General features: G+C 44.9%; 1 protein-coding gene across 1 annotated transcript; it reads left to right on the forward strand.

Annotated features, from left to right (window-relative positions):
* The first annotated feature begins 18,395 nt into the window (after window positions 1-18,395).
* Window positions 18,396-21,574, forward strand: LOC144752918 (uncharacterized). The gene has a single exon (XM_078640740.1). The coding sequence runs from the start codon at window positions 18,412-18,414 to the stop codon at window positions 21,277-21,279; it is 2,868 nt and encodes a 955-aa protein (XP_078496866.1). The 5' UTR covers window positions 18,396-18,411; the 3' UTR covers window positions 21,280-21,574.
* Window positions 21,575-72,089: the final 50,515 nt, after the last annotated feature.

The raw sequence follows: 72,089 nt of genomic DNA on the forward strand, positions 1-72,089 counted from the left end.
TTAGCCCTGCACTGCAGTACCACGCACAGCTATCGTTACAGCTGCAGCAATTGTGCACTTCAGGAATATGCAAAGCTTTCACCACCGCTACAGCACCTGAGCATTGCAGGAACGCCCACTGCTGGTGCCCGAGCTGCAGCATTTGGGCTCTAAACAGCTATCACCATAGCTGATGCCCGTGGCCACTGCAGGAACAGGCAGGCCCATAACCACAGTTGCAGCCTCTGTGCCCTTTTGCCCCTGCTGGGCACCATGTCATCAGAGGCATGCTCATCTCTCATTGGACACTGCAGCACAGCTGTGTCACTGCCAGAGGGGATTCGGACTGTTGTGGACTTTCTGCTTTGTGTACTGCGGTGTTAGATGGGGGAGAGAGAAAAGAGAAAGAAAGATGGGGAGAGAGAGGGAAGAGAAAGGAAGATGAGGAGAGAGAGGCAAGAGAAAGGAAGATGGGGAGAGAGAGGGAAGAGAAAGGAAGATGAGGAGAGAGAGGGAAGAGAAAGAACGATGGGAGAGAGAGGGAAGAGAAAGAAAGATGGGAGAGAGAGAGGGAAGAGAAATGAAGATGAGGAGAGAGAGGGAAGAGAAAGAACGATGGGAGAGAGAGGGAAGAGAAAGGAAGATGAGGAGAGAGAGGGAAGAGAAAGAACGATGGGAGAGAGAGGGAAGAGAAAGGAAGATGGGAGAGAGAGGGAAGAGAAATGAAGATGAGGAGAGAGAGGGAAGAGAAAGAACGATGGGAGAGAGAGGGAAGAGAAAGAAAGATGGAGGAGAGAGGGAAGAGAAAGAAAGATGGGGAGAGAGAGGGAAGAGAAAGGAAGATGAGGAGAGAGAGGGAAGAGAAAGAAAGATGAGGAGAGAGAGGGAAGAGAAAGAACGATGGGAGAGAGAGGGAAGAGAAAGAAAGATGGGGAGAGAGAGGGAAGAGAAAGGAAGATGAGGAGAGAGAGGCAAGAGAAAGGAAGATGGGGAGAGAGAGGGAAGAGAAAGGAAGATGGGGAGAGAGAGGGAAGAGAAAGAACGATGGGAGAGAGAGGGAAGAGAAAGAAAGATGGGGAGAGAGAGGGAAGAGAAAGGAAGATGGGGAGAGAGAGGAAAGAGAAAGGAAGATGAGGAGAGAGAGGGAAGAGAAAGGAAGATGGGGAGAGAGAGGGAAGAGAAAGAAAGTTGGGGAGAGAGAGGGAAGAGAAAGGAAGATGAGGAGAGAGAGGCAAGAGAAAGGAAGATGGGGAGAGAGAGGGAAGAGAAAGGAAGATGGGGAGAGAGAGGGAAGAGAAAGAAAGATGGGGAGAGAGAGGGAAGAGAAAGAAAGATGGGGAGAGAGAGGGAAGAGAAAGAAAGTTGGGGAGAGAGAGGGAAGAGAAAGGAAGATGAGGAGAGAGAGGCAAGAGAAAGGAAGATGGGGAGAGAGAGGGAAGAGAAAGAAAGATGGGAGAGAGAGGGAAGAGAAAGGAAGATGGGAGAGAGAGGGAAGAGAAAGAAAGATGGGGAGAGAGAGGCAAGAGAAAGGAAGATGGGGAGAGAGAGGGAAGAGAAAGGAAGATGAGGAGAGAGAGGGAAGAGAAAGAACGATGGGAGAGAGAGGGAAGAGAAAGAAAGTTGGGGAGAGAGAGGGAAGAGAAAGGAAGATGAGGAGAGAGAGGCAAGAGAAAGGAAGATGGGGAGAGAGAGGGAAGAGAAAGGAAGATGAGGAGAGAGAGGGAAGAGAAAGAACGATGGGAGAGAGAGGGAAGAGAAAGAAAGTTGGGGAGAGAGAGGAAAGAGAAAGAAAGATGGGGAAAGAGAGGGAAGAGAAAGGAAGATGAGGAGAGAGAGGGAAGAGAAAGAACGATGGGAGAGAGAGGGAAGAGAAAGAAAGATGGGGAGAGAGAGGGAAGAGAAAGGAAGATGGGGAGAGAGAGGGAAGAGAAAGGAAGATGGGGAGAGAGAGGGAAGAGAAAGAACGATGGGAGAGAGAGGGAAGAGAAAGAAAGATGGGGAGAGAGAGGGAAGAGAAAGGAAGATGGGGAGAGAGGGAAGAGAAAGAAAGTTGGGGCGAGAGAGGAAAGAGAATGAAAGATGGGGAGAGAGGGAAGAGAAAGGAAGATGGGGAGAGAGAGGGAAGAGAAAGATGGGGAGAGAGAGGGAAGAGAAAGAAAGATAGGGAGAGAGAGGGAAGAGAAAGGAAGATGGGGGAGAGGGAAGAGAAAGAAAGATGGGGAGAGAGCGGGAAGAGAAAGGAAGATGGGGAGAGAGAGGGAAGAGAAAGAAAGATGGGAGAGAGAGGGAAGAGAAAGGAAGATGGAGTGAGCGAATATGTATTTTCTCTATTTCCGGGTGCGCTGCCTCGCCATGAGGGTTATAGCGATGAATAGTGCAGTAGGTGCAGTGGCACCGCAGCCCAGAGCTGTGAAGGGCCCACACCACCCTTATCATGGAGATTTGACTTTATGTTGGGAAGTATCCATCTCCTGCTTCGGCCTCTCTTGTCCCTTTCACTCTCAGAAGAGCCGGGAAGAGAGAGGACCACGCCCCCCTCACTTTCTGATTGGATGGGAAGCAGGAAGATGAAGAGCAGCGCCCTGTCCAATCAACGCACACATACATGCCAACATTCCAAAACCGGGGAGATTTTGGCAAAAGATCGGGGACTGTACTTTCCCCACTGACTTCTTTTGAAGCTGAAAGTATCTTAGGCTGCAGACAGCTAAAATAAACGCATGTTTTTGCTTAAAAAATTGGGAGTCGTCCACCTGAATGGGGTCTGTCGCATGTCTGTACACAGTCCAGAACATTTTTAGGGAGGCAAACACAAATGTGGACGTTGTTAAACACACTCAGCATCAACAAACAGGAATACATTCTGTTGTCTTGGAAGGGGAACCGGAAACCACAGAGAGGCCTCTTACAGCTTGGGTTCACTTCCTGTCGGATTAGATCACTTCTTCTTTTGATTTCCTTTGGCAGCACTTTGACCCACATTGCAGCTCACACGTCACTGCTGTGGTGACCCAACCTCTGTCTCAGTTGACTCACCCCCAGCATCCCTGAGCTCTGTCTCGTTACCACACTGATGCACTGGTACCTAATACTGTATGAGGCAAGTCAGTGGTAACATCTGTCTGTCCTTTGGCCTGTGGTGCAGGTAACACCACTCCGTAGGTTGACTTTTTAGGGGGTACCCCTCTGTTCCCACACTCTCCTCCCCAACCTGCCCAAGTGCATTTCACCCCCTCCAACTGCAGCACTGTTTAATTAGGTGCTTGTTGGTAAAATAAATGGGGCCCAAAGTTTGCATAATGTGTTAGTAAGATCACCACTGAAAGGTGCTGCTTCTGACAGCCCAGTTACTGTAGACTTGCCAAGGAGAACGATAAACTTTGAAATGGAAGGTGCTCCAGAGTTGAAGTCAAGATCACAAGTTTGAGTCCATCATCTACTTTTTATTGATCAGAAATTGTTGCATATTGCATTCAAATCAGCCATCAACCAACGCGTTCCGTTCATGTCATAAAGGAACTTCATCAGGGCTGGAACAATCACATAAACACAGTATGAGTCATAACACATAAAAACATATAAAAAGACATCACATATTTACATATATACATACATACATACAACTGACTAATTCCTGTATGTCCCTTGGGGATCACACTCTTAAGAACAAAAAAGAATGAACATGACACACTACGGGCCCGATTCACAGAACTAACTTAAGACAAAATCCTAAACTTACCACCATTTTGGTATTCACAGAAGGCACTTACTCATGTTGGTATTCACAGGAGGCACTTACTCATTTTGGTATTCACAGAAGGCACTTACTCATGTTGGTATTCACAGAAGTTAGGAGTCCTAACTTTAGGACTCCTAAATGCCTTCTGCGAATACCGAAAGTCTTAAAGTTAGGATTTCTCTCAATTTAGGAGTCCTACAGTTAGGACTCCTAACTTTACTACTCCTAAACTGAGAGAAATCCTAACTTTAAGACTTTCGGTATTCACAGAAGGCATTGAGGAGTCCTAAAGTTAGGACTCCTAACTTCTGTGAATACCAAAATGGTAGCAAGTTTAGGATTTTGTCTTAAGTTAGTTCTGTGAATCAGGCCCTACATTTAGGCACATTTTGCTAAACATAATTTGTAACTAGACAGTCCACAAAACATAGATATACCAAATAATGAATCAAGAAGACATAAAGAGCAAATCAAGACAAAATTAAAAAAAATTAAGAAAATAATTGTGAAAAAAACATTAAGAAGTGTACAGCAATATATACATAGCAGCATTCTATAAAGCTGTAGTACTCAATTTTAGATATAATGCTTGCTAGTTTAAAAAAGGAAAGAAAGGAAAAGAAAATTAAATTAAAGGTGGGATATTTTTTTAATGATCTAGTAATGTGTGCGTGATACAAATGAACCAGAGACATACGCCATTTCCTGTCATCATTCCTATTAAAAACGCAGCCTGACCTTCGTATATTAAGCAGCGTGTTCACACAGTTTTTCAAGAGAACCGCAGGGTCGTCACCAGGATGGGCACCTGAGGATAGGGGTATATGTTCAAATTAAATCCCAACTCGAACTCTATATAGATAATGAATCAGTTAGCCAAATCTCAAAAGCTAATTAGTATATAACAAATATCCTAACATGAAAATAATGGGGCCTTTGTGTACATAAAAATATGTAAAATGGCAAATACCATCAAAAAGTGCACATGGATAAACCGTCTAGGCAATAGAACATACATGTGTATGTGAGACAAAGGATTCAGAGGAAATATACAGTATCAGGAGCACCAGTGTGGACCAATCATGTAGAAGAGAGCAGGCGTTGATTGAAAATAAATGAGGCGCTCACGCCCCTCAAACAGAGCACACGTCATATCACAAAAGATCATCAATTATACATTTCACCTGATCCCTGTAGACTTGCCATCTTGAGACATCAATCATTCATAGCATTTCACCTGATCCCTGTAGACTTGCCATCTTGAGACATCAATCAATCATAGCATTTCACCTGATCCCTGTGGACTTGCCATCTTGAGACATCAACCAATCATAGCATTTCACCTGATCCCTGTGGACTTGCCATCTTGAGACATCAGTCAATCATAGCATTTCACCTGATCCCTGTGGACTTGCCATCTTGAGACATCAATCAATCATAGCATTTCACCTGATCCCTGTGGACTTGCCATCTTGAGACATCAGTCAATCATAGCATTTCACCTGATCCCTGTGGACTTGCCATCTTGAGACATCAATCAATCATAGCATTTCACCTGATCCCTGTGGACTTGCCATCTTGAGACATCAGTCAATCATAGCATTTCACCTGATCCCTGTGGACTTGCCATCTTGAGACATCAATCAATCATAGCATTTCACCTGATCCCTGTGGACTTGCCATCTTGAGACATCAGTCAATCATAGCATTTCACCTGATCCCTTTGGACTTGCCATCTTGAGACATCAACCAATCATAGCATTTCACCTGATCCCTGTGGACTTGCCATCATGAGACATCAATCAATCATACATTTCACCTGATCCCTGTGGACTTGCCATCTTGAGACATCAATCAATCATAGCATTTCACCTGATCCCTGTGGACTTGCCATCTTGAGACATCAGTCAATCATAGCATTTCACCTGATCCCTGTGGACTTGCCATCTTGAGACATCAATCAATCATAGCATTTCACCTGATCCCTGTGGACTTGCCATCTTGAGCCAGCAGTCAATCATAGCATTTCACCTGATCCCTGTGGACTTGCCATCTTGAGACATCAATCAATCATAGCATTTCACCTGATCCCTGTGGACTTGCCATCTTGAGACATCAATCAATCATAGCATTTCACCTGATCCCTGTGGACTTGCCAACTTGAGACATCAGTCAATCATAGCATTTCACCTGATCCCTGTGGACTTGCCATCTTGAGACATCAGTGAATCAAAACATTTCACCTGATCCCTGTGGACTTGCCATCTTCAGACATCAATCAATCATAGCATTTCACCTGATCCCTGTGGACTTGCCATCTTGAGACATCAATCAATCATAGGATTTCACCTGATCCCTGTGGACTTGCCATCTTGAGACATCAATCAATCATAGCATTTGTAGAGCGCACTACTTACCCGTGAGGGCCTCAAGGCGCATGGTGGCACGTCCTGCTTAGAAACGCTTGTGCAATATCCATTCTTGTAAGTGATGCTATTTTATAACTGCATTTATTAATGGGAAAATGTGGTAAAGGGTGACTTTTTGCACGACTCCATACTAGCCGTAGCTGCTGCCTGCTCATGCTGAGATAGATCTGCTGAGATAGATCCAGGGCCTGACATTCTTTTTTTTACCATAAACAGCCCTAGGGCCCTCGTGCGATCACAGTCGTATATTGGTGGTGCTTTTGCTTTGACAAACTATCAATCAATCAATCAAATGGGATTTGTATAGCGCTGTTTTTCACCTGTGAGGGTATCCAGGCACTGGGGGTTCTTGCTGCGGGGTGTAGTCAGTCGAACAGCCCGGGCTTCAGACCCTTTCTGAATCCCTGCAGGGAGGGGGCGGTTCGGTGGTGGATGGGGAGGCCGTTCCAGGTCCTGGTGGCCAGGTAGGAGGAGCGGCCGCCGCTCTTGGGACTGCGGATGAGGAGAGTCTGGGTGAGGGAGAGCGAGGCAGAGCGCAGTTGTCTGGGGCTGGTTGAAGTTCACCCGGTGCTTGATGTACACTGGTCCCTGATGGTGAAGGGCCTTGTCGGAGTGGGTGAGCATTTTAAACTGGCATCTCTTGTGGACCGGGAGCCAGTGGAGCTTTCTAAGGTGGGGGGTGCTGTGGGCCCATCTTGGGTGGTCGAGGATCAGTCTAGCGGCTGAGTTTTGAATGGTCTGTAGTGTTTTCAGCAGGTTTGAGGTGATTCCTACATAGATGGTGTTGCCGTAGTCCAGTCGGCTGGTGATGAGGGCCTGGGTGACGGTGAGTCTGGTGCTGCCGGGGAGCCATTTGCATATTTTTCTGAGTGTGCGGAGAGAGAGGAAGCAGGCTGAGGAGACTGCGTTGATCTGGTTTTTCATGGTGAGTTTGCTGTCCAGTATGATGCCTCGGTTCTTGGCGTGTTCTGTGGTTATGGGTGAGGGTTCAAGAACCAGGAGTCGTCCCACTGAAGTTGTTTTGCTCCTGAAGATGAATGCTTCCGTTTTGTCGGTGTGGAGTTTGAAGCAGTTGTTTTCACAGATCTGGGTGATTTTAACTTTCACTTAGAGGCAGCAGCGAATCCAGACCACTATAAAGCTGATTGATGTGTGTGTAGTTTTGATTTGACACAACAAGTAGCAGAGCCTTACCATAAGGTGGGCCACACACTAGATGGAGCTTTTACAAACGATTCCTGACTAAGAATAGGAATGTGTCTTCCTCCGATATGGTCTGACCACAAGGCGGTATTTTATACCGTAACAGGTATTGGGCAGAAGCTCGATTAAAGCCCAGATCAGTCTTCCACTACCTTTTGCCTGTGGCGCAAGATGGTGAAAGAAGACCTGGAGACCATCTTGAGCGAGAACTGCCACGACAGACATCCTGATATTAACACTGCCTCTAATAATTTGTTCAGTTGGATAGATTCAGCAGTGAAAGAGCTAGTGCCTGGAAAACAGGTGGCGGCCCACCTTAAGCTACCCTCGGCTCCATGGCATACTCCTGACTAAAACACCTTAAGCAAAAATGTTGGCTACCGGAACGATTATAGAAAAAGGAGTATAACCAAGCCAGGAACGGCCACTATGCTAGGACCTGTAAGGAGTATTATACTCTGATAAAGAGCACAAAAACTCTATTCTTTTCTGCTAAAATAAAATCAGCAAAAACTAATCTTCAGAGCTATTAAAAAACGATGCAATCTCTGACAAATTTACAGAGTTGTAGATGAGGGGCGTGGAGCGGCGTTATTTCTTCTCCACCTCTCTTTTGATACTGTCAACTGCGAGGTCCTTATCAGGCTAGTGAGAAGTATTGGGATTGATGGCGTCGCTCTGTCCCTCCTCAGGTCATTTTTAATAGAGAGATTCCAGTGAGTGGAAGTGAATAGATTTAAATATCAACCGCTCTCGTTGCCATGCGTGGTTCGGCAGGGGTTGTCTTTACCTCCGGCTATGTTTAACATCTACATAGCGCCTCTGCTAAACCTCACTCAGGCTTGTGGTCTGTCGGCGGCGTCTTATGCCGACGACACACAAATGATTCTGTCCATTCTGGAAGAAGTGGGTCACACTGCAATGAACCTTAGAAGCTATCTAACCCAAGTATTGACTTGGATGTGTAACAACTTTTTAAAACTGAATACGGAAAAAACTGAGGTGATCCTCTTTGGAAAAAATACTAACTTTTGGAAACCTACCTGGTGGCCAACGGATTTTGGCCCATTACCCTTCCCGGCCTCGAAGGTTAAAAATCTTGGGGTGATCATTGCTGACCAACTCGGTTTTACTAAGTAAATGAATCATACCACCTCCACATGCTAGTTCAATATTAGGCAGCTAAAGCAAGTGTTTCCTTTTATAGCACAAGATCTTCATAAAAACTATCATAGTTGCACACATCCTTTCTAGGATAGATTATTGTAACGCCTTGTTTTTTAGGCGGTACGAAAGCTGCCATACAAAAATTTCAGTCATTACAAAATGCAGTGGAGTGGCTCCTGCTGAATGTGTCCAAGTTTTGCTCAGTCACCAAATACATAAGAGACCATCATTGGCTACCAGTAGAGGACAATATTAGGTTTAAAATTCTGTGTATCAGTCACTATGAATGCATGGAAAGGGGCCGCAGTATCATCAGACCATTTTCTGTAGATATTGCCCGAAACGGACATTACAGTCAAAAACCGCACACTAGGTGATAATTCCTAGGATAAGGAGAACTAAGTGGGGTGGGAGGAGCCTACAACACTACAACATCTGGGAGGTAAACTTTGGAACTCACTCCCTCTGGCCCTGAGAGTACAGCCAAACTGGCTGACTTTTAGGAAACAACTTAAGACCTGTCTTTTCCAATCCCACCTAGAGTAGGTCAACCCGTACATTACCTGGTCTGTACTGCCTTTTTTTTGGAGGTTCCTGCTATTTAGCACCAAGAAAATTTAGTATTAGCACACTAGATAACTTACTTATTTTTGCATTCAGTGGGCGATGTTGGTCATACACAGGTGGAAGTTGACCTTGGGGTGGTGGGGTCTACAGATAGAGAGAGGATGAGCTGAGTTTAATCATCAGCGTACGATATGATGTTCATTTCATTGGTCCTGACTAAGATGGCCAGTGGGGTCATTTAGGTGTTGGACAGGGTAAGGCTGAGTGAGCACCCTTTGGGGATGCTGCAGTTGATGTCCTTGTTTCCTGATGAATAGGTTGGAAAGCGAACGCTCTCGGTTATTCATGTGAGGACGGTTGCGATCCACTTGAGAGCATCCCCTTGAATTCCCATCTGATGTAGACTTTTTAGGAGGGTGTTGTGAGACACAGTGTCAAAAGCTGCTGAAAAGTTACAGAGGATGTAAAAACACTTGACCCTGTGGCCCGACAGCACGGGCCGCACCACCAGACCAGGAGGAGGAATCACCATCGTCGACAGAAATACCCTCAGAATCTCGACCAACACCGAAGACACCCTCGGCACCGCTGAATACCTGCACTTCCAGATCCACATCGATCCCAACACCACCCTCGGAGGAAGACTTGTGTTCAGACTCCTCGGACCCTGGCCACAATTCATTGACTCCATCACAGATGCCATCAGCACGCATATACTGGCCTCCACAGACTAGATCCTCCTCAGAGACCTGAACTTCCACCTCGAGAACACCAACAACAGCAACTCTACAACACTACTGGACAACCTCACCAACTTTGGCCTCAAACAGCTCGTCATGACACCCACCCACTCTGCCCGACACACGCTTGACCCCATTTTCTCCGCCAGCACCCACGTCTCCATCAGCCACACCACTGAACTCCACTGGACCGACCACCGCTGCATCCACTTCCCCTTCAAGAAAACCACTGCACGCAACCACCAGCAAAGAATCCCCCACCGCAGCTGGAACAAGGTCACCGAAGACCAGCTAATCACCACCCTTGCCCAAGACCCACCGACTGACCACACCTACACCGACATAGCCGTCCGCAACCACAAGCTATGGATTGATGTCTGCGCCAACACTCTCGCCCCAATCAAGTAACCCACAAACAGACGCACCGACAGAAGAGCCATCTGGTTCACCACCGACCTCCAGACATCCAGGCAGACCTGCCGGAGACTAGAGAAAAAATGGCACCATGAGCAAACTCCGGATAACTATGCAGCCCTCAAGAATGCCACCTGCAAACACCTCCAACGTATTCGAAAAGCCAAAAGGGCCTCCTCAAGTAACGCATCGACAACAGCGCACACAATAGAAAAGAGCTCTTCAACATCGTGAAGGAACTCACCAACCCCACTCCTGCTCCAACAACATCCCACCATCACAAGACCTCTGCAACTCTCTAGCTACCTTCTTCCACCGCAAGATCGCAGACATCCATGACAGCTTCAACACCCAGACCCCTCTGACAGCCGCCGACACCCCAGACTCACCGCCCCATCACACCGGCCACCTGACCTCATGGAACCACATCAACTACATAGACACCATCAAGACCATGAACACCATCCACTCCGGCTCAACATAAGACCCCTGCCCCCACCACATCTTCAACAAAGGGAGCTCCATCATCGCACCCCAAATCCATAAGTTCTTCAACAGCTCATTCGAGATCGCCACCTTCCCGGAAAACTGGAAACACGGAAAAATCAACGCCCTGCTCAAAAAAAACAAGGCCGACCCAAGGGACCTCAAGAACTTCCGGCCCATCTCCCTGCTCCCTTACCCGACGAAAGTCATCTAGAAGATCGTTAACAGACAACGGAACCAATTCCTTGAAGAGAACAACACCCAGGACTCGTCCCAATCCGGATTACACAGCAACCACAGCACTAAAACGACCCTCATCGCCACCACTGATGACATCAGGGCCCTGCTAGACAAGGGCGAAACCACGGCCCTCATCCTCCTGGACTTCTCAGCCGCCTTCAACACCGTCTGCCACCGCACCCTGTGCACACGACTCTAAAACACGGGGATCCACGACAAAGCCCTGGACTGGATCACTTCCTTCCTCACTGACAGAACCCAGAGAGTCCACCTTCCTCCATTCCAATCCGAAGCCATCAAGATCACCTGCGGTGTACTCCAAGGATCATCCCTCAGCCCAACTTCTTCAACGTCTGCATGACACCGCTCGCCAACATCGTCCGATCACACAACCTCAACATAGGCTCCTATGCCGACGACACCCAGCTGATCCTCTCCCTAGCCAAAGACCTCACCACTGCCAAAACCAACTTCCACGCAGGGATGAAGGCCGTCGCCGAAGGTATGAAGAGCAGTCGCCTAAGACTGAATTCAGACAAGACAGAGGTCCTCATACCTAGCTTCACCCTTTCTGCCTGGGACGACTCCTGGTGGCCAGCCTCGCTGGGAACTGCGCCAAAACCCACCGACCACGCATGCAACCTGGGGTTCATCCTGAACTCTTCTCTGTCAATGATCCCACAAGTCAACGCCATCTCCTCCTCCTGCTTCAACACCCTCCGTTTGCTTCCCAAGATCTACAGATGGATCCCCACTGAAACTAGAAGGATGGTCACCCAGGCCCTCGTCACCAGCAGGCTGGACTATGGCAATGCCCTCTACACGGGAAGCAAGGCCAAACTCCAGAAGAGACTCCAACACATACAAACCATCTACGCATGCCTCATCCTCGACATCCTCCGCCACAGCCACATCACCGCCCACCTGAAGGATCTCCACTGGCTTCCCGTCAACAAGAGGATCACCATCAAACACCTAACCCACGCTCACAAAGCACTCCATGACCCCGGACCAGCATACCTCAACAAGCGACTCACCTTCTACACCCCCAACCACCAGCTCTGCTCCGTTGACCTCGCTCTCGCCACCGTCCCACGCATCCACCTAACAACCACCGGTGCTGGCCTTCAGAAGATGCCTCAAGACCTGGCAGTTGGTCTGTAGCTGCTCCCGCCCCCCCAGCGCCTTGAGACCCTCACGGGTGAGTAGCTTGCTCTACAAATGTTTGACTGATTGATTGATTAATAGTAGCTACATGGCTGGTACTTAAAAGGTCAACAGAAGAAGCCCAGAAAATTAACTTCTGTAAACTAGAAATGCCTGTAGCCTGGCACAAAATATGCACATCACACACATTATGTCAAACAACATTTGTTAGACTTATCATCCTTAAGGTGGTCTTCCCCAACATTTTCCTTTTGCCCCCTACTTTTTGCTGTATCTTTTTGTTGGCCTTAGGACTCTGAGCATTTTAACCCTGCTAACCAGGGCTAAAGTGCATTTGCTTCTCCCCTAAACATGGTGGCATTGCTGTATACCTGATTGACCTATTGAGTTTACCTGTAAGTCGCTCTAAAGCTGCACCCCATGTACCCAAGGCCTGTAACCTAAATGCTACTAGTGGGCCTGCAGCACTATTTGACCACCCACCCAAATAGTCTTTCAAACCGGTCTCATGCCTGGCTGTTTGTGCAGTTTATCACTACTTAGTCCTGCCAATTAAAACCACTTGCCAAGCTTTAAAACTTTCCTGTAATTACACATGTCTCCCCTAAGGTAGACCCTTAGTGACCTTAAGGGCAGGGACCTATGTAACTAAATGGGTAGGATGCATACATATAAGGTTTACATGTCTGCCAGTGACAGACAGATACATTTGTTTTCACTGCTGTGAGGCCTACTCTTTCAAAAGACGAGAATTCAGGATTTCTTAAAATACCTTTGAAGCTGTAATTCCTGATTGGAAAAGAGTATCTACTTCATGTTTAGTTATTTTGGGATAGTGGTGATAAATCCTCTTTAGTGATAAAATTGAATTTAACATTACCATTCTAGAAATGCCACTTTTAGAAAGTGGATATGTCTCTGCTCTTAACATAACTCTGTGTGCCTGCAGATTTCCTCCAATAAACGTCTGGGCTGGGTGACAGCTACACTCTGCGCATACTCTCCAGAAAGTCACAACACAGGAACGGCTGGGCGTGGCAGGATACATCTGCATTCATCTTCATACTGATAGTCTTCCTGAGCAGGGAGAGTGAGAGGCTGTTCACACTTACATCTGAATAGGTTGTGCCCAGCCCTCACACAAAGGGCTGATTCCCCCGACCGATACTCTAGAGCAAGGGCTGGTATGAGCTGAAAGGGATCCTTCTTCACTTCAGAGGATTATTTTATAGTCTTCGCATACATCAAAAGCACTTTATTGTATAAGTATTGGTACTATCAAAGCAGTACCCTACTAGGCCTGGAAGAAACTCTGGTGGAGTAGAGGCTGCTGTGCTGAAGGATAGCCACTCTGCTGTGCCTGAGAGTTCTCAGGAACTGCTTCCTGCTTTATTGAGCTGCCTGCTGACCTCTGCCCTGTTAGAGGACCAATGACTAAGCCCCACAGTAACTCTAGGGGGTTGCTGGCTTCCCCCTATTCAGAAGTCTCAGGGGTCCAAATAACTGCATTCTAGTTTTAAATCTAGTAACCGCTGGCGGCTGAGGGCAGCGCCATATTCTGCTAAACCTCGTTGATTGCACCCTGATTGAAGCCCCTACCTTGGGGAAACTCGATAACTAATACTTGGGAACCTACAATCGAAGACACTACCTCCCCGTGCCGGCCAAAGCCCCAGCAGGGTACGCTCTTAAAGGCTCCACCACCCTGCATTTCAAGATCCCACTGCACCAATGAAATCCCCCAGCGCAGTCCCTTCAGCAAAGCATGTGTGTCAAAATTAATGCAGCCCCAATGGATCCTCTCAGCATGGCCTCTTCAGCAACGCATGCTTGTTAAGTGACGTCGACGGAGCCTGTGCCTATCAGGAGCCCCAGCCCAAGCGGCCTGAGCAAGACATTGTGCCCTGACTCCAAGTCCCCCCATCAAGCAGACTTGACAATTGCACCTGGCGCCCACTGCCCTGCCGCAGAGTCCCTGAACCCGACGCCGGCTTCTGGACACCAGAGGTACTGGGTGTGGCGGGCCCCATGGGGTGGTTGCTACCGGCTCGCACCTCCATACACACGGCTGTAACTGCCTGAATTAACTCAGTCTAACGACCTGCTTTTGCACATGGAACCAGCAGTAAGTTGTTTAAGCTAAGGTAGTAGCAAGCATACTTTGAAACAACGCTCATAGTGACTTTACTATATCTATAAGGCCTGATTACGATGGCGGTCGGACGAGAGTTCAACCACCAGAATATCGGGCACAGGACCATCAGACAAGCAGTCAGCGGTCCTGACAGCCCAATTACGATGCGTCTGCTGTGGAGGCGGTTGTAAAATGCTGTTTACCATCGCGGCTTGAGCCGGAGGCGGTTGTAAAATGCTGTTTACCATCGCGGCTTGAGCCGGAGGCGGTTGTAAAATGCTGTTTACCATCGCGGCTTGAGCCGGAGGCGGTTGTAAAATGCTGTTTACCATTGCGGCTTGAGCCGCGGCCCAGGAAAAGGGCCACTGCACAAACCGCAATAGTAAAGAGCATTTTTCAAGCATCTGCAGCCACAGCTGTCCGATGGGCCGCCACCGACAGCCTGTCAGTGGTGATCCACTCGACATCATCAAGAGGCCCATAGTCATTAATGGTGTTTAAAGCACGGCTTTTTCTTTAATTCATTTAAAAGTGACTTCTCTTGATTTACAGATTGAAGTTTTGTTGTTTTGGTCTTATTTTATGCAGATAAATATTCCTTATTTTTCTAAACCTGTGTGGACTCCTTCTACACCCAGTTAATGAGCATTGCATTCCTGGCACCCCCAAACTCTCCAGTTAGCAGCTGCATCCAAAATTGATCTGCACATTCCCACTTGTCATGTATTGCTTTCAAGTCTCTTTTAATCATTTTAATTTACAAAACGAAACCTGTATTAGATCATTTTCACCACGGTGGATAAACAATTCCCACATGGGTAACAACTTCACCATCTCATGCCACCTCTGCTGAACCAGTACACAACTACCCTCTACTCATCCAGCTAAAGCTGCTGTAAAAAACAATGCCTCACTGCATTTTTACTGTCCCGCTTCACAATGGAATGGCCATCAACCCAGGACTCCCTTTGCTCCAAAATGGACCCCATATTCACTTTGGCTCCCACTGTCTAATTTTTCTAAAGTTCATCTCTCACTTTCCCGACTCCAACCCTGTCATAACTGCATCAATCCAAAAGGAATGCATGCCAAAATTGCAAGTCTAATAACTTCTTTCTAAAAAAAAGAAAGTACTCTATCCGCATGTCTTTGGGATTCTTACTCCCTCCATCTCTGATACCCAAAAAGTTTCAAAGAAGAAAAGTGACCTGAAAAGTTTCCAAAACATGCACACACAGATCTCACCTTGTAACATTGTCCCTGCACATCTCAATAGTATTTTTCTATCACTTTTTCTGCCCTTCTCTCTAGACCATAGTTCCCAAATAATTTCCAGAATTTTCCTCCATTGAGCTCATCCCCCTAATAAAATGTTCCATAAAAGGGCATTGTTGGACTTGGCCCTGCTTGCTGGGTCATCCCAAAACTTTTTGCCTTTCCCCTAGCCCGTTCGCTGTGATGGAATTGGTGGGTTCAGGATGTTGAACACTTTGGCGCTGGTTAGCAGTGCAAAGTGTGTGTGCTTTCTGCCTTGCTTAGGCTTACCCTAGGGACCCCCCATGGTAGAAAATGTAGAGGCCATGTGTGGTGTGGAATGAAAATAATAAAAGCTGCGCAATGGTGTGTGTGAGTTAATTTTCACCATTTTAACAAATGTCACTTTTAAAATGGACGCCATTGCTGTGTGCTTTGTACCGCCTGCCTGCAGTGGGTTGGCGGTATAGTGTTCGAAGTGACAGGGTTCCCTTCACCTCCCCCACAGTGACAGTTGGGACTGGAACTACCATGAGCCTTCTAGAACGTTCTAGCCCTTTCTGGTAGGTGGGGTGAGGGGGGTATATATAAGGGGGTGTGCCTCCATGTGCTCAAACTGTGCGTGGACTTTACTTAAGAGGGGACACTCTGCCAGGAGGTACTTCCGCAAGGGCCTGCGTGCTGCCCCTATGCCCATCTGAACCCCTGCACTGTCCACTGGGCTAGTGAGAGACTCTGCTGGAGTGGAGACTGCTGAGCTGGCAGGATGGTCATAATAATGGAGGATGACTGTTACTAGGACCTGCTGCTTCAGGTCTGGTGAGCTGCCCTACTGCCTGCTGATCTTGCCCTGCACTAACTGTCTCCTAGTCCCTAGTGCCCTGTGAGCGCTATATCTACAGAGACTATACTTGCCTTCCTCCCTAGTGCCTTGTGAGGGCTGCAGCTCTATTTGGTGGGTCCCTAGTGCCTTGGGAGCGCTATATTCGAATGGACTGTGCTTCCCTGCCGCACTCAGGTGCCATGTGGGCACCATTCCCTACACTGCCAGAAGAGGAGCACTGTATTTTGTCCCAGAAGCTGGTGGTGCTATCTAGCGCCTGTTGAGCGCTATATTTTATGACCCTAAGGAGGTGAGGAGCATGGGCCCTGCAGCGCGTGTTGCCTGGGAGAACTATGTACTTTAAAAGAAGGCGGGAGCCAACCCCACATTGGTGGTCCTTTGTGGGTGCCCACCCCGCGTTTACGCTTCTACAAACAGCGGGAGCCCACTCCGCACGGCTGCGACCTTTGCGGGCGAACACCCCTTATGTATGCGCACTACTGGTTAACTGAGTTAAGCGGGTGCCCACCCAACGTTGGTGCCGCGCTGTGGCTTATTTAAAACTCCTGCCATAAATCACAGCCGCTGGCCCGAGTCGGAGGAGAATCAACGCTGCTGGTGAGGGTGCTGTGCTGAAGCCTGGCGTTGCCCAGCAACCAGAATTCCCTGACGCCACCTGACCGCTGCAAGTAGGACCGCCTAGGAGGACGTCAGCGCCGGGCCCGAAGGTGAGGCTGCGCCCAATGCAGGAAGAGGTTGCTGGCGTCCAGGCGGGTCTCCTGTGAGGGTAGAGAGCCACGCAGTGCCAGAAGAAGTCCCGGAGTGCAAGGCCATCTGGTTCTGTTCCCTGCCATCCAAGGAGACCGGCCCAGGATGTCCAGAGGATGACCCAGGACTGCCGGTGAGTGGGCTGGCCTGGGGAGGAAAAGCGAGGCACCGGACCAGTGCCTGTATGCCTGAGCAGCCCCGCAGGAACAGTGGCCCCCCCCCAACGGTGGGACCACATTGGTTCTGAAGCCCTACGGGCCCCCTGCATGAACTGGGCCACTGTGCCCTGGGGGCTACACAGCGATGCCGCAGTGGCGGGTCGCTGCAACGATTGAGGCATTTTTGAGCCTATAGTCCCAAGAGGGGGCTCCAAGTGGCCAGTTCTTAATGGGCCACCTAATTTTTAATTTTAGAGTCCCAGAGAGGGGCTCCCTCGACGCAGTGGCATCTAAAACTAACCTGCACCGGGAGACATTGCTGTTTGGTACTTTAGAGTCCTAGATGGGGGCTCCAGTCTACCCCTTGCTGGTTATTTGGTGCAGAGTAGATGCCTCTCCCAGTAATGTCATGAGGCTAAATTCCTTATCTTGCCTGTAGTTACTAGCTGTTATACATATATTGCACTGATTAGTATTGTGATGGGGTTGTGCATAAGGGGTCTAATGCTTGTCCACTCATGATGAAGATGCTCTACAAATCTGCATAACCTTACATACCCTAGCACGCATGTAATGAACTGCATTGACATTTACAATTAACAGTGCATGGTGAAGGTGCAAGTTATAGGTATTTGAGATAAATGTAAATGGTGAATTTTGGTGGATTTTTTAATTTAACAAGGTATGTTTTAACTGATATTTTCACCTAATGTGTACTTTTTAGCCCTTTTTTAGTGATTTTCCTTATAATCAGAAATAACAACAGAAGTAGCTAATAAAGTTCCAAATGAACAACCCAGCTAAGGGCAACGTTAGCAGACTCTCTTAAATTGGCTGCAAGTGGTGTGTGATTTTTAAAGAAAATCTATGGAGTATGTCTTTCTTGTGTCACATCCAGTCCACAGTTGGCGTTGCAATGGATAGTAATGCTTTCAAACCCTGGTTTTCACCGTCTTTGTACTATCACAAAACAAAGCTACAATTCAGTCTCAGTTCCTTGTCATGAGAAGTGTCGTTTTCTAAAAAGAATAGAGGAAGTAAGTGGTTCATTGAATTTTAAGGAAGCACTGTCAGGAACCAAAACAGCAAACCACTAAGAAGGGACCCACTCTTCAAACCAAGATTAGCGAGCAGCAGTGTGGAATGGCGGCAAGAGCTTTCTCTGTGGCTGTGGTTTATTCATTTGCTGCTTGTTGCTGGACCATCGTGTCAGGCACGGCCACTGCCAAATGTGAGATCTACGAGTGGGAACTGCTGGGATCCCCTGGAGTGCTTGCCATGCCCTGCTTTGGCTTCCCCTTGGAGGGGTTCAGGGTCTTCAGCAAATGCAGCACAGTGAGGAACATGGAGGTGGATCTAAGAGAGGTTCCAATGGATGTGGACACCCTCTGCCTGGTGTTACGAGTACCAACCATCCCTAAAGACTCCTTCTCTGGGTACTGGAACCTAACCCGGCTCTATTTGTATGGATCGTTTCACGTTTCCGCAAGAGCCTTCAATGGTGCTGCCAACCTGAGACATTTGGGAATCAATGGAGAATATATTTGGCATGTTCTAACCGTAGACATGGATGATCAGGTGTTTGGCGGATTGGAGAACTTAACTCGATTGGACCTCAGAAATGTGGTCATTTTTGAAGACTTGCAACAAAATCTTTTTAAACCCTTACATAGAATACAAGTGATAGCCTTATCTGAGAATGAGGTTCTTAGGCTGTACAGCCTGACCACTATGCTTCAGTCCCTGGCTTCTCTGAGGACCCTGGAAATCAAGAGGAATGGCATTGTTGCAGCTCTGGAGGTGGATTGCATTAGCACAAGCAACCTCACGAAGAGCACAGTTTTCTCTCCAAGGATTTCCACCCTCGATTTGACAAGCAATGAGCTACAAAGTGTGGAAAAAAATGCATTTTGCAACTTCCCTCATCTTACTGTCCTCAAGGTAGATGCAACTGGTCTCAAGGTCATTGAGCTTCTACAGTCTGGAATAAAGAGCATTGAAATGCTGTCCCTAAATGCCATGAAAAATCAGGACTATCTGAAGATTAAAGATGTCTGCACTGTGGTGTCTCGGCTGGGGGTCAGGAACTTGACAGTCGCTCAAAACTTTATTTCAAGACTTCCCACTGAGACCTTTGAAGGATGCTCCATGCTGTTGTCTCTCAACATGTCTGGCAACCTCCTTAGAGGGTTCACAAATGATATGGCAAAGAAACTGCCACACCTGAGGTCCCTTGTTCTGTCTCTAAACAAAATAAAAAGCCTTGACCTGTGTGATCCTGGGAACCCCAATGTTCTGTCCAACCACACACACCTAGATCTGTCTTTCAACCGCATCACCAATATCGGCTCTGGGCGGCTCTTCTGCCTATGTAATCTGGAAACACTGGATCTCAGTAGTAATTACCTTGTGTCCCTGGAAAAGGACGCCTTTGTTGGTCTCACCAGGCTGAAATCTCTGCAGCTGGACAACAATAAACTCTTTCTGCTTGAGAACTTCTATTTTGATCACTTGAGTAGTGTTAAGGTGCAGGGCCTCAGGGGAAATTTACTGAAGAATAACAATAGCTCCCTGATCGCACTGACCCAGCTTCGGGAGCTATCCATCACATTTGAGTCTCATGGGAAATTCGAAATCAAGCAGAAGGAACTCACTACTCTCACCTTGGAAGCAAAGTCTGCAATAACTCTGAAATGCACAAATAACTGCAGTTTACTTGTTTTCCTTAACATTAGTGCTCCAGTGATTTATATTGACTCGTGCAAACACCCACCCTTCAAATTCGTGAAAGAACTTCACCTCCATGAAAACCACATGGTGCTATGTCTACCACTTGGGACCAAGGAGACTGAACGCTTGGGGCTGCCATCTTTTACTAAAGTTGAGCACTTGTACTACAGTTCATCTACACATATGCCTAGCTATCAATTCTCCAGCCCCTTGAATAACAGCCTTCCGCATCTTCACAATTTACGTCATCTCCATCTAAGAAATCTAAAGTTAGACCTAGAAAATGGGTTTCTGACTCCAGAGCAGTTGTTCTGGAACCTGACTCACCTCAGATCCCTGATCCTGGAGGATTCTGGGATAGAGCACGTTACAGCCACCATGTTTAGAGACCTTATCTTTTTGGAGCTCTTAATCTTTAAGTCCCAACCGGTGAAAACCCTACAGGAGGGTCTGCTCGACCACATGGAAAGTCTGCGCTACATCTACCTAAAGTATGTACCGCTGGATTGTTTGTGTGATCAAGCCTGGATCAGAAGGTGGGTGACCACCCATCCCCAAGTGCGAGACCCACAGCTGGGAATTCAGACATGTTCTATTGGGCCACAGGATCTGAATTTCCTAAATTTCCTGGAGAAAGACTGCAGCTTGCTGATAGGTTACCCACTCTTCATTGGGACTTTCTCCTTTAACATGTTGTTCCTGATTACGGCCCTTCTGTATCACAAGCTGCGCTGGTACCTCCTGTATCTCTTCTACATGCTCAGGACCTGGTGGAATTATCGTGGAAGACTCGACAGGAAGAGGCAATATGACTTTGACGCCTTTGTATCTTACAGCAGCTGTGATGAGGCTTGGGTTGTCCGTGAGTTTCTACCCAACTTGGAAGAGACGGGACCGCCGTTCTTTAAAGTGTGTCTGCATGGAAGGGACTTCGAAGTGGGCAAAGACATCTTGGATAACATCATGGACAGCATTTATAGGAGCCGCTGGGTGGTGTGTCTGATCAGCCGTCATTACCTGCGCAGCCACTGGTGCTCCTTGGAAGTGCGGATGGCCACATACCGCCTTCTGGCAGAGAGGAAGGATTCCTTGGTGATGGTGTTCCTGGAGAAAGTGTCCACGAGGAGCCTCTCCCGCTACCACCAACTGGCCAGGCTGGTGAAGAAGAAAACCTACCTGGAGTGGGAGGAGGACTTGGGACAGAGGCCTCTGTTCTGGGCCAGACTACGCAAAGCCATTGGAGGGGATGGAGTTGAGCAACAGGACATCATAGTCAAATGACACAATCTGTTCCAGACTCACCACAGGTGATAGAGGAAGGCCATCCCCCAGAGGAGGCATGGGAAGAGAGACCGGCTTGTTAGAAAAGGATGGGAATCATAGACTGGCACGTAAAAAATGAATAAAAAGAAGAGAGACCCCGCCTCACTTGAGAAGATACATGGAGAAGAGAGAAGGCTGAGCTCACTAGGAAAGAACATTGATGTAGCAAATCATGAAAAACACAATTTTGATAACTCTTTTTGCATCCTGACTACTTTCTCTCTCTAGTTCAGCAATTAAAACCATGCACTAACACTAAGCAAACGTTTGTAGCGGGTTGTGGGTTTATAGGGGAATAGGGTGGGAAGTAATTTAATTATAATTAATTAAATATGTTAATTTATTTGTTGATATTTATTTAGAATTAATTGTTAATTAATTTTTAATAGGTAATTAATTAAAATATAATTGGTAATTAAAATAAATTTATTAATTTTGAAATTGTAAATTATTTTATTGTTAATAGGTAATTAATAAGTATGAGTAGGCAATTTTTATAATTAAATAATTTTATTTTGTATTTATAAATAAATATTTAATATTTTTTATACACAAGTAAAATATTTTATTTATTTGTAATTGGTATTACTATTTATGTTATTTATATCTATTTGTGAAGTATTTACTTTCCCTATTATTGCACTCTCTGAAGTTGGAATAGTAATTTTAACCCCTACGCTATACAACACTTTCCCTACTGTTGCACCCACTAGAGTGGGTATGCAACGTTTACAACGCAACTTTTACTATGCACTACCATTACAACGAAACTTTTACAAAGCAAAAACTTTTACAACACATACATTTACAAAGCATGTTTTTACAACGCAGATACCTTTACAACGCATACCATTACAACCTAAGTATTGCTAAGTATCTAATTATTTTTAAAATGTTATATGTTTGGGTTTTTGGGTAAAGGGGTATTTTTAGGGTTCAGGGTCAGTTTTCAGTTTTTGGGTAAAGGGGTATTTTTAGAGTTCATGGTCAGTTTTCAGTTTTTGGGTAAAGGGGTATTTTTAGAGTTCATGGTCAGTTTTCAGTTTTTGGGTAAAGGGGTATTTTTAGGGTTCAGGGTCAGTTTTCAGTTTCTTGGGTAAAGGGGTATTTTTAGGGTTCAGGGTCAGTTTTCAGTTTTTGGGTAAAGGGGTATTTTTAGGGTTCAGGGTCAGTTTTCAGTTTTTGGGTAAAGGGGTATTTTTAGGGTTCTGGGTCAGTTTTCAGTTTTTGGGTAAAGGGGTATATTTAGGGTTCAGGGTCAGTTTTCAGTTTTTGGGTAAAGGGGTATTTTTAGGGTTCAGGGTCAGTTTTCAGTTTCTGGGGTAAAGGGGTATATTTAGGGTTCAGGGTCAGTTTTCAGTTTTTGGGTAAAGGGGTATTTTTAGGGTTCAGGGTCAGTTTTCAGTTTCTGGGGTAAAGGGGTATTTTTAGGGTTCAGGGTCAGTTTTCAGTTTTTGGGTAAAGGGGTATTTGTAGGGTTCAGGGTCAGTTTTCAGTTTTTGGGTAAGGGGTATTTTTAGGGTTCAGGGTCAGTTTTCAGTTTTTGGGGTAAAGGGGTATATTTAGGGTTCATGGTCAGTTTTCAGTTTTTGGGTAAAGGGGTATTTTTAGGGTTCAGGGTCAGTTTTCAGTTTCTGGGGTAAAGGGGTATTTTTAGGGTTCAGGGTCAGTTTTCAGTTTTTGGGTAAAGGGGTATTTTTAGGGTTCAGGGTCAGTTTTCAGTTTTTGGGTAAAGGGGTATTTTTAGGGTTCAGGGTCAGTTTAGGGTTTTTGGGGTACAGGGGTACTTTGTAAAAATAAAGTAAAATTACATTTAAATTACATTAATTAAATACAATTAAATAAAATTAAATTATATTATAATATTTTAAATTAATTTATATTAAAAATAATATTATATACTTACCAATCCTTATGTTGTAATGGTATGCGTTGTAAAGGTATATGCGTTGTAAAATCTTGCGTTGTAAATGTATGAGTTGTAAAAGTTTTTGTGTTGTAAAAGTTTTTATGTAATGGTAGGTGTTGTAAAAGTATGCGTTGTAACGTAATACATCCCTGGAGTGGGAATAGTAATTTTAACCCCTACGCTATCCAGCACTTTCCCTACTGTTGCACCCACTGGAGTGGGAATAGTAATTTTTACCTCTACGCTATCCAACACTTTTGCTAATGTTGAACTCACTATAGTTGTTACAATAAATTTTAACCATTTTCTATGCTACGCTAAAAATGTTATATATGTTTATTTAATAATATGTTTATATATATATATATATATATATATATATATATATATATATATATATATATTCACAGAAAAAAACCATAGGTTATAGACCATATATAGTTAGGAATTAGCATTTACAAAACCTTGAAAATTCACTGAAAAAACCATAGGTTATAGACCATATATAGTTAGGAATTAGCATTTAGAAAACCTTATTTTACTCACACAAAACCATTGAAATTCCATATATAGTTAGTTGCACTAACTATATATCGCGCACCCGCAATCCACTGCTGATGATGTCACATATTACATCATTCATGACATGGTCAGTGACATCACTGATGACATCACTGATGACATCTCAAATGACATCACTGATGACATCACTGATGACATCTCATTTGACATCATTCTTGTGCTAATACGATAAACCTCTTCAAACTCTAATATAACCTTAGATACACTCAGTGTATACAGACACTCACACACTGTCACTCATCCATGGAGTTACTCACACACCTAGTCAGTCATGCAAAGAAACAATCTCACCTCCATTTCCTCAACTATACAGTTATACACACCTTACTTATTCAAACATATACTAACACATATTTACTCTCTTATACAATCCCTGATACAAGTTCACAATGATCCATACAGCCACTCACACATTCAGTGGCTCTCATGCACAGTTATTTATATATGCCAACTCTCACATGTACTGTGTTTTACATATGTACTTACTATGACATGTAGCATTGAGATATCCATTCACTCATCAATACACTCATGCACACAGTCAACCGCCCATGTAGCTTTTTCCACATGCACTCTTGAACTCATACACCTAGTGAATCAACTGCTCACACATCTATGCACAGAGTCACACACCTCCCAGCCACCCCCACACAAACTCAATCTCCCATAGAAATACTTGGGCAACCAATTAATAACACATATAGCCTCTCGTATAGCTAATGATCAACACATGCAGCAGTTTACATCACAACAGACATAATGATGCACAAATTAAGACAGTTTAGTCACTAACCCATGCATTCAGTGAGACACATTTAATCACTCACTCATACAGTCAGTCACGCACCTACTAAATCCTTCACCAAAACACTTATACATCCACTCATTCTTCAATATCTAAGACATATTTTAACTTTACAGAAACATACAGTCACTGGATGTTGTCATCAGTGATGTCATTTGAGATGTCATCAGTGATGTCATCAGTGATGTCACTGACCATGTCATGAATGATGTAATATGTGACATCATCAGCAGTGGATTGCGGGTGCGCGATATATAGTTAGTGCAACTAACTATATATGGAATTTCAATGGTTTTGTGTGAGTAAAATAAGGTTTTCTAAATGCTAATTCCTAACTATATATGGTCTATAACCTATGGTTTTTTCAGTGAATTTTCAAGGTTTTGTAAATGCTAATTCCTAACTATATATGGTCTATAACCTATGGTTTTTTCTGTGAATTTCATTGGTTTTTTAACAGCTAATATCTGTAGCTGTAAAATGTATTCTTCTTTAAATCCAAAAATATATTTTATATGTTTATGAATAATTTTTTTTTAAAATATTTTTTTTTCTTCGTTACCGCTTCGCGAATCGGGAAGCTTCCCGTTAGCTGACCTTGATGCCGCGAAATAGACCGCGAGCCGGTAAACGTTTCTTTACCGCAAGTGCCGCGTTAGAAAACAACATCGTGACGCCTCCCGTCCGCATGACGTTTCACGTTGTCGCGTGATACGTCATATGACGTGCTACGTTAGCGAACTGGTACGCGAAGCGAGTCGCAAAGCGCAGGTTTCTGGAAGCAAACCGGGAGGCCCTGCAAAGCGCTTAACGTAAACACAGCAAGTCATGTGACTTGGTAATAACACTTTTCATTGGTTCATTTCACTTTTGGTTTCCTAATGATGTAAGACTAGGTCATATAATCTAAAATGAACACTTTTGATTGGTTGAGAACTCTTGTTTTTCCCAAATGATGAAAATCCCTCCTTCTTTCCTCACTCTGACTTTCATCATTGTGAGAGAAAGACCCTTTGTGATCACTGAGCAATGGCTTCTTTAGTAGCTTCAGCTGGTGCTTCCCCACCACCTCCACCACATCCAAGGAAGAGTGGACCACCTGCTCAAGTTGTAATTCAACAAGAAGAAGAAGAAGAGGAACAGGAGGACGAGCACGAAGAGAGGCAGTTTTTGCCTGAGCAGCCCAAGACGTCTCACCGGAAAGAAAACTTCATTTGGCAATTTTTTAAAATTCCCAAAGGTCAGAAAAAAGTAAATGCAAGATACGTAACTTGCCTTATATGTCAAGATAGACTGTCCAGAGGGACCGACAAAAAATACAGTTTCGGAAACTACACAATGCATCGCCATATGACTAGGTGGCATCCTAACAACTACAGTGCTGCACAGTTTCGGAACGACCTAGATAATCTCCCTATTATGGCCAGAAGATCTGTTGTACCGGAAGTAACGGGACCAGAGGGCAGGGAGATGGTGCCAAATATACAAATGAGATTTGGTGAAGTAAAACACACCTGCGTATTTTGCGATGGATTCATTTCCTACGGAGAAAGAAGCATCACTCTGATCAACAGAGCTATTGACTATCATATGCAAGTTTGTCCGAAACGCCCAAAATAATAAATACTTCTTTTTTTGTTTTGTTGCTCCTGTTGAGCCCTTTACAATGAATCGTTTTCATTGCCCCCTCCAAGAAAAACCCCCAAAAATATAAAACTGTTCCGAAAAATTCAAAAACAGTAAAAAAATGTTCAGAAAAATAAAAAAAAAGTTCTTTTCAGAACTACCTCCCCGTTATTAAAAAATTGGTACAATATTTGGAACTGTGCCAACCTCTATTTCTCTTAGTTCGCTTCCTAGTTCGCTCGCTGGTACGCGAACTGGAAGCGAACCAAAAACAGTAAATATAAGGGAAGGAAACACACACTTATGTTAAAAGAAAGACAGCTATAGGGGAGTAAACTAGAGATACCATTACCCATAATCCACTGCTGATGATGTCACATATTACATCATTCATGACATGCTCAGTGACATCATCAGCAGAGGATTGCGGGTTTTTTGGCAACATGCCTTATCCACGGTTTAATAACGCTGCCTTTTGCTTTATATAAGTTTTCAAATTGTATGAAATATATACCAATAGGTCGTTATGAACCTTTAGGTAGTGCTTTTGTTCATGAGGTCTGGTCGCTTCCATACACATACAGATGTTTCAAAGATGATCAAGAAGTTTATCTGAATGGAGAGGAATGCACTGAGACGCCAGATCATTCACTAATGTGTAGGCACATACAGTTACACGATTCATGCAACAAACACCGACCAAATATGGCTTGCGTGTTGCAAGGCACGCCAGTTCCTGCTATCATCCCCACGTTCAAGTTGTTGGAAAATGGTAGTTATTTGATGCTCAATAATGAAGATTGTTCTGAGTTAATTAAAAGTATTCCTTTTATCGTAACAGTAAGTGAACGGGTTATTTGCTGCAGAAATGTTCTATTTCCTCCCACACATGAACATAGGGAGTTTTCAATCTGGCCACAAATACCAACCTTGGGACACGTTTCAACGGCATGGCAAGAATAAGAGCTCTTTTGTCTCAGAGAGAGGTGGCCTTGAGTTCGGCCCGTGAAACTTTCGTACTTCACATAGAGAACACCCGTACACAGGTTTGCCTTTCAATTTCAGCAACATGTTTCCGACTATCTTTAACGCATCCTCCACAAAATCCCTGGCACACTTTTTTAAAGTTGTTACCAGTGGTCTCGTGACTTCATTTGAGAAAATCTTTGGAGTCATCCCTGCTCCCTTTCATTGTATTTTCGGCACTCTGGTTCGTGGATTGGCATTTTTACTTGCATTACCAGCGGACGCTCTTGTGCTTTTTTACATTTTTAAATATGGATGTCCCTCCTATGCAACCTCCGACCCTGCAGCTGCTGACACTGTTCCGCAATCGCATGCTAGAATATTATGGCACAATGCCGTTGGCGATATTAAGCACGGCATATGGATTATCTTTTCGGTTCTCCTACTTCACCTGTGTCCAGCCTGTATTTCACTGCCTGACCTGTGATTTCGATTGGGCCATTGATTTGTGTCTCTGCGGACCGGTTTCTCCTGACGTCGACTTTAATCAGCTGATGACTCCTATCATTACTCACGAGTTGATTTGTCCTGGCGAAAGGATTATGGCTGTGGCATTGATGCATGGACTACTTGGTCCCTGGAATTTACTGGCGGCAGCACAGTCTTTCTTGGAACAGAGCTTTCTTGAAAACCCACCGAGCTGTCCTCTGATGGTGATAGAGGATCCGGTGCTGGGAGAGCACGTATGTTCTTTTCCGCTTTTAAATTGGATGGCTGAACTGTTTTCGGATGAAGACGGTGACTTCCTATTGGAGGCTGTTGCAGCTTATTTTGCATACACAGTTATGTCATAGACCTTTTTCATGTTTGATATGCTGAGTACTAGCATTTCATTGACAATTCATTGACTTATTTGTCAAGTTTTTATTATTTACCTTGCCTATTGGCTTAAGACTCGATAAAGTACTTGGCTGTTATATTTTTCTTTAGCATTGAATTTTCCTAGTTTTTAATGCTTTACCTTGCGGACCGTCCACATATAAACTTGCAATCTGCTCTCATGAGATGGCACTTCTATTATCTTATTCAGTTCGTTTCCGGATCATGAGGAGGTGTCATCTAGGTCCTGGATATCTTTACACCGTGTTAAGTTAGCATGGGCTCATTACCGATTTAAACGCCATTTTTCCTTTTTTGCAACTTCTGCACACGACACTTAGTTGTTGCTTTAGCTTTCCACCTAGTAGTTCATCGTGGTTTACATGAGAATAATATGTTATTGGTCTACTATCTGCTTTACTTGTTAAACTATATCTGTACAGCGAGTGCTAAAGTTTCAAGAACAACACGATACAGAATTGTTATGAGGTCTGATCTCCACGACTTCATACTCATAACATAAGTGCAACTTCTGCCAATTCTGGGCATGAGGCGGGTTTTATATTGCTTTGCCGAACACACATACACAACAGTTGATGCGGTTCACATGAAGAGAGAGCTGGTGTATGCTGATGTGATTCCTTCAAATCTAAGACACTAAAGTATGGGCACGCCCTAAACCAACACAAAGAGACCTTCTTAGCAAATAATATAATATGTGTATTAGGGAGGGTGAGATATAAGCAGCCGCGGGCCGTGGAGGGAGTTACGATGGGGCAGGGAGGCGGGGAGGGGGAGAAGCAGGGTGGAGCCCTCTCTACCTTGCCCCTCCCCCTCCCCGCCTCCCTGCCCCACCGTAACTCCCTCCACGGCCCGCGGCTGCTTATAAGTGTTGCTAACTCTTATTCATTTACAGCATGTTAACATACTATCACCATTCACTTTTTATGTACTAGTAACTATGCTGGTAATTTTGCTACTGATAATATGTGTACTTTTATTATCTAAGGTACTACGCCTGAGAAGACGGCATTAGTAAATAAACATTTCAAATACACATCTGTTCTTCTTAACTCCATGTTCTGGTTTCTAAGAAATCTATAACGACCGACTGTTCATGAGTTCCACGTATCCTGAGGTACTATAAGTTCATATTCTGGATTGTCTAAACATTGAGAGTTTGTTATATCCAATGTGACACTGTACCTAGCTTGCTAAATAGTTTTTGATTACTAACGTGAGTTTTGGGACACCCTAATTCGCCGAGGTTCCAATCCTCTGTCCACAGTTCTGTGTGAGAACAGAAACCCTGCGACAGGGGCACCCCCGACCCTTGCTGGAGCTTCATCACACTTGCGATACAACTCCAGCAATGCGCCACCTTTACGGCACAGATACATCACGCATCTGTGCTGTTTTTGCCCCATGATGCGCCGCATTGTAAATGCAGCACACCATAGGTGACGGAACAGCGGCACAGAATGACTAACACATCCCTGGTGATGCGCCAGTCATCATAAATGTATCCCTATGCTTCTTATCTTGTTAGAGATGAACCGCCATATGTATCATCAAAGTTATTTGCATTTCCTAAATAGCGAACTTTAAGGAATAAATAGCGATTCTTTACCATTCCTAGTTTGCGATGAGCTATTTGCTAATTAGCCGAATGTAGCCCAATGAAGCCCAATGTAGCCCAATGTAGCCCAAAGATGGCCGCCAGACACACAAAAAAACAAATGTAGCCCAAATATCAGCCAGATGTAGCCCAACTATAGCCCAGTGACAGAATGACCAATCAGCTTCGCAAACCTCCGTTACGCGAAGCGGAGCGCTGTTACAGATATATATCTTTTTTTGAACGTTAATTTCTCAAAATCCACTGGAGCACATATATTGAGACCTAGCAAAGGCACATCGGGCTACCAGTCCCTAATATTTTGCCAAGTTTCGTGCAAATCCATTCAGCCGTTCAATTATTATTTTTATTATTTTTTTTTGCCCCGCGGGGCCCTTTTAAAACCTCCACATCAAACCTAGGGGGTCAGCGAGGATCTACTATGCCCCCTTATAGTTATTTCCCCCTTTGTTTTGACCTCCTCTTGTCTCTCGATCCTACCGAGAGACAAGATGGCGGCCGCTACGGACTGTTTGGAATGTTGACAGACGCCGGAGAACCAATCAGCTTCGCTTCACAAAGCTCCGTTGCGCGAAAAGTCCGCGAACCAGAGCGCTGCCTGGTCCGCGCTTACAGATATATATCTTTTTTTAAACGTTAATTTCTCAAAATCCACTGGAGCACATATATTGAGACCTACAAAAGGCACATCGGGCTACCAGTCCCTACAATTTTGCCAAGTTTCGTGCAAATCCATTCAGCCGTTCGGGCTAAAAGTGAGGCCAACCGCCCTATGGAAAACTCAATGTTAAAAACACGTTTTGGGACCCCCCTTTTTTCTCGGCCCCCACTGGACGAACCCCCCACAAAATTTCAAGGGCTGCTCAGAAACAAAATGTGCCATTTTCCTGAAAATTTCAGCCAATTCCGTCCACAAACGCCAAAGTTATTAGACATAGAATTTTCAAAAAACCCATAGAGAAAAAATCCTAACTATATATACCTACTGGCGACCGCCAGTAGGTAATATATATGTATTATTTTTGGTGATATAATTTTTTTAATTATAGAAATTATTTATTAAAATTAAATTTTTAAAATAATTATTTCTAAGTTTATATTAAATATATATATTAATATATTAGTTTTAACTTAATTTTAAGACATTTAAAAAAATCGATATTTTGACAGTCTATATTTTTGTAGGTCGATATTTTGGAGTCGATATTTTGGTACTTACCTGTTTGTAGATAGGGAGTCGATATTTTGTCACTCGATATTTTTCACTCGATATTTGTGTATCTCGATATTTGTGACATCGATATTATGTCAGTGATCCAGTGTCTTGGAATGTTATCGTTGTTTTTGAGTTATCCTCTGAGGTTAAGGATGTGATGACATAGAATGGAGTATTGTATTATGGTACTTTCTGCTTTCGTTATAGATGTGGTGATTTGGGATGTTGGCAGTTTGTGGTTGGGGAAAACATCCTTTATCCGCGCAGTCAATACCACAATGTGGCTTTACAATGCTGTCACTACTACGACTGCTACATTACCCGGTGTTCCTTGCCAGCACAAATCATTACAGTCTTGGAATGTTGTGAGCATGTTTTGCAATATCTTCGATGGTAAGGGAGTTGTGTATTATGGCATTATAGGCTTTGTTTATTGATGTTGTCATCATGGTATTTCACATTATCTTCTGTGGTTAAGGATGTGATGACATGGGATGGAGTATTGTATCAGTATTATCAGCTTTGGCTAGCAATGTAATGTTTTCGGATGCTAGCAGGGTGTGGTGGCACTCTCTTTGGGATATGAATGTGGTGACTTAAAATGTTGTCATTGTGTTTCCCATTATCTACTGTGGTTAAGAGTGCAATATCATGGGACTGAGTACTGTATAGGAAAGGGTCTGCTTTGGATATGGATTATGTGTTTTAGGATGTTGGCAGGATGTGGTGGCATTATCTCCTTGGGATATGGATGTGGTGCCAGGGAACATTGCCCTGGTATTTCACAATAACTTCTGTGGTTAAGGGTGAAGTGTGATGGGATGGAGTATTGCATTATGGTATTTTCTGCATTGGTTATAGATATGGGGCCCAATTCACGAAGGTAATCTGAGACAAAAGTCTAACCTTCAGACTTTTGGAATTCACAAAGGAAATTTACGAGCCGTATCTTTACGTCCTCAGTCGGGCCGGAATCTCTGCACTTGGGGCAGAATCCCCGCACTCGGGATGAAATCGCCACACCCAGGGCGCAATCTCGAGTTCGGGCCAGATGGACATTGCCTTCAATATTAAACACATGTGTAAGTGCTTACCGTCCCCTCTGTTTCAGCTGAAACACTGCAGCTCAACAGCCAATCCCAGCCCTACAACAAACATAAAAGCAGCGCTTACACATACAAACCCGTTCAGACCTTTCAACATGTCAATGAATGTGTTTGTTGCTCTGCCCTTTGCCATGCGTCAAGAAGATTTGAGGAGGAGAAGGAAGAGAGAGGATTTTTAGACAAGGGATAAACCTATTTGGGATGTCCAGCCAAGATGTCAGGGACTGATACCGTTCCTGATGTCATCTACTAAAAACCGCCTGATGGTTGAAAATAATGAAACTATCCATTGGCAAAAGGTGAGGTCGACATGTTTCAGCCGGGTAGCTCACTGGCTCGGCTTTCTTCAGGACCTTGTGATAATAACTATAAATGTTACTGCAAATAAGTCATAAGAGCCATAGAACAACTTTGATCTTACTCCCTCTAGCTCCCTCTTAGATTTGAGCAAGGGAGACATCAAGGGCTCTAGTAAAATGTGTGCTTACACTGGTGAAGGTCGGGTGCACTTTCCCTCACTCCCTTTTCTCTGACACTGATTTACTCAGTGGACAATGCTCCTAAAAAAAAGGTTTATTTTTTCTTTCTTTCTCTCACGTTTTCCTGGTGACCTGAGCAATTGGAGGACAAGAACAAGCCCTTCCAAGCTGAAACATTTCAAAAGCCCGAAGGAGATCCTTGCTCTTTGAGGGAAGAGAGGGAAGAGGACATTGGGAAAGATTTTGTATTTGTTTTTCCTCACATTAGTCGAAACCCCATTCATATAAGACTAATAAAGATATTCGATCACTTCATACTCTGGTCTCTCTGTCTCCTTCTCCACCACCTTACACGGCCTATACTTCAAGTTGTGGTGTCTACCACCCTCCATGTATGCAGATGATATTCCATTATTGCAAGAAGTGATACCTTTGGAGCTTCTAGGGAATCCTGATTAATTGGAATAAAGCTGAGCTCTTCCCTCTTAAAGATTCCACAGCACAGATGGAATTGAATAGCCAGCTTAGTGTGGTTGAAGATTCAGCAAGTACTTAGTTATGGCTTAATGACAGCCCTGTCTTTCAGTGGTAGACACACAGGATCAAGGTCTCACTGAAACTGCCTCTCTCTATTGTGGGACAAATGGCACTTCTAACAATGTAGGTTCTCCCCAAATCCCTTCACTTGTTCATGTACATTCCGACCCCCCCTAACTAAGCCATTCATCTAAGCTATTGGATTTTTATTTTACTGACACAACTTGTCTGGACAGATAGACAGCCAGGGATATGATGGGAAATTCACATTCTTCCTAATGATAGTGGAGGATTTGTTGTGTTTGACCTGGAGCCTGGAGATTATGAGTCCATCCAGATAGAAGGCTCTCATGCCTCACATGGCCTGGAACCTGCTACCCTTAGCCCTGAGGACCACCCAAGACCCAGTGCTTTTTAAAAAGAAACTTAAGACTTTGCTAGTTTAATCTGATACACGAACATTCTTTCTCTCAGGAGCTAGCGCCGGGACACTTTGAGTAGCGGCGCGCTTTATAAGCTCAATATAACATAACATATGTGGATAATTGGATGGGTGCATGAATGGTGCATGTTTGATTAAATGAGTGCATGCGTGTTGCATGGATGTTTGAATGACTGTATGAGTGGTGCATGCATGATTAAATGAGGGTGTGAGTGTTTCATGGTTGATTGAATGAGTGCATGAGTGGTACATGGGTGGTTGAATGAGTGCATGAGTGGTAATGGATGAGCTGATGAGTTAATGAGTGGTGCACGGATGTTAGAATGAATGCATGAGTGGTGCATTGATGTTAGAATGAGTACACGAGTGGTGCATGGATGTTAGAGTGAGTGCAGTAGAGGTATATGGATGATTGAATGAGCACATGAGTGTTGTATAGATGTTAGAATCAGTGCATGAGTGGTGCATGGATGACTGAATGAGTATATGAGTAGTGCATGCATGATTGAATGAGGTTTTGAGAAGTACATGATGATTTGATAGGTGCATGAATGGTGCATGGTTGGTTGAATGATTGCATGAGTAATGTATGGATGTTAGAATTAGTTGTTATGGATGAATGAATGAGTGCATGAGTGGTGGATGGGTGATTGAGTGCACAAGTGGTGCTTGGATGATTAAATAAGGGTGTGAGTGGTACATGATGATTAGATGAGTGTATAAGAGGTGCATGGTGATTGAATGGATGTTTGAGTGGTGTATAGATGTTAGAATGAGTGCACAAGTGGTGCATGGATGATTAAATAAGGGTGTGAGTTTTGCTTGAATGAGTGCATTAGCGGTGCATGGATGACTGAATGAGCGCATGAGTGGTACATGGGTGGTTGAATGAGTGCATGAGGGGTACATGGGTGGTTGAATGAGTGCATGAGGAGTACATGGGTGGTTGAATGAGCACATGAGTGGTACATGGGTGGTTGAATGAGTGCATGAGTGGTGATGGAAGAGCTGATGAGTGCATGAGTGGTGCATGGATGTTAGAGTGAGTGCAGTAGAGGTATATGGATGATTGAATGAGTGCATGAGTGGTACATGGGTGGTTGAATGAGTGCATGAGGGGTACATGGGTGGTTGAATGAGCGCATGAGGGGTACATGGGTGGTTGAATGAGTGCATGAGGAGTACATGGGTGGTTGAATGAGCACATGAGTGGTACATGGGTGGTTGAATGAGTGCATGAGTGGTGATGGAAGAGCTGATGAGTGCATGAGTGGTGCATGGATGTTAGAGTGAGTGCAGTAGAGGTATATGGATGATTGAATGAGTGCATGAGTGGTACATGGGTGGTTGAATGAGTGCATGAGGGGTACATGGGTGGTTGAATGAGCGCATGAGTGGTACATGGGTGGTTGAATGAGTGCATGAGGGGTACATGGGTGGTTGAATGAGCGCATGAGTGGTACATGGGTGGTTGAATGAGTGCATGAGGGGTACATGGGTGGTTGAATGAGCGCATGAGTGGTACATGGGTGGTTGAATGAGTGCATGAGGGGTATATGGGTGGTTGAATGAGTGCATGAGGGGTACATGGGTGGTTGAATGAGTGCATGAGGGGTATATGGGTGGTTGAATGAGTGCATGAGGGGTACATGGGTGGTTGAATGAGCGCATGAGTGGTACATGGGTGGTTGAATGAGTGCATGAGTGGTGATGGAAGAGCTGATGAGTGCATGAGTGGTGCATGGATGTTAGAATGAGTTCATGAGTGGTGCATGGATGTCAGAGTGAGATAACAGAAGTTTTGCATGGATGTTAGAATGAGTACAGTAGAGGTGTATGGGTGATTGAATGAGAGCATGAGTGGTGCATGGATTTTAGAATGAGTGCATGAGTGGTGCGTGCATTATTGAATGAGGGTGTGAATGGTGCATAGATGATTGAATGTGTGCATGAGTACTGATGGATGATTGAATGAGTGGAGTTATTGAGTGGTGCATTTATGTTAGAATGAGTGCATCAGTGGTGCATGGATTATTTCATCTATGCATCAGTGGTATATGGATAATTGAATGAGTGTATAACAGGTGGATGAATAATTCAATGAGTGCTTGAGTGGTACATGCATAATTGAATGAGTGTATGAAAGGTGTATGAATGATTGAATGAGTGTTTGAGCTGTCCATCGGTGTTAAAATGAGTGCATGAGTGGTGCATGAATAATTAAATGACTGTAAGATTAGTGCATGGATGTTTGAACGAATGCATAAGTAGTGCACTGGTAGTTGAATGAATGCGTGGGTGGTGGATGGGTGATTCATTATGCAAATGAATGCTGCATGACTGATTGAATGAGTGCGTGAGAGGAGTATGGATGAGTGACTGAGTACATGACTAGTGTATGGGTGCTTCAATGAATGCATACCTACTACCTGCATGAGTGAATGAGTAGATAAGTGTACGGATTGTTGAATGAGTGCATGAGTGGTGCATGAGTAATATAATTAGTGTACGAATGGTGTATGTGTTAGTGAATGAGTGCATAGGCACCTGTACGGCTAAGTGAATTGGTGCATTAGTGTCTGTTTAGGAGTGGGAATGGCTGTATCAGTCTGAGTGTGAGTGAGTGAATGGAACCATGACTGCTTCTATCAGTGAGTGAATTGTACTTGAGTGGATGCATCAGTGAATAAATAGATGCAATAGTGCATGTGTGGTTTAGTGAATGAGTATCAGTGCTGCAATGGGTAAATCAATAGGTAGTTCAGTATGTATAAGGGTCAATGAAACAGTGGACAAATGTGTATATGGGTCAGTGATTGGCTGTATAAGTGACTGTATAGCTGAGTGAATAGATGGATGGATGCCTTCATGTGTGTGTAAATTGCTGCATGAGTGCTTGAATGTGTGGGTGCATAGATGCATATTTTTATACAATAACAGAGGGATATGGATGTTAAAAGGTTTCAGAAAGGTTCATTCTGCAGGATAATACATTTCAGGGCAGGTGGGGCGAGCCTGTATGCATCCCGGGGAGTGAGAAGGGTGGGCACCAGGAGTGGAGGGCTCAGGCAGGGGCGGAGGCGAAGAAGCAGGCAAGTGTATGTAGGAAGACAGAAATATGGATCTGAAGAGAAGCAGATATCCCTGCACCAGAGGGACACAATGAGAGAGACAGAGACAGATATGATGGGAACAGCAGGGGCATATCTGGAGCCACAGAGTGCAAGGAGCTAGGGGGTCATAACAGAAGAGATACATATGAGGGAAACAAAAGTGATGTGTGGGGCACATCAGAAGAGAAGCAGATATGGGAGCATGACAGAAGGGCGACATTAGGAAACCAAGGGGAGGCAGGTATGAGGGCAATAGAGGAAAGGCCAATCTGGGGGCAGCAGAGGAAAGGTTGGTAAGAGGGTAAGAGTGGGGAGGCACGAGAGAAGAAGCAGTGAGAGCAGTAGAGGAAAAGAAGATGTAGGGTCAAAGGACGCGCTTGTGGTACCCACGGTAAAGGGGTTATTTTGTGCGGGTGTAACTAGAAGCTGGAATGTTGGCCAGGAAACACCACAGCCAACAAGTAAGGGGCAGGTAAGGCACGCAAGCCTCGGGCGAAGGCAGCGGGTGAGGAGGATGGTGGGAAGGGGAGTGGGCAGGAGGAGTCAACAGGTTCTTGTTGCCGGTAGGGGTTTCCGTGGTAAGGAGTGCTATAATAGGGGTTTCTGTGGTAAGGAGTGCTATGACAGGTTTGGGCTGTCAGGCACTGCAGGGTATGTAGAGAATGTTCACCTGGAGGAGGCAGGCGGACGGGAGGGGGAGTTCATGCAGAAAGATTAGCGAGGCCTTCTGCTACTCACAGTGAAGGTGCTTCTTGTTTGGTCCCATTCCTTCCTGGGTGGTGGATTTGCGCACAGCGTTTGGGATGGCGCAGCTGGCGATGCTGTGCTGAGCCGCTGTGACCGATCTGTGATGGACTGTCCTGACACCTGTCTTTCGGGTTCTATAGATAAAAGATCACCTGGTACTTAGGTACTCACTGTTCCACGTTAACTCATCCTTAACCCTGTCCATGCTGTGTCCAAGCAGAGGTGGATGTAAAATGGATCTGAGAATAACAAAAACAACTGAAGCCAAGGAGAGTGGTGGTGGTGCACACATCTGATTATCCCTCTCTAACTCCCCTCTCATGTTTTCCTCCTTCCCCTTTGGTGTGATGGCTCTTGAGAAGATCACAACGTGTCTGGTGAGTACCAGAGGATGGAGGATGCTGGTGTTGGAGTGGTTGGAATGGAGCTGGTCTGTTGTCTTCACAGGCTGATTCCAAGCCTTGTAGCATCTGTCAATGTCCGGATGTACATTATTGATCCTGTGATCAGTCACTGAGTATACGGAGTGGAGAACGCACACTTTTCACACAGCGCGTCAAGCTACTGCATCAGGGCTTCCGCTCACGCCATCTTGAAACCAGGCACTATTTGCGGATTCTGCAGTTGTTTTACCTAGGAGAAATAAAAACCATATAGTGCCAGATCCCAAATGAAAGGCAGGGATACAAGAGTAAACTGGTGAACGAGTCGGAGTGTTGAAGAAGTCAGAAGCAGGGCAGTGAGAGAAAGTTGAGGAAAGAGTGGCGATAAGGAAAGCAGGAATGTAGAGCAAGAGTGATAGAAGAGAGATTTGTAAAGAAGTGAAGATAGGGGGAAAGGACTGCAGAGGCAAAGAGTAAGGGAGATAGAAGAGACATATAAAAGGATAAGTGTAGAGAAGCATGTAAGGTAGTGGAGATAGGAAATAAGGACCGTGGAGGTAGAGAGTAAGGTTAGTAGTAAACATATACATAAAGACGTGGAAATAGCAGAAATGGAAAAGGGTCGCTGAGGTAGGGAGTAAGGATAATGGTAGAGAGGTATGTAAGGTAGTGGAGGTAGGAATTAGGGGCATCAGAGACGGAGAGTAAGGGTGATAGTAAAAAGGTGCATAATGTAGTGGAGATAGGGGAAAAAGACAGTGGAGGTAGAGCGCAAAGATGATACTAGAGAGGTGCTTAATGTAGTGCAGATAGGGAATATGGGCAGTGGGGTAGAGAGTAAAGGTGAAATTAGAGCCGTACATAGGGGAATGGGAGATAAGAACAGCTGAGTTAGAGAGTAAGAGTGATAGTAGAGAGATATGTAATATAGCGGAGATAGAGGTAAAGGAGAGTACAGAGTAATGGTGATAGTAGAGAGGTACGTAATATAGTGGAGATGGAAGATGAGGGCAATGTAGGTAGAGAGTAAGGGGGATAGTAGAGAGGTATGTAATATAGTGGAGGTAGAGAGTAAGAGTGATAGTAGAGAGATATGTAATATAGCGGAGATGGAAGATGCGGGCAGTGGAGGTAGAGAGTAAGCGTGATAGTAGAAAGGTACATAATATAGTGGAAGTGGGAGATACAGGCAGTGGAGGTAGAGAGTAAGGGTGACAGTAGAAAGGTATGTAATATAGTGGAGGTGGGAGATGCAGGCAGTGGAGGTAGAGAGTAGGGGTGACAGTAGAAAGGTATGTAATATAGTGGAGGTGGGAGATGAGGGCAGTGGAGGTAGAGAGTAAGCATGATAGTAGAGAGGTACATTATATAGTGGAGGTGGGAGATGAGGGCAGTGGAGGTAGAAAGAAAGGGTGACAGTAGAAAGGTATGTAATATAGTGGAGGTGGGAGATGAGGGCAGTGGAGGTAGAGAGTAAGCATGATAGTAGAGAGGTACATAATATAGTGGAGATGGAAGATGCAGGCAGTGGAGGTAGAAAGTAAGGGTGACAGTAGAAAGGTATGTAATATAGTGGAGGTGGGATATGAGGGCAGTGGAGGTAGAGAGTAAGCGTGATAGTAGAAAGGTATGTAATATAGTGGAGGTGGGAGATGAGGGCAGTGGAGGTAGAGAGTAAGCGTGATAGTAGAGAGGTACATAATATAGTGCAGATGGGAGATGCAGGCAGTGGAGGTAGAGAGTAGGGGTGACAGTCGAAAGGTATGTAATATAGTGGAGGTGGGAGATGAGGGCAGTGGAGGTAGAGAGTAAGAATGATAGTAGAGAGGTACATTATATAGTGGAGATGGGAGATGCAGGCAGTGGAGGTAGAGAGTGAGGGTGATAGTAGAAAGGTATGTAATATAGTGGAGGTGGGAGATGAGGGCAGTGGAGGTAGAGAGTAAGCATGATAGTAGAGAGGTACATTATATAGTGGAGATGGGAGATGCAGGCAGTGGAGGTAGAGAGTAGGGGTGACAGTAGAAAGGTATGTAATATAGTGGAGGTGGGAGATGAGGGCAGTGGAGGTAGAGAGTAAGCGTGATAGTAGAAAGGTATGTAATATAGTGGAGGTGGGAGATGAGGGCAGTGGAGGTAGAGAGTAAGCATGATAGTAGAGAGGTACATTATATAGTGGAGGTGGGAGTTGAGGGCAGTGGAGGTAGAGAGTAAGCGTGATAGTAGAGAGGTACATAATATAGTGGAGATGGGAGATGCAGGCAGTGGAGGTAGAGAGTAGGGGTGACAGTAGAAAGGTATGTAATATAGTGGAGGTGGGAGATGAGGGCAGTGGAGGTAGAGAGTAAGCATGATAGTAGAGAGGTACATTATATAGTGGAGATGGGAGATGCAGGCAGTGGAGGTAGAGAGTGAGGGTGATAGTAGAAAGGTATGTAATATAGTGGAGGTGGGAGATTAGGACAGTGGAGTTTCAGAGTAAGCATGATAGTAGAGAGGAACATAATATAGTGGATATGGGAGATGCAGGTAGTGGAGGTAGAGAGTAATGGTGATAGTAGAAAGGTGCGTAATATAGTGGAGATGGGAGATAAAAGCAGTGGAGGTAGAGAGTAAGGGTGATAGTAGAAAGGTATGTAATATAGTGGAGGTGGGAGATGCAGGCAGTGGAGGTAGAAAGTGAGGGTGATAGTAGAAAGGTATGTAATATAGTGGAGGTGGGAGATGAGGGCAGTGGAGATAGAGAGTAAGCGTGATAGTAGAAAGGTATGTAATATAGTGGAGGTGGGAGATGAGGGCAGTGGAGGCAGAGAGTAAGCATGATAGTAGAGAGGTACATAATATAGTGGAGATGGGAGATTCAGGCAGTGGAGGTAGAGAGTAGGGGTGACAGTAGAAAGGTATGTAATATAGTGGAGGTGGGAGATGAGGGCAGTGGAGATAGAGAGTAAGCGTGATAGTAGAAAGGTATGTAATATAGTGGAGGTGGGAGATGAGGGCAGTGGAGGTAGAGAGTAAGCATGATAGTAGAGAGGTACATTATATAGTGGAGATGGGAGGTGCGGGCAGTGGAGGTAGAGTGTGAGGGTGATAGTAGAAAGGTATGTAATATAGTGGAGGTGGGAGATTAGGACAGTGGAGTTTCAGAGTAAGCATGATAGTAGAGAGGAACATAATATAGTGGATATGGGAGGTGCGGGCAGTGGAGGTAGAGAGTAAGCGTGATAGTAGAAAGGTGCGTAATATAGTGGAGATGGGAGATAAAAGCAGTGGAGGTAGAGAGTAAGGGTGATAGTAGAGATGTATGTAATGTAGTGGAGATAGTAATTAGGGGCATCAGAGATAGAGAGTAAGGGTGATAGTAGAAAGGTGCATAACGTAGTGGACATTGGGGAAAAGGACAATGGAGGTAGAGAGTAAGCTTGATAGAAGAAATGTACATAATAGAGTTGAGATGGGAGATGAGGGCAGTGGTAGTAGAGAGTAAGGGGGAGTGTAGAGAGGTATGTAAAGAATTGGCTTGGTAGTTTGGTCTGCCCTGTTCCCATGATGCACTGGGCCAGGGTCAGACTAATTTGCATATAGCCAGGTTCTGAGCTGGGATGGTGCAGTGAGCTAAAAAACGGTGATGGATCAAGCCCTGATCTTTTGACTGGGTAGGAGTGTTCTGCTTAATTCAGATACTCTGTCCATCACCACCCCCCTTTTTGAATCGTTTTGGCCACCACAAGTGTGGAAGGGTATGCTCAGATGTGAGTCCCTTGCTCACTGCACCATCAGGATTCAAGCAAGCCGGGCCGAAGACGGCTGTAATGCCAGAAACCGGTCCCCGGAAGCTTGTTTCCTTTCCAGTAAAGAATTGGCTTGGTAGTTTGGTCTGCCCTGTTCCCATGATGCACTGGGCCAGGGTCAGACTAATTTGCATGTAGCCAGGTTCTGAACTGGGATGGTGCAGTGAGCTAAAAAAACGGTGATGGATCAAGCCCTGATCTTTTGACTGGGTAGGAGTGTTCTGCTTAATTCAGATACTCTGTCCATCACCACCCCCCTTTTTGAATCGTTTTGGCCACCACAAGTGTGGAAGGGTATGCTCAGATGTGAGTCCCTTGCTCACTGCACCATCAGGATTCAAGCAAGCCGGGCCGAAGACGGCTGTAATGCCAAAAACCGGTCCCCAGAAGCTTGTTTCCTTTCCAGTAAAGAATTGGCTTGGTAGTTTGGTCTGCCCTGTTCCCATGATGCACTGGACCAGGGTCAGACTAATTTGCAGTTAGCCAGGTTCCGAACTGGGATGGTTCAGTGAGCTAAAAAACGGTGATGGATCAAGGCCTGATCTTTTGACTGGGTAGGAGTGTTCTGCTTAATTCAGATACTCTGTCCATCACCACCCCCCTTTTTGAATCGTTTTGGCCACCACAAGTGTGGAAGGGTATGCTCAGATATGAGTCCCTTGCTCACTGCACCATCAGGATTCAAGCAAGCCGGGCCGAAGACGGCTGTAATGCCAGAAACCGGTCCCCGGAAGCTTGTTTCCTTTCCAGTAAAGAATTGGCTTGGTAGTTTGGTCTGCCCTGTTCCCATGATGCACTGGGCCAGGGTCAGACTAATTTGCATGTAGCCAGGTTCTTTTTTTTATTTTATTTATTATTTTTTATTTTTTCCCCCCCAAATTTTTCCACATATTCCTGTGTATGTTACAGCACAAAACAGTTTACAATTTATATTGAACATTACATTGCATCATTATTATAGTACATTATAACTTGAAAAGTTCTCCAATTCTGTATATGGCTACATATTGCCTGTATATTGCCCATTTAATTTAAAAAAAACAGAGATATGTACCTATTGAATATTTGACAGCCTTCTGATCACTAACCTAGGTTTAACCTGCTGTTTTTCCACCTAGTGATAGGTTGCCATATTCTGTTACCTAGTAACTTAGCTCTTCTACCTTTCCTCTCATAGATTGCTTTTTCTAGATTGTACGTAGATAGGAGGCTTGCAATCCAGACCTGAAATGAAGGGGGAGCCTTGTCCAACCAATTTCTTGCTATGCAAATACGATAAACTGCAAGTGCAACAAAGGTAAACTCTACTGAGATGGCAACTGCCGTGTCCCCCACCCCCAAAATAATTAATTCATCCGTCATTTTAATCTTAATCCTAAGTGTTTTATCAAAAAACTCTTCAATAGCCATTTTCAAAGTAAACAATTGTGGACACTGAGAAAACATATGCACAATATCTGCTTCAGCTGAATTACATCGGGGGCATGTTATCCCAGTTGTACCGCCCCACTGGGCGATTCTAGCCGGGGTATGGTATAATGAGAATATTGTCTTAAAGTGTTGTGATTGCAGGGTAGCAGAGCATAACACTGTTCTGCCGAGATCCAATGATAACTGAAAAGTTTCAAGCCCTGACCCCAGTTTTCCCATCCATTTTTGGGCATATTTCGCTCTTTCATCCGTTTTGCTGTCTTTCAGCTCTGCGTACAACTGTCTTATCGTACAGGGGCTAGTTGTTTCTATATAATCCATGACCTTACATTGCCCCAACCCTGCCGGGCCTCCTTGTTTTTGCATTAAAAAACTTCTAGTTTGTAGATATTTGTAAAAGTTGTTGTGTTCTATCCCAAATTTTGTTTGTAGCGCCCCAAACTGTAGCATATTCCCCTCATTATCAAACAAATTCCCTATTTTCACTATGCCCTTATCGTGCCAGTCCCTCATAGTAATATCCCTGAAGATGTCCCTCGGTAGTGAGCAGTTTGTGTATAATCTCGTATAGTTATTGAATCTGCCTAATCCAAATTTTTTTGTCAGTCCTTTCCAAACCTTATAAGCCGCCTTTAGAGTCTTAAACCGTGTATGTTTAAAATAAGTAAAGTCGGTTGTGTTTACAATCCCATTCTCCGCCCCTTCACCCAGTAGTGTAGTATATACATTAGTTAACCTTGGCCTAATTTCCGCTGTGTGATCTGCATCCCCCCCGCCTATTAACCCCTGACAATACTGTAACACAGCAGCCCAGTAATAGAGCCTGAAATCTGGGGCCCCCCATCCCCCTTTTTCTCTAGATACTGTTAGATGTCTATAGGCTCTCCTTGTCTTCCCTTTAACCCAAATAAATTTGTTCAGAATTGCTTCCAACTTGTTAGACCACATATTATCAAAAAATAATGGAATGGACCTAAACAAAAATAAGACTTTTGGAAATGTTGTCATTTTTATTACGTTAATTCGGCCCATCAAGGTCAAATGCAGATTATTAATCCTTTCCGTATTTGCTTTTATTTTTGCCAGCAATGGGGTCATATTGATTTCGACTAGCCGGTCTAAGTCAGCTGTGATCTTAATTCCCAGATAGGTGACTTCGGGAGCTACCCTTATGTCATGAAAGTGCACCCAGTTGTTTTGTATAATTTGTGTTTTTCCTTTATTCAGTGAGTAGCCCGACACTGTCCCAAAGGCTACAGCCTCTTGTTCAATTTCAAAGATAGCCGACCCTGGATCTGGGGTAACCACCGCCACATCATCTGCATAAGCAAGTGTTTTATATTCATAAGATTGTAGCTTTATTGGTAGAATGTTAGGATTCCCTTCCACTCTGCGCAGGAAAGGGTCAAGGTAAAAGGCGAATAACAATGGCGAGGCCGGACAGCCTTGCCGAGTTCCACGTCTTATGTGTATTCCCTCAGTATATCCCCTGTTTATCCTTACTTTGGCCGTAGGATCTAAATATAGTGCCTGTATAGCCTTTATGTAGCCTGCTCCAATCCCAAACCATTCCAGGGTCTTCCACAGGTACCCCCAGGAGACCCTGTCAAAGGCCTTCTCTGCATCCAAAAAAATGGCCGAGGCAGGGTCCCCTGTGGCCCCCGTAGCATCCAATATGGTCACCATCTGCCTTGTGTGTTGCGTTGTCCCCTTGCCAGGTATGAATCCGTGTTGTGTTGTACATACCAACCCCTCAATTACCCTACTTAGTCTCTGTGAGAGTGCCTTGGAGTAAATCTTTGCGTCGGCGTTCATCAGTGTTATTGGTCTATATGAGCCGGGATCCAGGTGTGGTTTATCCTTTTTTAAAATTACGATGATATTTGCTCCAGCCCAAGATTGTGGTACATTTTCCCCCCTCTGTGCTTTTCTTAAAATTTCCAGCATATCAACCCTCACGGTGTCCCAAAAAGTTTTATAGAACTCCGCCGGGATTTGGTCGGGTCCTGCTGCTTTCCCTGAGGGAAGTTTGGTTACCGCTTTATGAACTTCTCCCAGTGATAGTGGTGATTCCAGTGCCTCTTTATTCTCCTCACTCAGTTCCTCATGTGCAATTCCTGCTAAATATCCCTCTATCTTAGTTTCCACATTTCCCAGGTCTTGATCGTATAGATCAGAATAAAACCCCCTAAACACCTCCCTCACATCATCTACCTTAGTCACAACTTTTCCACTTTTATTCCTAATTTCTTTAATTTCTCCCGCTGCCAAGTTTTGTCTAATACGAACAGCTAACATATGTCCTACCCTCTCATTAAATTCATAGCATTGTTCTTTTTTCGTTAAGTAATTACTTGCCGCTTTATTTGCCAATTTTTCGCTGGCTTCTGCTCTTTTGAGTTCTATCTCTAATAAGATCTCCTCAACAGATTCTTGATTTATTACTGCTTGAATGAGCTGTTGTTCTAATTCCATTAGGGCATGTAGCCTATTAGTTAGCTCGAGTTTTTCATTTTTGCTTCTACGGAGAGTATAGGCCAGTGTTTCCCCTCTTATCCCTGCCTTAAAGGTGTCCCAGACCACTCCTGTTGATGCTGTGCCTCTATTCACCTCCCAAAATTGTCTAATCCATATCTTCATTTTATTTACATAGTCTCCTTCTTTAAGTAACCCTCTTTCAAATGTCCAGTTGTATTCTTTATGGATAGGGCTTAAATTCTGAGGGATAGTTAAGATTAGAGGGTTATGGTCCGAAAAGACCCGTGGAAGCCTTTCTATTCTTACATCTGATACTACAGAGCTGGTGACTAAGAAATAATCCTGCCTAGCAATAACCTTATGGGGAGCGGAGTAAAAGGTACTACCAGTTCCAATGGTATTATGTGCTAACCAAGCATCAACCAATACATTATTAGACATTAAATTAGCAATAGACCTCCGTGACCTCTTTTTACGATCTCCCTGCATCCCCCCACCCAACAGACCCAACCCTGAAAGTCCATTAATGTTGAAGTCCCCACAAAAGATTATCGGATCTGTCCATAATGCTAACTCGACGTCTAGCATGTCAAAAAGATCGGGTTCGTCTTCATTAGAGCCATATACAGATACAATTGTATATCTACCCCCAGGTGTTTTCCCTTCTACCATAACCCATCTCCCTCCGACATCTTCCTTCTTCTTCTCTACCTGGATAATTCCTTTTTTTGCCAAAATAGCCACACCTTTTGTTTTTGAGTCTTGATGTGTACATGCTAAAACTTCATAGCCTAGTTGATCCAAAATATATTTGTCCTTCCCCCTCACATGTGTCTCCTGAAAGCATATGACATCTAATCTCAGTAGTCTGCACATAGCTGCCACTTTCTGCCTTTTCCCACTATCATTTAAGCCACATATGTTAATGGTAGCAACCCTTAACGCCATCTAGTCTTAGAAGCTGATCCATCCACCTTCACCCTCTTTAAAATTACTACCACTTTCCTTTTCTTACCTATCTGCTTACCTTGTGCTGTACATGATCTTAATTCTACTCCATCCCTAGCCCACCTCCCCCTCTCACCCACCCCCCGAATGCCCCCCCCTTGCTCCCTCCCCCCCTGCTACAGGCAAATAGGTCAATCCTGACCTATGTGCGGCTGCTCGCTGCTGTAGTGTCGCCTCCTTCCCCCACCCAGCCTGCCCGAAGTATTACCATACCCAGTACTGCCTTAGTACTGTGTTATGGATCTTATGCTGGTTCAGTGTCTCTACTCCTTTTATTCCTCTGGATCTACGTTATTTCTGTCAGATACTCGCCTGCCTTTATTTCTGAGTAAAACATTCTGACATGGCCCCCTGTGATGACTTTGAGTTTGGAAGGGTACATCAGGTAAGCTTCAGATCCCTGGTGCTGAAATGGTGTAATTAACTGTCTAAGCTTCCACCTTCTTTCTACAGTTGTGTGACAGAAATCCGGCCTAGCAAAGAACGTTACCCCATCGACTGACATTTTTTTATCTGGTCTGGCAGTATCCATAACTTCCTGCCTGGCCAAGAAATTACCAAAAAAGACTAGCATTGCCCTTGGCAACACATTTTGACTAGCACCTCTTGCTTTCTTCTGGGTCAGCGGGAATCTGTGTGCTCTTTGAACCTCTAATTCTCATTGCCACTGTGCCTCTGGGTATGCGCTTTTTAACAATTTGATCACAAATTCCCTCGGCTTCTTCCCCTCCACTCCTTCCTCCAAACCCAAAAGTCTCAGATTATTCCGCCTCTGGCGATTTTCGAAGTCCTCCAGCTTCCACTGCAGGTCCTCGATCACTTTTCCTTGCTCTGTCCTAGCCGTCTGCCAGACTGTGACTTCATCCTCCAGTCTACCAGTTCTCTCCTCCACCTGCACCACTCTTTCTTCGACCTCCTCATACTTTTTATTCATTTTCCTTATGCTTGCTTGTACTTTTTTAGTGTCTTGTCTAGCTCTCCTGCTTTCCAATCTGGCCTCCAATTGTATTTGTCTCAACATGGCGCACATACCATCTAGAGTTGCTTGAGGCGATGTCTCAGCTGTATTTTGGGAGGTATTAGTGGGGCGATTGTCAGATGCTTCACCTGAATCATGCTCCTGGTACGTTTTAGAAATACTACCATAGTCCCAGAGCAGTTTCCTATTTGTACTTGATGCTTCCCTACCTATATCTCTATCGCGCCTTATCATGGTCCTTCTTTTCTTCCTCTGTGTTTTCTTGCCTCCGTGCTCATTAGAGTGGGACCCTTCTGACTCAGTTCCTGATAACAGATCTGTAGTAATGTCCTCCTCCTCTGAGCCCAATGGAGAGGAGTCAGTGCCAGAACCCTCAGTTACAGAGTAGAATTTATCTGCCTCTGGGGAGCATGCACCCCTTCCCTTACCCCCTTTGCTGCCCCTTGCAGTATGACTCTCCAAGCTTTTGATGCTCCCCCAGTTAGATTGAACTAGTATGTTACTGTCCCCAGGCGTGGGGGCAAGATTTACCTGCATTAGGGCTTCAAGCATTAGGGCATTGTTGACATTCGCCAGCTCTTCTTCTGTTTCATTTAGTCCTCCATTACTTAATTTATTGGTGCCGCTCTCCATAGGTGTAGCTGCCATTACACCCACGTCTTCCTCCATACCTGGCAGCTCGGCTGCCTCCTCGGCATTTTTTTCTTTCAGCGCGGCTCCCGCATGAGACGTGCAAGCCTGGAGCCCCGGTTGCCTAGCGACCGCCGTGCTTGCGTCCTCGCGGTCGGCGGCTTCCGCGTTTGCCTCTGTGTCTGCTGCGGTGCTGCCAGTAATCACGATCGCCGGCTGGATTGCCGGCTGGACGGCCAGCTGGATTGCCGGTTGAACTGCCGGTTGGACTGCCGGCTGAGTTTTGCCCGCGAAAGCCTCCGTGACAGTGGGCTGCCTCAGATCTTTACCGGCTGCAGGTAGGATGATCGCGTGTTTCGGCGCTCCGCATTCAGAGTGGAGGTGCCTCTGCTGTTGTGGACCCTTTGCTCCCGGGGTCTCCACTTGTATCGTTGCCTTGGGTCCCACCTTTTCCTTTTCCTTATCTTTGGCGATTTTGTCCTGCTTCTCGCTTCTCTTGGGCAGATTCTTTTGGGCAGCAGTATTCGCTGCAGTACTTCTTTTGCTCATGGCTGTATTTTTTGGGATTGCTCCGGCACGCTGTGACATCCCAAAGGCTGCAGTGATGCCTTGTATGAGCGCTCCTCTCAAATACTCGTCAAAATAAGTCCGTAGGGCTGACAGCGCCTCCTGTAGCACTCTAATACTTCTTTTGTTGCCGGTTGCCCTCTGAAGAACCAGCATAACGGAGTCAAAGTTCCAGCCTCATATTCCTCGGGTCAGGAGAAGGAGTAAATGCGACTGTCCTCTACAGTAGCATAGCGGCCATCTTGCCTTTCCTAGTAGATAATGTGTGCCCATGTAGCCAGGTTATGAACTGGGATGGTGCAGTGAGCTAAAAAACGGTGATGGATCAAGCCCTGATCTTTTGACTGGGTAGGAGTGTTCTGCTTAATTCAGATACTCTGTCCATCACCACCCCCCTTTTTGAATCGTTTTGGCCACCACAAGTGTGGAAGGGTATGCTCAGATGTGAGTCCCTTGCTCACTGCACCATCAGGATTCAAGCAAGCCGGGCCGAAGACGGCTGTAATGCCAGAAACCGGTCCCCGGAAGCTTGTTTCCTTTCCAGTAAAGAATTGGCTTGGTAGTTTGGTCTGCCCTGTTCCCATGATGCACTGGGCCAGGGTCAGACTAATTTGCATGTAGCCAGGTTCTGAACTGGGATGGTGCAGTGAGCTAAAAAGCGGTGATGGATCAAGCCCTGATCTTTTGACTGGGTAGGAGTGTTCTGCTTAATTCAGATACTCTGTCCATCACCACCCCCCTTTTTGAATCGTTTTGGCCACCACAAGTGTGAAAGGGTATGCTCAGATGTGAGTCCCTTGCTCACTGCACCATCAGGATTCAAGCAAGCCGGGCCGAAGACGGCTGTAATGCCAGAAACCGGTCCCCGGAAGCTTGTTTCCTTTCCAGTAAAGAATTGGCTTGGTAGTTTGGTCTGCCCTGTTCCCATGATGCACTGGGCCAGGGTCAGACTAATTTGCATGTAGCCAGGTTCTGAACTGGGATGGTGCAGTGAGCTAAAAAACGGTGATGGATCAAGCCCTGATCTTTTGACTGGGTAGGAGTGTTCTGCTTAATTCAGATACTCTGTCCATCACCACCCCCCTTTTTGAATCGTTTTGGCCACCACAAGTGTGGAAGGGTATGCTCAGATGTGAGTCCCTTGCTCACTGCACCATCAGGATTCAAGCAAGCCGGGCCGAAGACGGCTGTAATGCCAGAAACCGGTCCCCGGAAGCTTGTTTCCTTTCCAGTAAAGAATTGGCTTGGTAGTTTGGTCTGCCCTGTTCCCATGATGCACTGGGCCAGGGTCAGACTAATTTGCATGTAGCCAGGCTCTGAACTGGGATGGTGCAGTGAGCTAAAAAACGGTGATGGATCAAGCCCTGATCTTTTGACTGAGTAGGAGAGTTCTGCTTAATTCAGATACTCTGTCCATCACCACCCCCCTTTTTGAATCGTTTTGGCCACCACAAGTGTGGAAGGGTATGCTCAGATGTGAGTCCCTTGCTCACTGCACCATCAGGATTCAAGCAAGCCGGGCCGAAGACGGCTGTAATGCCAGAAACCGGTCCCCGGAAGCTTGTTTCCTTTCCAGTAAAGAATTGGCTTGGTAGTTTGGTCTGCCCTGTTCCCATGATGCACTGGGTCAGGGTCAGACTAATTTGCATGTAGCCAGGTTCTGAACTGGGATGGTGCAGTGAGCTAAAAAACGGTGATGGATCAAGCCCTGATCTTTTGACTGGGTAGGAGTGTTCTGCTTAATTCAGATACTCTGTCCATCACCACCCCCCTTTTTGAATCGTTTTGGCCACCACAAGTGTGGAAGGGTATGCTCAGATGTGAGTCCCTTGCTCACTGCACCATCAGGATTCAAGCAAGCCGGGCCGAAGACGGCTGTAATGCCAGAAACCGGTCCCCGGTAGATTGTTTCCTTTCCAGTAAAGAATTGGCTTGGTAGTTTGGTCTGCCCTGTTCCCATGATGCACTGGGCCAGGGTCAGACTAATTTGCATGTAGCCAGGTTCTGAACTGGGATGGTGCAGTGAGCTGAAAATGGTGATGGATCAAGCCCTGATCTTTTGACTGGGTAGGAGTGTTCTGCTTAATTCAGATACTCTGTCCATCACCACCCCCCTTTTTGAATCGAGAGGTATGTAACTACGTAATGTAATGGAGATAGGAGATAAGGAACGAGAAAGTAGAGAATAAGTGTGATAGTGGCAAATTAAGTAATGTAGTGTAGATAGGGGATAACAACACTGATGTACAGTGGTCTGAAGAGACTCCCAGGTGGCAGGCACCCCTATCTATTTAGGCAACAGTAGTGAACAGAGTAGTAAAAGGTCCTTTATACACTTACAGGTGATAAACAATACTGGATACGGTTTCAGGTTGCCTTGTCAAGTTGGCCTTTGGGCAGGTTAGTTTACATTTGTTCAGTATCAGCATGTGTTGGACGTAGTAATCATGATCCGTTCCTTTTTTTCATTAGATCTTCAAAACCTCTAGTCTAGCTAACATGTTTCATCAGGCATCACCGCCTAGACTTCCTCAGGTCTTAGTAATAATAATTCTAATAATAATTCTCACAAGTGTCTTCAATATCAACACAGTAACCACAGTACAAAAAAACTACAGTCCCACAAGTGAGGTGTCATGTTCAATCAAATAGGTATATAATCTGGCATAGTGTGAGCCACAATTCAAGGTACCATCAAATAGAATCACACTGTTAGTAAACGTAACACAGCATAACGTGTCTAACTTGACACCCATGTGACTGAACATGACAACTCTAAGCAGTATCTTTTGGAGTTTTCTTGTACCTAAAAGGCATTTTGGGTTTCTCCTCATCCTACTCATTGGAGCACATCAGGGGCATTTTCTACCTACTTTTGGGATCTGTTGCACCGACATTGACTCTGGCCATCAACAATTTATATATAATTTCTTATCTTGAACTGTACAATGATTGGTGTCTGTTTGCGGGTATGAATGTGGTGTCTTGGGATGGTGTGGTGTAGAGTTTTATTTCTGAGGGGCTGGTGTGACATCTTCAAATGTGGGCATGTACTATGTAAAATATTTTGGGCGGATGTGTTTTGTATTGTTTCAGGGTATGTGGCAACATCTTCTGGGGGTTTGGAAGAGATATTTTTGATATAGGTGTGGTGTTGTGAGGAAGTGTGGAAAAACTAGCCTTTTCTAATTTGGCAGTTTGATGTATAGCCCCTTCTTCTCTTTTATTCAGAATTTACTCTTTATTCCATAGTGTCAAGAGACCTTTTACCAAGGTGTACGATTGTGATTTATAAAGTTATGATAGATGAGTAGGAAAAATTTGCTGATGTGGAAGTTGAGTGGCCATTTTGATTTCTAAGTTGACTGTTGGGTCCTTAGTAAATAATAACACAACCAACCAGTGTGGGTAATGATCTGATTCTTAGGAATTGGAAAGTGGGCATTTTAAGGTGTCGTAATTAGGTGAGGGTTAAAGTGGAAATGTGAGTGTTGTAGAATAGGTGTGGTGTCTTGGAATGATGTCATGGTGTTTCGCATTATCTTCTGTAGCTAAGGAAGTGGTGACATGGGAATAAGAAATGGATTAGCATATTATCTGCTTAGGGTATAGATGTTGTGTTTTGGGATGCTACAGTGTGTGGGGACATGATGATGTCATCATGTCATAGATGTGGTGACTTTAAATGTCATCTTAGTGTTTCACATTATCTTCTGCGGTTAAGAGTGCAGTGTTGTGGGGTGGAGTGTTGTATTATGGTAATATTTGCTTTGGCTATAGATATTGTGTATTGCGATGTTGGCAGGGTGAGGTGGAATTATCTCCTTGGTATTTCAATATGGGGACTTCGAATGCCATCATGGTGCTTTGCATTATCTTCTGTGAATAAGGAGGAGGTGTCATGGGTAGAAGCATTGAGGTATAGTAGTATCTGCTCAGGGTATCGATGTAGTGTTTTGGCATGCTGGCAGGGTGTGGTAGCACGATCGTCTTGAGATATGGATGTAGTGTCTTGGAATGTTATGGTGGTTTTTTAAATTATCCTCTGAGGTTAAGGATGTGATGACATAGAATGGAGTATTGTATTATGGTAGTTTCTGCTTTGGTTATAGATGTGGTGGTTTGGGATGTTGGCAGGGTGGGGTGGGGAAAACATCCTTTACCACGCAGTCAATACCACAATGTGCCTTTACAATGCTGTCACTACTACGACTGCTACGTCACCCCGTATTCCTTGCCAGCACAAATCATTACAGTCTTGGAATGTTGTGAGCATGTTTTGCAATATCTTCTATGGTAAGGGAGTTTTGTATTATGGCATTATAGGCTTTGTTTATTGATATTGTCATCATAGTATTTCACATTACCTTCTGTGGTTAAGGATGTGATGACATGGGATGGAGTATTGTATCAGTATTATCAGCTTTGGCTAGCAATGTGATATTTTCGGATGCTAGCAGTGTGTGGTGGCACTCTCTTTGGGATGTGAATGTGGTGACTTAAAATGTTATCATTGTGTTTCCCATTATCTACTGTGGTTAAGAGTGCAATATCATGGGACTGAGTACTGTATAGGAAAGGGTCTGATTTGGATATAGATTATGTGTTTTAGGATGTTGGCAGGATGTGGTGGCATTATCTCCTTGGGATATGGATATGGTGCCAGAGAACATCGCCCTGGTATTTCACAATAACTTCTGTGGGTAAGGGTGCGGTGTGATGGGATGGAGTATTGCATTATGGTATTTTCTGCATTGGTTATAGATATGGGGCCCAATTCACGAAGGTAATCTGAGACAAAAGTCTAACTTTCAGACTTTTGGAATTCACAAAGGAAATTTACGAGCCGTATCTTTACGTCCTCAGTCGGGCCGGAATCTCTGCACTTGGGGCAGAATCCCCGCACTCGGGATGAAATCGCCACACCCAGGGCGCAATCTCCAGTTCGGGCCAGATGGACATTGCCTTCAATATTAAACACATGTGTAAGTGCTTACCATCCCCTCTGCTTCAGCTGAAACACTGCAGCTCAACAGCCAATCCCAGCCCTACAACAAACATAAAAGCAGCGCTTACACATACAAACCCGTTCAGACCTTTCAACATGTCAATGAATGTGTTTGTTGCTCTGCCCTTTGCCACGCGTCAAGAAGATTTGAGGAGGAGAAGGAAGAGAGAGGATTTTTAGACAAAGGATAAACATATTTGGGATGTCCAGCCAAGATGTCAGGGACTGATACCGTTCCTCCTAGATGTCATCTTGGAGATGGTTTGTGAGTGGGAGCAGGAACTTGACTCTGTGGCCTGCTGCTCACATGCCATCCACAACCTATATTAAGTTACTTGATGTTCTCCATTCTTTTGCTATTGGGTTGTCCAGAGGGTTTGCAGTGACCATGTGGGTATCTCAAGGGCAAGCCAGTCCCGATGCTTGCATCAGGTACTGAGCTGCATCAATAGGAGAACCCACTTCCACATAAGAATAAACCATATACATGGGCAGAAGGCAAAGGGTAGCTAGGGATTTCTACCTCATTTCTCGCTTCCTACATGTGCTAGGTGCAATTGATTGTACCCATGTGGCTCTTCAGCCACCTCACTGCATTGCACACATCTTCTGCAACAGAGACCGATGGCATTCCACCAATGTGCAAGGTGTCAGTCATGCCAGTGGTAGATGATTCATTGATGTGCATGCAGTGTTTCCAGGCAGTACCCATGACAGCTACGTATTCCACAGGTCACTTCTTGCCCTGCGGATGGCTGTGGGAGAATTAAGCAACATGTGGATACTGGGTAAGTACCAAGCACAAAACATGTGTGAAATGTTTAAATGTAAACGTATAAATGCTATCTCAAAGAAGCAACAATTTTACAACACTATTCATAATGTCACGTACACAGCCTCAACGGATACTGCATGTACCAAAGTATAGATGGTGTACTGTACTGATACAAGATGGACATGTAATCTAGTTCCCTAATATAGATGTGCAGCCACTGTACCTCAGCGTAGGTACAATAAGGCAAACATACATACTCAAGCCATCATAGAGCGCACTTTTGGTCTCCTGAAGTCGATATTCAGATGTCATGATCATAAAGGGTGCGGGTGTGCTGCTACTCCCCTGATGTTGTGTGCAAGATCATAGTAGCCTGTTGTATTTACACAACATAGCTTTAAGACATGGCTTACATATACCTCTGGACTCTCAGCTACGTCTGAATCTAGGCAGCGGGTCATTGTACAGAACACAAGGCAGGGTATGCGAGTTCATAATCAGCTGGTAAGAACATTTTTCACCTGAGCAACCTTTTGTGTTACAGGCTACATGTGGTTTGCAGTCTGTTGGCAATGATGATCGTTGGACATATAACTCTCTGACCATAAATTCCACCCTGGGACTACTTTGCAAGCCACGCTCATTGTATGTAATCAACAGCTCTTGGCAGGAGTCAAAAGATTGTCCATGCAATATGTCATGTGCAGATATCAGCAAATAGTGTTGACAAAGTCCCTTAGGAATCCATTGTCTCAGAGGATTAACTATCCGTGCATGTGTGAGACTGCCCAGTACCTTTTGACAATGGGAGCCTGATTCACAAAGGGACTTAACTATTGCATTGTGGAGGATTTGCCCCCAATTGCAATGACTCCCCCACAATTGAGGGGCCTCTACCATGAGTGATGAGACACTTTGAGAATCAGAACTCAAAAACAGATGGTGGCGGAGGGTCCCTGGGGCAGTATTTAAAGACCAGATTTATTCCATATCCCTCAACATGAACCTGTCTGACAACAAGGAATCAATCGGTCTAATCAGTGTAACAAGTGTACCTCCAATACTAGAGCATACCCAATTCACCAGTTTTCCACCACTTGCGCAAACCTCGGCTTGAGAAAGGTTTCCATCAGCCCACCCATTTGGCGGAACTTGGTCATCTGGAAACACAGGAGAGATGGGTCACACGTGGCCAAAGTTGTTCTATGGCTTACATACATGAATACTAGACCTCATACTCTCATGAAATCCCAGCCACTATGGTTGTACAAGATATGTGGAAACTGATGAAGTGCAGTGCATGTGGTAAACGTGTGTGAGTTAAAAATGACTAGGAGGACAAAAAATATGTTTATTAAGGATTGTCCTGATGTCATCTACTAAAAACCGCCTGATGGTTGAAAATAATGAAACTATCTATTGGCAAAAGGTGAGGTCGACATGTTTCAGCCGGGTAGCTCACTGGCTCGGCTTTCTTCAGGACCTTGTGATAATAACTATAAATGCTACTGCAAATAAGTCATAAGAGCCATAGAACAACTTTGATCTTACTCCCTCTAGCTCCCTCTTAGATTTGAGCAAGGGAGCCATCAAGGGCACTAGTAAAATGTGTGCTTACACTGGTGAAGGTCGGGTGCACTTTCCCTCACTCCCTTTTCTCTGACACTGATTTACTCAGTGGACAATGCTCCTAAAAAAAAGATTTATTTTTTCTTTCTTTCTCTCACGTTTTCCTGGTGACCTGAGCAATTGGAGGACAAGAACAAGCCCTTCCAAGCTGAAACATTTCAAAAGCCCGAAGGAGATCCTTGCTCTTTGAGGGAAGAGAGGGAAGAGGACATTGGGAAAGATTTTGTATTTGTTTTTCCTCACATTAGTAGAAACCCCATTCATATAAGACTAATAAAGATATTCGATCACTTCATACTCTGGTCTCTCTGTCTCCTTCTCCACCACCTTACACGGCCCATACTTCAAGTTGTGGTGTCTACCACCCTCCATGTATGCAGGTGATATTCCATTATTGCAAGAAGTGATACCTTTGGAGCTTCTAGGGAATCCTGATTAATTGGAATAAAGCTGAGCTCTTCCCTCTTAAAGATTCCACAGCACCGATGGAATTGAATAGCCAGCTTAGTGTGGTTGAAGATTCAGCAAGTACTTAGTTCTGACTTAATCACAGCCCTGTCTTTCAGTGGTAGACACACAGGATCAAGGTCTCACTGACACTGCCTCTCTCTGTTGTGGGACAAATGGCACTTCTAACAATGTAGGTTCTCCCCAAATCCCTTCACTTGTTCATGTACATTCCGACCCCCCCTAACTAAGCCATTCATCTAAGCTATTGGATTTTTACTGACACAACTTGTCTGGACAGATAGACAGCCAGGGATATGATGGGAAATTCACATTCTTCCTAATGATAGTGGAGGATTTGTTGTGTCTGACCTGGAGCCTGGAGATTATGAGTCCATCCAGATAGAAGGCTCTCATGCCTCACATGGCCTGGAACCTGCTACCCTTAGCCCTGAGGACCACCCAAGACCCAGTGCTTTTTAAAAAGAAACTTAAGACTTTGCTAGTTTAATCTGATACACGAACATTCTTTCTCTCAGGAGCTAGCGCCGGAACACTTTGAGTAGCGGCACGCTTTATAAGCTCAATATAACATAACATATGTGGATAATTGGATGGGTGCATGAATGGTGCATGTTTGATTAAATGAGTGCATGCGTGTTGCATGGATGTTTGAATGACTGTATGAGTGGTGCATGCATGATTAAATGAGGGTGTGAGTGTTTCATGGTTGATTGAATGAGCGCATGAGTGGTACATGGGTGGTTGAATGAGTGCATGAGTGGTAAAGGATGAGCTGATGAGTTAATGAGTGGTGCACGGATGTTAGAATGAGTGCATGAGTGGTGCATAGATGTTTGAATGACTGTATGAGTGGTGCATGCATGATTAAATGAGGGTGTGAGTGTTTCATGGTTGATTGAATGAGTGCATGAGTGGTACATGGGTGGTTGAATGAGTGCATGAGTGGTAAAGGATGAGCTGATGAGTTAATGAGTGGTGCACGGATGTTAGAATGAGTGCATGAGTGGTGCATAGATGTTAGAATGAGTACACGAGTGGTGCATGGATGTTAGAGTGAGTGCAGTAGAGGTATATGGATGATTGAATGAGCACATGAGTGTTGTATAGATGTTAGAATCAGTGCATGAGTGGTGCATGGATGACTGAATGAGTATATGAGTAGTGCATGCATGATTGAATGAGGGTTTGAGAAGTACATGATGATTTGATAGGTGCATGAATGGTGCATGGTTGGTTGAATGATTGCATGAGTAATGTATGGATGTTAGAATTAGTTGTTATGGATGAATGAATGAGTGCATGAGTGGTGGATGGGTGATTGAGTGCACAAGTGGTGCATGGATGATTAAATAAGGGTGTGAGTGGTACATGATGATTAGATGAGTGTATAAGAGGTGCATGGTGATTGAATGGATGTTTGAGTGGTGTATAGATGTTAGAATGAGTGCATTAGTGGTGCATGGATGATTGAATGAATGCATTAGCGGTGCATGGATGACTGAATGAGCGCATGAGGGGTACATGGGTGGTTGAATGAGTGGTGATGGAAGAGCTGTCTTTGTTTTTTCTACCCCTGTTACCTGTCCTGAGGGCTCTCTAACCTCGCAGTACAGCGGCCGGGCTTGGCTCCGCCAGAAAATTCACAGAAACCGACCGGCCAGGCTTGGCTCCGCCGGCTGGACTACAGCCCCCAGCATCCCTAGGGGGGCAGCGACGACGCCAGCAACCAGCGCGCCAGGAGGTGCATAAAGCACCGGCAGGTCCCTCGTCCCGCGAGGACGCGCGCGGGACGCGCCGGACGAAGCCCGGACTAAAGGCGGACAGTCTAAGACAGTCCGAGACAGGCAGAGACTGGACTGGGCCAGTGACTCTGTCTGTAACTCTAAGGTGAGACTTTCCCATTGCTCGAGGACGAACCAGGATACCATTTGCCATTAACTTTGTATGATTTCAGGCTAAGTTGCTTGTAGGGTTAGTGATACACGTTGCTTTTGTATCTACGCAGTGTTCCTGAGAGGGTATTGTATACATTGCATACTGGTGTACTATGTCTAGCAAAAAGCTATCCCCGGCGAAGAATACTATGGACAACTACCTAGTACAGGTAGTCGCTAAAATTGACAGTGAGAGGAGATCCTCACTTGGGTTGGGTACATCTCCTAATTTAGCTACGTCCATTTTGCCGGTATCTGACCCAGTTCAATCGCCTGAGCCAGTTAATAGTAATTGCTCTACTGTATTACCTGATCCTGATGACAATGCTATTTCGGACCAAACTAATTGTGTACTGGAAGTTAGTGGCAGTGAAGATGAGGCTGAATTACATCTACTTGAGGAAAAAGCCCCTACTCCAGTGCCTGCGCCGCGCACTACTAGAGGAGCTAGAAAGGGCCAGCCCAAGCGTGGGGGGCTTCGCTCAAGTCGAAAAAAGCCTGCCTCTCCAGCCAGTAACATTGTGGCGGAAGAAGTAGGGTCAATTTATGATGTCTGTATGTCTCTAACCAATGAGCAATTTAAGAAGCTGCTGGGCTTGATAGATACTAAGATTAAAGGAATTGTAAAGCCGTTGGTAGGCAGGATTAAAAAGCTCACTAATGAGGTCAATCGATTAGGGGGCCTTTTGAGTAAAACTCTGGACGAAGTAGAGAAATTGCCTGAAGAGGTAGTAAACAGGGTTGAGTCAAAGAAGGGAACTTCTAGATCTGAGGGTGGTGGAGGAGCAGTTCCACTGTCTAATCATCCCGTGGCTCCCCAGGTAGTTGTAGCGGAAGGCGAGCAAGGGGTAGTTGTACCTCCAGTAGTACCTTCAGCTCCGGGTCCTGTGAAAGGCTTGGTTGAGCTTATAGTTGAGGCTTCTCCTCTAGTCCTTGTTTTAGCTAACGTTCCTACACTGGCCCCAGGGCAGGACGAAACTAACACATCATTACTGGCCAAGGCCTTACATTGGCTCACTAATAATATGGTGATAACTCCCTGGGGCAAGCAACAGTTGGCAGAGGAACTAGTTATGGCCAGGAGGGTGGAATGGATTGGAAGCAGTCCAAAAAAAATTAGTGGTGATAGTGTTGTCTTGAATCTTTCAGATCCTGAGGTATTAACCAATATATTTCCCAATCTTCTACCGCCACAGCGAAGATCCACCGACATCATCCCACTTACCTTAGACTTTTTTTTACTATCGGAGGTGGAGGGTCCTAATCGGTGTACATTCAGGACAAAATGGAATGTGGTATCAGTTAAGGGGAGGGGTGTTGCCAAACCCACTGAATGGGGACTAAATCTTGAGAATAGGTTCTCGGCCCTCTCAAATCTAAATGACTGTGATTGACTCCTTGGGGGTAAAAGTTTATTACCAACACCCACAAAAGATCAGAGTATATGCACACTGACTGGCCATAATGGTAATGAGGATGGCCAATTGGACGCTTCAAGTATTGTAGCTCAGATAAGCTCAGTAGCACCAGAAGCAGGAGTGCTTTGTTCTTTGATTTTAACTCCTGAAGCGCAATTTGATCGTTCGAATGGGGTGGGAAACCTAATCTCTTGGAATTTGGCTGGGCTGTGTTCTAAATTAAATTGTGGGGACAGGCTCAGCTTTGTTAGTTTATATGATGTTTGTATATTCCAAGAGACCTGGGCATGTGAACCTGTTTTTGTGCTAGGTTATTTAAATTTTTCTGTGCCAGCAATAAAGGGTCCAAAAGGGAGACCAATGGGGGGTCTTACAATCTGGGTTCGTCAGACCCTTAAACTTACCATTAAAAACATAGAGACTAGCCACAATGACATTCAGTTGATCAGGATAACCAGTGACATATTGGGATCGCTTGATATATACAACATATATGTTAGGAGTGCAAAGGGTGGCCGATCTGACGTTCTAACTGCCTTGGGTAATTTTCTTGATACATTTTCCCCTGGTAATAATGTTGTGATAGCAGGCGACCTTAATCGGACCCTTGAGCCTCTGGTCATGTGTGAGGCCTCCCTTGGTTCAGAAGAGGACTCCCAATGGGGTATTCCTGCGCTAGATCTGAAGCCAGTCACACGTTGGACCGAGGACATCATAGATCTGAATGCCATGTGCCTTGAAAAAGGTCTAAGAGCTTTGAACGGACGAACTGCACTGGACAAAAACGGCTCTATGACCTTCGATAATGGAAGACACAAAAGTAGGATTGACTATGTGATTTGTAGTTTATTGTTGTGGCCATCTGTCTGTGATATGGAGGTTGCTACGAGACCTGAGAGCGATCACAACCCCCTATGTGTAGAGCACAAATGGTGGTCCGCGGGGACAAATTCAACTTGCCTGAATGCTCTTGTTCCACCTTTGGTCATTCCAGAAAATAACATGCGTAGGCTTAAATGGGCTAGCGTAGTGACTAATCAACAGGCTATCGATAACATCAACTATGAAACTGACAAAGCTATAGTAGCTTTGGAAACCATTAGTGTTTCTTCCTCTGGCCTGGGGGAGGTGGTTGATATCCATGACCCCCTTTTTGCTAAGATTAAAAAATACTTCTTGAAACCTGCAAGGCGTAATGGAGCTAGAGTCAGCAAAGATGCAAAATGGTACAATGCTGAATGTAGGGCTGCACGATTGGCACTGGGCCAGGCCATCAAAAAGAGGGCGGCCGAAACTACCCGCCTAGCCAGAAAGAGTTACAAAGCCTGCATAGTGAAAGCTAAAAGAGCCTGGGACGAGGGTCACTGGTGTAAACTGAAGAAAGCCAGTGACAGAAAGGACTCCAGAGCGTTCTGGAATATTGTTAAATGGGGGAGTGAGAGAGTAGAGGAATCCCCTAACAACAACGTACCTCAGGAGGCATGGGTAGAATTTTTTAGCTCACAGTATGCTCTTAATACTCAGATTACAGGTGAGGACAGTATTATTAAGTCCTTTTCTCAAGGTAATCTTTTTACTGACAAAGAGATTATGATTGCTATAAATGCTGTGAATAGAGGACGTGCCCCTGGTTCGGATGGCGTCCCTGCAGACATTTTTTTAAATGATAAAGAGCGGTGGTGTAAATATATCTATTTACTTATCAATTTCATTGCTAAGGGTGCTGAGGTCCCGGCTTCTTGGAGAGGAGCAGTGATTATTCCAGTGTTCAAAAAGGGAGACCGTGCACAGCCGAGTAATTATAGGCCAATAAGTCTGATCGACACTGTACAAAAAATAGTTGGCCGTGTGGTTGTAAATAAGCTCCTTGATTGGGCAGAAGAAAATAATATTTTATCACCTTATCAAGCGGGATTTAGAAGGGCAACAAGCACGGTGGACCAAGTATTCCGCTTCCAATTGCTCCAATGGAAAACTGTGGTGCTGGGAGGAGGCAGCCTTTACGCGGCATTTGTCGATTTGAGGGCTGCCTTCGACCTGGTGCCACGGGCCAAATTGTGGCAAGTTTTACAGAATTTGGGGGTCCCTGAGGAACTATTAACCTTGGTAATGCGATTGCATGAGCTTACTTTTGCTAAAATACAGTGGGGAGGCCATGATAAGGTCACAGATGACTTCCCCGTAGAAAGAGGGGTTCGACAGGGGTGTTCAATGGCTCCAACCTTGTTCACTTTGTACATAAATGGCGTTGTCCCCCGCATGGTAGCAGCTTCAGTAGATGCACCATTTCTTTCAGGGTTAAAAATTCCTATACTAATGTTACGTTAATTTTGTCCAAAACCCCTGGTGGTTTACAGCGTGCCTTGTCCATTTTTGAGTACTTCTGTGAGGAACATAGTTTGGAGGTGAACGCCTCTAAAACTAAACTCATGACCTTTAAGCCACATCGTAGCTATAAGTCCAAAATTGTCATGAGTGGGCGGCCTCTTGAGGTGGTAAACTCATTTACATATTTGGGACTTCTTATTGCAGATAATAACAGGTGGAGTCAGCATTTAAATATTGCTACCTTGCGACATAAGCAATTATCGGGAGCCATTAATTTGGAACATAGGAAGTCTTTGACTAAACCCGTTAAGCCAGTTCTGCTGGTTTACGAAGCTAAGGCTAGAGGGTCCGCACTTTATGGTGCAGAGATGTGGGGCTTTGAAAATTTGAATTCTCTGCAAGGGTCAGAGAACAAATTCCTAAGGCTACTCACTGGCACCCCAAAAAGTACTCCACTTCTGCCTCTAAGATATGAGCTTGGTAGGAAACAAATCAAGGACCTAGCCAGATTACGACCAATCTTATATTGGCGAAGACTCTGGACCACTCCCGAGCTTGCGCATTATGCCGAAGGTTTTATTGATGTCATAAAGGCGGACTGCTTTCATAAAATTAGTTGGCTCAATACACTGAAGGCTACATTGTTTGAGCTTGGGTTAAGTCCTATATGGCTTGATCCAGCAGGTGCATCATTTCCTTCCAAGTCTGCTCTAAAAAATATATTTTGGGAGTATGTTGCCAGCAGGAGTCTGAGTAATTATAGTAATGGGTCTATGTCTGCGGGTTTCCTTGAGGTAAAACTGTATCCGGCTCTGGAGTCGTATTGGGATATTATCTCTAAGCCAGGTGACAGGAAGCTCCTATTTCAATTAAGAGCTGGAGCCCTCCCCATAAGATCATTGACAGCCAAATGGGGTTCAGGGGGGTGTGACACCTGCCCCGCATGTGGAACTGGGAAGGAAACTCTTGGTCATTTTTTGTTCTCATGCAAAGCATATTGTGTCCCAAGGCGCGCCTGGCTAGCTCCTATGTGTAGGAACCTTGGGACCACTTGTAGTTCTGTTGCCTTGCGCATTATATGTTCAATCCCACTTACATGGATAATAATAGTCACAGCAAAATATATTGGTTGGGCATGGGCGATCAGGCAGAGACTGCTAGTTAATTAACTATTCTCTGTCTGTAAAATCTGCCTCTACGAACCTGTTCTTATTGTTTTTTAGACTAATAATGAACCTAGTAATTATACAGAGACTGCTAGCTAATTGACTATTCTCTGTATGTAATTCCTGTTTCTATGAAATTGATACTATCACAGAGACTGCTAGTTAATTAACTATTCTCTGTTTGTAAAATCTGCTTTTATGAATCTGCTCCTATTGCTTTTTAGTCTAATAATGAATTTGGTAACTATACAGAGACTGCTAGTTAATTGATTATTCTCTGTATGTAATTTTTGTTCCGAGGGAAATTTACACTACGGCTTTTTAAACTAAAAATGTTTTTATAATAATGTATCAATCAAATCTCTTTTTAATCATTTAACTATACTGTGAGAATTTTTTTAATTGAATGTATTTTTATGGATTCAATAGTGCTTTGCAAATGTTTCTGACTGTAAATTTAATTCTATTTTAATATTGTTAATAATTGTGTATGCTATGCTTTTATGAGTAATCACTCAAATAAAGCACTATTTGACTTTGACTTTGGAAGAGCTGATGAGTGCATGAGTGGTGCATGGATGTCAGAGTGAGATAACAAGTGTTGCATGGATGTTAGAATGAGTATAGTAGAGGTGTATGGGTGATTGAATGAGAGCATGAGTGGTGCATGGATTTTAGAATGAGTGCATGAGTGGTGCGTGCATTATTGAATGAGGGTGTGAGTGGTGTATGGGTGGTTCAATCAGTGCATGAGTACTGATGGATGATTGAATGAGTGGAGTTATTGAGTGGTGCATTTATGTTAGAATGAGTGCATCAGTGGTGCATGGATTATTTCATCTATGCATCAGTGTTATATGGATAATTGAATGAGTGTATAACAGGTGGATGAATAATTCAATGAGTGCTTGAGTGGTACATGCATAATTGAATGAGTGTATGAAAGGTGTATGAATGATTGAATGAGCGTTTGAGCTGTCCATCGGTGTTAAAATGAGTGCATGAGTGGTGCATGAATAATTAAATGACTGTAAGATTAGTGCATGGATGTTTGAACGAATGCATAAGTAGTGCACTGGTAGTTGAATGAATGCGTGGGTGGTGGATGGGTGATTCATTATGCAAATGAATGCTGCATGACTGATTGAATGAGTGCGTGAGAGGAGTATGGATGAGTGACTGAGTACATGACTAGTGTATGGGTGCTTCAATGAATGCATACCTACTACCTGCATGAGTGAATGAGTAGATAAGTGTACAGATTGTTGAATGAGTGCATGAGTAATATAATGAGTGTAGGAATGGTGTATGTGTTAGTGAATGAGTGCATAGGCACCTGTACGGCTAAGTGAATTGGTGCATTAGTGTCTGTTTAGGAGTGGGAATGGCTGTATCAGTCTGAGTGTGAGTGAGTGAATGGAACCATGACTGCTTCTATCAGTGAGTGAATTGTACTTGAGTGGATGCATCAGTGAATAAATAGATGCAATAGTGCATGTGTGGTTTAGTGAATGAGTATCAGTGCTGCAATGGGTAAATCAATAGGTAGTTCAGTATGTATAAGGGTCAATGAAACAGTGGACAAATGTGTATATGGGTCAGTGATTGGCTGTATAAGTGACTGTATAGCTGAGTGAATAGATGGATGGATGCCTTCATGTGTGTGTAAATTGCTGCATGAGTGCTTGAATGTGTGGGTGCATAGATGCATATTTTTATACAATAACAGAGGGATATGGATGTTAAAAGGTTTCAGAAAGGTTCATTCCGCAGGATAATACATTTCAGGGCAGGTGGGGCGAGCCTGTATGCATCCCGGGGAGTGAGAAGGGTGGGCACCAGGAGTGGAGGGCTCAGGCAGGGGCGGAGGCGAAGAAGCAGGCAAGTGTATGTAGGAAGACAGAAATATGGATCTGAAGAGAAGCAGATATCCCTGCACCAGAGGGACACAATGAGAGAGACAGAGACAGATATGATGGGAACAGCAGGGGCATACATGGGGCCACAGAGTGCAAGCAGCTAGGGGGTCATAACAGAAGAGATACATATGAAGGAAACAAAAGTGATGTGTGGGGCACATCAGAAGAGAAGCAGATATGGGAGCATGACAGAAGGGAGACATTAGGAAACCAAGGGGAGGCAGGTATGAGGGCAATAGAGGAAAGGCCAATCTGGGGGCAACAGAGGAAAGGTTGGTAAGAGGGTAAGAGCGGGGAGGCACGAGAGAAGAAGCAATGGGAGCAGTAGAGGAAGAGAAGATGTAGGGTTAAAGGGCGCGCTTGTGGCACCCACGGTAAAGGGGTTATTTTGTGCGGGTGAAACTAGAAGCTGGAATGTTGGCCAGGGAACACCACAGCCAACAAGTAAGGGGCAGGTAAGGCACGCAAGCCTCGGGCGAAGGCAGCGGGTGAGGAGGATGGTGGGAAGGGGAGTGGGCAGGAGGAGTCAACAGGTTCTTGTTGCCGGTAGGGGTTTCCGTGGTAAGGAGGGCTATAACAGGGATTTCCGTGGTAAGGAGTGCTATAACAGGTTTGGGCTGTCAGACACTGCCTGGTATGTAGAGAATGTTCACCTGGAGGAGGCAGGCGGACGGGAGGGGGAGTTCATGCAGAAAGATTAGCGAGGCCTTCTGCTACTCACAGTGAAGGTGCTTCTTGTTTGGTCCCATTCCTTCCTGTGGGGTGGTTTTGCGCACAGCGTTTGAGATGGCGCAGCTGGCGATGCTGTGCTGAGCCGCTGTGACCGATCTGTGATGGACTGTCCTGACACCTGTCTTTCGGGTTCTATAGATAAAAGATCACCTGGTACTTAAGTACTCACGTTAACTCATCCTTAACCCTGTCCATGCTGTGTCCAAGCAGAGGTGGATGTAAAATGGATCTGAGAATAACAAAAACAACTTAAGCCAAGGAGAATGGTGGTGGTGCACACATCTGATTATCCCTCTTTAACTCCCCTCTCATGTTTTCCTCCTTCCCCTTTGGTGTGATGGCTCTTGAGAAGATCACAACGTGTCTGGTGAGTACCAGAGGATGGAGGATGCTGGTGTTGGAGTGGTTGGAATGGAGCTGGTCTGTTGTCTTCACAGGCTGATGCCAAGCCTTGTAGCATCTGTCAATGTCCGGATGTACATTATTGATCCTGTGATCAGTCACTGAGTATACGGAGTGGAGAACGCACACTTTTCACACAGCGCGTCAAGCTACTGCATCAGGGCTTCCGCTCACGCCATCTTGAAACCAGGCACTATTTGCGGATTCTGCTGTTGTTTTACCAAGGAGAAATAAAAACCATATAGTGCCAGATCCCAAATGAAAGGCAGGGATACAAGAGTAAACTGGTGAACGAGTCAGAGTGTTGAAGAAGTCAGAAGCAGGGCAGTGAGAGAAAGTTGAGGAAAGAGTGGCGATAAGGACAGCAGGAATGTAGAGCAAGAGTGATAGAAGAGAGATTTGTAAAGAAGTGAAGATAGGGGGAAAGGACTGCAGAGGCAAAGAGTAAGGGAGATAGAAGAGACATATAAAAGGATAAGTGTAGAGAAGCATGTAAGGTAGTGGAGATAGGAAATAAGGACCGTGGAGGTAGAGAGTAAGGTTAGTAGTAGACATATACATAAAGACGTGGAAATAGCAGAAATGGAAAAGGAGAGCTGAGGTAGAGAGTAAGGATGATGGTAGAGAGGTATGTAAGGTAGTGGAGGTAGGAATTAGGGGCATCAGAGACGGAGAGTAAGGGTGATAGTAAAAAGGTGCATAATGTAGTGGAGATAGGGGAAAAAGACAGTGGAGGTAGAGCGCAAAGATGATACTAGAGAGGTGCTTAATGTAGTGCAGATAGGGAATATGGGCAGTGGGAGTAGAGAGTAAAGGTGAAATTAGAGCCGTACATAGGGGAATGGGAGATAAGAACAGCTGAGTTAGAGAGTAAGAGTGATAGTAGAGAGATATGTAATATAGCGGAGATAGAGGTAAAGGAGAGTACAGAGTAATGGTGATAGTAGAGAGGTACGTAATATAGTGGAGGTGGAAGATGCGGGCAGTGGAGGTAGAGAGTAAGCGTGATAGTAGAGAGGTGTGTAATGTAGTGGAGATAGTAATAGGGGGCATCAGAGTTAGAGTGTAAGGGTGATAGTAGAAAGGTGCATAACGTAGTGGACATAGGGGAAAAGGGCAGTGGAGGTAGAGAGCAAGGATGATACTATAAAGGTGCAAAACATAGTGGAGATTGGAAATAAGTACAACAGAGGTAGAGAGTAAGGGTGATAGTAGAGAGGTGGGTCATATAGTGCAGATGGGAGATGAGGGCAGTGGATGTAGAGAGTAAAGCAATGGTAATAGTAGATAGGTATGTAATGTAGTGGAGATCGTAATTAGGGGCATCAGAGATAGAAAGTAAGGGTGATAGTAGAAAGGTGCATATTGTAGTGGACATAGGGGAAAAGGACAGTGGATTTAGAGAGTAAGCGTGATAGAAGAAATGTACATAATAGAGTGGAGATGGGAGATGAGGGCAGTGGTAGTAGAGAGTAAGGGGGAGAGTAGAGAGGTATGTAACTACGTAATATAATGGAGATAGGAGATAAGGAACGAGAAAGTAGAGAGTAAGTGTGATAGTGGCAAATTAAGTAATGTAGTGTACATAGGGGATAACAACACTGATGTACAGTGGTCTGAAGAGACTCCCAGGTGGCAGGCACGCCTATCTATTTAGGCAACAGTAGTGAACAGAGTAGTAAAAGGTCCTTTATACACTTACAGGTGATTAACAATACTGGATATGGTTTCAGGTTGCCTTGTCAAGTTGGCCTTTGGGCAGGTTAGTTTACATTTGTTCAGTATCAGCATGTGTTGGACGTAGTAATCCGTTCCTTTTTTTCATTAGATCTTCAAAACCTCTAGTCTAGCTAACATGTTTCATCAGGCAACACCGCCTAGACTTCCTCAGGTCTTAGTAATAATTATTCTAATAATAATTCTCACAAGTGTCTTCAATATCAACACAGTAACCACAGTACAAAAAAACTACAGTCCCACTAGTGAGGTGTCATGTTCAATCAAATAGGTATATAATCTGGCATAGTGTGAACCACAATTCAAGGTTCCATCAAATAGAATCACACTGTTAGTAAACGTAACACAGCATAACGTGTCTAACTTGACACCCATGTGACTGAACATGACAACTCTAAGCAGTATCTTTTGGAGTTTTCTTGTACCTAAAAGGCATTTTGGGTTTCTCCTCATTTGATATTTGATATTTGAAGGAGTATTTCTAAAGCGCGGCGGTCGCTCCGGAGGGAGCATCATGGCGCTGAAAATCCTTAAAACCAGACTGAGGGGTGGGGAGGAAGGGGCTAGATAGCTGCTTTGGTCCAGTCGTCAGAGAGGTTAAAAATCCATGTTTTGAGAAGTTTTCGAAAGGGTTTCTCTAGGGTCTGCTGTCTTAAGTGAATGGGCATGCTGTTCCAGGCTTTGATTGCAAGGTGGCTTAGGGTTTTCCCCCCTTTTGACTTCAGGTTAAACCTGGTGCTGGCCATGAGATTTTCTTGTGCGGAGCGCAGCGCAGCGCACGGTTCGGGGAGTAGTGTGGGAATCACCTGATTAAATATTTGGGGCCCGTTTTGTTATAGGCCCGGAAGGCAACAGTGAGTATTTTAAAGAGTATTCTTTTGTGCAGGGGTAGCCAATGAAGAATTTTAAGGGCTGCCGAGATTGAGGATTTGCGGGGTAGTTTTAGGACGAGGCGTGCTGCGGTATGTAGGATACTTTGGAGTTTAGAGAGAGTGGACTTCTTGGTCCCAGCCAGGAGGCCGTTACAGTAGTCGATACGCGAAATAATGAGGGCCACTGTTACCGTTTTTCTGGCCTCAAGGGGGAGAAAGTCGAAAAACTTTCTTAGTGATTTGATTATACCGAAGCATCTACCGGCCACTGTCATGACATGCTGGTCAAATGAAAGGTCAGAATCAAAAAGTACACCAAGATTTCTAGCAGTGGTGACGGTCTGGGGGGGGGCGACAGAGTTATCAGGCCACCAGAGCGCAGGGCAGAAAGGGGTGTTCTTTCCAATGGGGAGGATCTCTGTTTTACTAGAGTTACACCGAGGTGGTTGGAGTCCATCCATTGGAAGACCGCAGTGAGGCAGTTTTTAAGATTGAGCTCAGCATTGTTGGAGCTGTCATCTAGGGGAACGATCAACTGAGTATCATCGGCATACGAGGTGATAGGTATGCCGAATGATTCAATAAGGTTGAGGAGGGGAATGAGATAAATATTAAAAAGCAGGGGGCTCAAAATGGATCCCTGAGGTACTCCCGATGAGACCTTTGTCTCTTTGGATTGAAAAGGGCCCAATGCGATAGTTTGGGATCTATCGCTGAGAAAAGAACTGATCCATGATAGTACAGTGTCCGAGATGCCAATGTCCATCAATCTGTTGATCAGAATAGGGTGGGATATGGTGTCGAACGCCGCCGTGAGGTCGAGAAGTATCAGAATGGCTTTCTTCCTCTGGTCATGTAACGTTTTAATGATTTCGGTCAGTTCGATCAGGGCGGTTTCAGTGGAATGTTTGGGCCGGAAACCAGATTGCTGAGGGTGAAGTATGTTGTGAGTTTCTAGGTAGGATTTGAGTTCTTGGTGGACTAGCTGCTCTGTTATTTTTCCCAAAGCCGGGAGAAGGGTGATTGGACGAAGATTGGTCAGATCCACAGGGGATTTATTGGCTTTCTTCATGAGGGGTTTGACAACACCCTTTTTCCATAATCGGGGAACAGCTCCAGAACTGAGGGATAGGTTAACTATGTCATTGATAGTAGGGTTTATCTCGTCAATAATTTGGTGGAGGATCTTGGGGGGACAAGGGTCGGAGGGGGAGCCGGATTTGCATGATAGAATCGCATCTCTTGTTTGGGCCAGAGTGACTGGAGTGAACTTTTTAAGACTGCCTGCTGTCGCGTGGAATTGGCCGGGCAAGGGAGGAGTGTTGAGGGGTGGGGGGTCGGGGAAGTTCTTTTGGATGGAGGAAATTTTTTCGAAGAAGTAATCTGAGATCTTGTCACATAGGTCTTGAGATGGGGGGATTTCGGGTTGAAGAGCTTTAGGCTGAGTGAAAGTTTTTACTATAGAGAATAAAGTTTTTTGTTTTTGACTAGCTTCTTTAATAGCTTTAACGTAAAAAGTTCTTTTGGCCGATTTAATCTTAGAGAGATAGTTTTTCCTCTGAAGGACATAGGTATGGCGATCGTCGTTGTTGTAGGTTCGACGCCACTTACGCTCAGCTTTCCTGCAAAGTAGGTGCGCAGAGGCTAAGTCAAGGGTGAACCAGGGGGCGTTGTTTTTAGTTTTCTTCTGGCATCTGTCAGAGGGATTAGCGGGGCTACGTTTTGAGATTTCTTGTGTGACCCAGTTATGGAGGAGGACTGCATCACTTTCAATATTTCCGGCTAGGGCTGGGAAGTGTGCTTGGAGAATGGGATCATGAAGAAGGTTTTTCTGAAGGGTTTTCCAGTTAACCGAGTGTTCATGATGATGGTTGTTTTTCCTGATGGAGTGAGGGTGGCTGTTAGTGATGTGGAATGGAATCAGGCAATGATTCGTCCATATCTGGGGGAGGGGGGGCAGGGTGGAGATGGAGGGGAGATTAGAGCAGACACCGTCAAGGGTGTGTCCGAGTAAGTGAGTAGGCAGCGTGACACTTTGTTGGAGATGAAAGATTTGAAGTGTCTGGAGAAAGTTATTGGATTGTGAATCGGAAGGCGACTCAAGATGTAAGTTAAAGTCTCCTAGCAAGGTGAAATGAGGATAACGAAGTAGGAAATGTCCCAGAGCTTCGTTAAGGGAGTCGAGGAATTTCGAAGCATTGCCGGGTGGGCGATAGATCAGACCGCCTGAGAAGGAAAGGGAATGGCTAAGTTTGATGGAGAAGCCCATGCCTTCTGTGCCGGTAAGGGGATCAAGGCAGAATGTATGGCAATTGAAGCAGTTTTTTAGAATAATTGCAACACCTCCGCCTCTTCCTTTCGGTCTGTCCTGCCTGTAGAAGGAGTAGCCTTGGGGAAGGGAAATGGCTATATCAGGGTTGCTGTCTTCTGTGAGCCAGGTTTCTGTAATCATGAGACAGTCTAGTTCGGAATCAATTATAAGATCATGGATATCTTGGCTATGTTTACACATAGATCGGGCATTTATCAGGCCGCCTTTGAAGGATGGAGAAGGGATCTTGGGTAGGGGTAAAGTTGAAGGGGCTGGGGCGATGGTAGGTGACCAGCGGCATTTGTTGCAGAAGGCCAAGCCGCCTACTCCTTGTAGGTCTAATTTGCAGGAGCAATAGGAGGTGCCGCGGAATCTGTGGAGATCGCTAGACGAGTACCTGATATGTGTGGGGATTAGGGCAGGGTTTCCTGCGCCTGTCGCGGTCTTGGCGCGGACGGGCGCAGACGGGCTTGCCTTAGGCGCGCCTTCGGCGCGCAAACGGCGCTCGTCCGCTGCGCTCGTCCGCTGCGCGTCCTGTGCATGCACATATCAGGACATGGTAAGGGGCGTGGCTAAAAAGGGGGCGGAGTCAGTGCGCACGCCGGGACTGATGGCGGCCGCTGGAAATGATCGAGGTAAGGCGCGGCAGCTCTTGGAGTCAGCTGGGCGCTAAGGGTAGTGAGAGCGCTGAGGTGTGCAAGCTTTTAAAAACACAGATCAGGGTGACACCACACAGAAGATTAAAATGCAATT

This window comes from Lissotriton helveticus, chromosome 5_1 (genome assembly GCF_964261635.1).
Source record: "Lissotriton helveticus chromosome 5_1, aLisHel1.1, whole genome shotgun sequence".
Classification (NCBI taxonomy): domain Eukaryota; kingdom Metazoa; phylum Chordata; class Amphibia; order Caudata; family Salamandridae; genus Lissotriton; species Lissotriton helveticus.

Excerpts from the sequence above, each read along its gene's own strand:
- LOC144752918 (XM_078640740.1), top strand. The coding sequence starts at position 18,412 with ATGGCGGCAAGAGCTTTCTCTGTGGCTGTGGTTTATTCATTTGCTGCT.